General features: G+C 45.5%; 1 long non-coding RNA gene across 1 annotated transcript; it reads right to left on the minus strand.

Annotated features, from left to right (window-relative positions):
- Window positions 1-31,964: 31,964 nt before the first annotated feature.
- LOC148183213 (uncharacterized) lies at window positions 31,965-60,545 on the minus strand. Its single transcript, XR_015773713.1, has 4 exons — window positions 60,454-60,545; window positions 47,713-47,812; window positions 40,768-40,960; window positions 31,965-32,096 (listed from the first exon to the last, which is right to left on the minus strand). It is a non-coding gene; the product is annotated as an uncharacterized LOC148183213 (long non-coding RNA).
- Window positions 60,546-63,367: the final 2,822 nt, after the last annotated feature.

Consider the following 63,367-nt stretch of genomic DNA (forward strand, 5'->3'; position numbering starts at 1 on the left):
TTCTGGTTATAACCTGAAATGTTGTTTTAACTCATTCATCATTTGTTTGCTTTGCCTCTTGGCTAAGTACCTCACCCCACCCCTCCACATGACTTCTTCCTTTGGTTGACTCCATGCATGACTTGGCTTCTAAACTTCCAGAGGTCACCTGGCACACAGGTCAGTCAAACATTAACTCTGCAAGCGCCCTGGTGTCACCAGGACACCAGCTGCTCACACATCCTGGCTCACCAGTCACCAAGGTAGGTCATCCCACCCAGCACATTCAGGTACTGCCCTGCTGACTGCTCTTTCTGCTCCATCAGCAGGAGCCATGTGCCTTTGGGGAAAATAAAGGAGAACTACCTGCTCATCACACCAGTGAACACATTCTAGTCATCCTCCTGCCACTGATAGAGAAACCAGGATTCCCCGTCCCTAAATAATTAACAACGACCCTGAAAGCTCAGATTGGTTTCTGTTTGTATGTCTTTACCAGGCATTAGTGGCCAAAGCCTGAACTTAAACAGCAAATACTTTACTACAGTCAGCACTGTTGTCATTGCGGGAGCTGTGTGGCCTCCAGAGATACCCGCAGGATGCCCTGACCTCGGAGCAGTGTCTGAGCTCAGAGGACAGGACTTTGCACCTGCCCATGCCTGCTTGGGACAGCCAAACACACGGGTGGAAAGCTGAAGCCAAGACAGCCCCAGAAAGCACAGCTCAACAGCCAGATCGGGCGAGAAGAGCTGAGACCATCAACAAGCTGGTTACATGAAATAAAGCCCAGATTGTGCATGGGAGGGAGAGACTCATCATCCTCACTCCTGCTAAGACCTTCTGAAGGTGCTAATTGCTCTCTCTAGGAAACCACATTCCCCAAACTCCAGTTATTTCAAGACACGTGAGGTTCAGCTCTGTTTTATCTCTGGTTGCGATACCAGGTGGGTGAAACTGCACCAGCGAAAGGATAAAACCAGAGAAGCTCTTGTGTTGTGTGACGGAGGCAGTGACGCATATCAAACAGAAAACTTCAAAAGCCCTTATCCAGCTCAGAGCTGGGTGATGATGTGTCTCCTCAGAGAAAGCCGATAGCCTTGAGAGACAAAGGGCCCCCTGAGAGCCAGGAACGCCGCTGCGCCTCCCCGCCTGCCTTCATTAAAGCTTTGGGCCAGTTCCCAAAGAGCTGAGCTGGGCTGAGGCTGCTGCCAGAGGGGTAGATAAGAGCACAGAAAAGCTGCATCTGCAAACCCCTTCCTGCCACTCCCCCCCCTCCCGGGCCTGGCAGTTGCACCAGCACATTAACCTTTTGTGCTGCCCACCCTTGGTTTTTTCTTCCCATATCTGTTTTCCACCATCACAAGAACCCCCAGATACAGAGGCTGCACCAAAGCACAGCAGCTTCATTTCAGGCTTTGAACACCATCCCAAAAGCACCACTGTGTCAGTCTCAGTGGTGGTTTCATCCAGGACACACAAACCAAATGGGCACAGACTGAAGAGAAGGCACAGGTGGTCCAAGGGCAGGGCCAGCTTCAGGCAGAGACCTGTGAAATAATCACATAAGAGTCATGCTGCAAATTCAGACAGGAAGGGAGAGGTATCAGATCCCACCAGAGCCCTGAGGAGGACTTGGACAGGCAGGCTTCTCTTACTCATCCTGTAGTTCATCTGGGAGAGAACTTCCTTCGCTTCCCATTGCACAATTATCACTGCCACATCTTCAAGTATCTTAACCTGTGTCTTGGAAAACCTTCCTTTTTATAATTACCAGGATTTTAAAATAATTTATCTATTTGTCTTTATCAATATCATGACCAAGGAGTTTTTGAAACTGTGATTTGGCCTGGAATGGGGACAGAATAGCAAAGAGTCAATACAGTAAGAGATGAGAAAATATACAACCACCTGTATCTTGCACAGTTTTTCCATGGGAAACCCACCATTTTGTATTGCTGGATCCTTTGCAGCCCAGAGTAGAAAGGACACGCACCAACAAAATCCTGGGTGACAAGTTTTGACCTTAAACTTGCATCAGCATGGGCAGATTACAAAGCAGGCAGCTGTGACTCTCCTGAGGTTACCCTTCCTAATCACCCTCTCACCAGAGAGCGCTTCTCCCTCAGGCACACACAGAGGTGTCACAGAAAAGCCAGCACTACTGGTAGACACAACTGAGGCACAACTTTTGGGCTCTGGCAAAGCCTCATGAAGATGTGGTACATTCCCAGCACAGTCCACAACCCTGACACCCAGTGGCATCACACTTCAGCAGTCTCAGGCACTGCTCTCATCTGTATCTGGGAACTTTCTTTCCTTTGGAGGCAGCAGCTTGATGAAAACTTGAGCGGCTTAACTAAATCTTGTGACTGACAATGTTCTGATGCCTGATGGGACCATGTTGCCTGTGACCTCTGCTTTCCTACCTGAGCCAGAGCTGCCAACACACTCAGAATGGTTCCCCATTCAGAGGGTTTAAACCAGAACAAGGGCAGGGTTAGATACTGGGAAGAAATTCTTCCTTGTTTGGGTGGTGAGGCCCTGGCACAGGTTGTCCAGAGAAGCTGTGGATGCCCCATCCCTGGAAGTGTTCAAAGCCAGGTTGGATGGGACTCTGAGCTACCTGGGCTAGTGGGAGGTGTCCCTGCCATGAGCAGGGGGTTGGAACAAGATGGTCTTTAAGGTCCATTTCAACCCAAACCATTCTATGATTCTGTGATCTCCAAGCACAGCTACAGGAGGTGGCTTTCTTCTCTTCCTGCATTTTGGAGACAATATTTCAAAGAAAGCTGCTTAAAGCAGTCAAACCAGCAAGCTCCTCTCATTAAAAGGGAGCTGCTGCTTTACCAGATACAGCTGCCATACCCCTGGCAAGCACTGCCTGCAGCAGTGCCAGATCTGAGCTCGTGGTAATTAATATTTTTAGACAGGTCACACTTCTGATGCATTTTACAGCAGACAGAGAAGGATAACTGTCCAAAGCCCAGGTGCTTTGGGACTTACAAGGAGTCATCCTAGAAAGCCAACTGCATCAGGTTACTCTGGATGCTGAGTTTTACATGAAAAGGAGACCAACTATTCTCTAGGGGGTTATTTACAAGCCCTTTCCATTAATTGTTTCGTTAGTGTCTTGCAGAGAGAGTTCTGGGCACACAGGCATTAAAACCTAAGAAATGCACCCTGCTGGCAGGTGGAATTGCTGGCCAGAATCTGCTCACTTTGCATTTGCTTCCAAACTTGAAGCTGTGCCCTAAAGAAACCACAAAGCAATCATTCTTCAAAGAGAACCTCAACAGGGGGACAGGATTGGTTTGGCTTTCCTTGTTGCTTTCCAAAGTCCCAGAAAAGAGAGGATATTATTTGTCTATGGAAATCTCATATGCAGAGTTACATCTGCAGAAAATAATAAAGAGAGCATTGATGATAGAAAATCCAAGAAATAGCTCCAAAAGCTGTGTGGTCATGGAAAAACTACTATTTTTCTCGACTGTAAACACATTTAGGGAACATAAAAAATGCAAAGAATCAGGTTACATTACAGATCTGTGACTGCCCAGCTTATTTTACACACGTGAAACTCTCAGCCTTTCAAGGTACAGCTCAAATTCTGCAGTGATCTCCAAAAAACTGAGAAACTTCCAAGCCTGAAAAAATCCTGTCTTTTGGTCTTGAAGTCAGCTGAGACCCTTCACAAGATTTTCTGACCAGTTAATACAGCAGCTTAAAATTAACATGGAAGCAACTGAGTAGTTTTGATGGAACCTGACAAGCTGGTACAAGAATAGACTGGTGAGTGGGTTTTTAAACTTTAAGTCCGAGGATTTCTTTGAATCCAAAATGAAAGCAAAAAATGCCACCGTTGTAAAATCCCATACGATGTTTTGAAATTATTTGAAGGGCTCCTTATAAGCCAAAGACTTTGAGTTTATCAGAATCTAAGTTTCTAGCCCTTTCTCATGGTAACAATCAGGTTCTGCGCATGATTGTGGAGAAAAATTCTTAAAGAAAATACCCACAGCAAAAAAAAGATGGTGCAATCCAGGTATCCAGTGTTTTGAAAAATCAGGCTAATTTTTCTTTTCTTTTTTAAATATGTAGGGCCTAGACACAAAGCTTGAAAGCTGGAAGGGAAAACAGTGCAGTGAAGAAGAAGGGCATTCCATCTTTCTATTCAGATGTAGCCCAACCCCAAGTTCTTGTGGTAAGCACTCATGACACTAATTTTTAAAAGTCCATTTACGTATTTTGGAGAAAAAGCAGAAATGAAAGCAATGTGAACTATTGGGGACAACCAGCTGGGAGGGGAAAGAGTTATAAATTCTTGGTACAAGCCTTACATCCTATTCAGCAAGGGAGCTGCCCAGAGGAACACAAGCTACTTGTATAAGAGACAGTTTCACCCACTCAGCTCAAGGTGATTTTGAATCACAAAAAATGCACCAGTAGAACACAGAATTTCCTATACTCTGCTCAAAGGAGCAAATGTTCAGCCAGAGGAGTATTCAAACAGAGTGAATGGCTGCCAAGGCACAAGTTACATGAGTACCCAAAATAAAAATACCTGCAAGGTGCATTTTTGAAAGCAGACCTCTTTCTGGAAGACACATTAAGATGCAGGAAGTACTTTGACAACAGTAGTTTACCAGGGCAATCCATTAGAAGCATCAGGCGAGTTAAAAGAAGTGACTTCAGAATTATTACACTGAATATAGTCAATAGATATGGGAGAGAGAATTCAGCTCTGCACCTCTCCTAGAAATTATGTTTTTTGATTTTTCCATGACAGGTCCCTTTTACTTGTATCCACTCATTCTCCCAGCATAATGGCATCCATCTGAAGAGGAAAAGCCACTTATAAACCCTTCAGATTTTCCTGGGGTTTTGCTGTTGTTTGCCATTACTTTGTTCTTAAATAGTCTTCTAAAAATTGTTTGCTTACATTGCAACCTCTTCATAGTTGACATTTCTGCCAACAGGGAAATGAGGAAGAAAGGACTTTGCTACTAGAGAAGAGGGAAAGTGTTCAGGTCCAGTTACTGGCTACCCTAGAGGAGCCCTTTTTTGAGGCAAATCAACTTGACAAGGATTTTCAAAATACTCCATGTTTCAGAAATAGATCAATGACCAATATAAAACCAATATTGTCAGGAACCTGAAACCAGTATTTGGTATTTATAGGAACATCACACCTCACCATCTATCAGCCCCTAAGCTGCTTGCAGACTTCATCTTACCCACCCTACCTTCCTGGGAGGGCTTTAGGAGCATCCTTGGTATCAAGGGGATCATTTTACCATTACTACACATTAATTTTTAGCAATTTCCTGAAGCCTATGGCTTTGCACTTCACAAACATCCCTCGAAAGCAAAACTGAACTCCATCATCTTTGTGCAAGGCCAAAATCCAAACTGGCACCTACATGATATGAAGGTGGCTGAAATGCAAACTCTTGTTCCCGCTGAGGATGCTCAAAGAAATGCAATAAAACTGTCAGACATCCCCTCAAAAGAAGAAACAAAGTCCTCCAAACACAGATCCAGTACAGCATCATTTGGAAGTCAGAAATCACCACTCACCACGATGATGTGACTCATCACCTGATGGACGAGGCAAGGACAGCAGAGCTAAAAGAGGAGCAATGAATGCTCTTCACATCAGCCAGAGACAGACTTGGCATGCTGGGGGACACAGCACAGCCTGTTTGCCATCACACCCCACATGACAGATCTTGTATGAATCCTTTCCATTTAAGAAAGGAGGTGGAAAGGTGCATTTTCACTCCAATGCAGAGCTGGAGAGGAGGAAGCTCACAGCCCCTCCTGCTCTCTCCGCCCCAGTTCCTTCACCTGGCTGTAAGATGTGCAAATGTCACAATGCACAGGTTTTTGCTCCAGCCACTTCATCCTCTCTGTGTCTGTGGACCTATGAGCAGCATTTTCTTGGTAAGGCTTTTAAGGCATCTCCTGCTGCACAGTCCTGTTTACCTTGTATTCCTTATGATCTGACACGAGCCCGACTTGTGCGCACAACTGGCTCCTTTCAGCCATGATGCTTTTAGAGTAATCATTTCATGCTTTCCCAAGGTGTTAGTTTAGCAAACACTGTGTGTTTGTCACTTAGCCACAGCACAAATCACAGCACACTGCTCACACTCTTTCCTTTCAGATGGGGAGATGCAAGACTTGCCAGGAAGCCAACAGAGGGTGCTGGGCAGACAGGAGCTGCAGGGAGAGGCTGCACCCCAGTCCCTTTGCAGATCTGGAAACTCTCCCTTTCGAATGTCTGAAAAACGCTTGCAGCTCCACCACAGAATAAAAAAAAAACCACTTCAAAACCAGCAACTGCCTTGGAGCAGGTGGATAGTGAGCCGGATGGGATGCCCTCCCACAACAATTTGTGAGGTTTTAAATATCTCCGCTCAGAGAAACTAAAAAGTCAAAAAAATCTCACAATTTCTCCAGAAATAAGAATGCTGGGGGAGGAAAAGAGGAAGAGAACATTTTGTTTCTATTCATTTTCAGGAATTCCATTTCAGTTCCAACATTTTTTTTTAACCTTCAATTAATGCTAGCTATCAAAATGAAGCAGCATTTGGACCTAAAAACATTGAAACTTTGCCATTTAGAAAAGGTCAAACAGTTTTCAAAACATTTTCGTCCAATATTTTTCAGCAACTGAAATTCATCAAAACTAACATTTTCCCACAAAATTGTTCTGTCTCAGGCAATTGGCATTTTCTGAGGCATGATGCTCTTTGGGGGATCTCCTTGCCAGCCCAAGGGGCTGCTTCATCACTTTTGCCACCAGCTGCTCCCTTCAGGAGGCAGCCCCTGCTGTCCTGGCAGACCTTGGTAACAGGACAGGCCCCAGCCCAGGAGATCAAGCCAATCAAAGTCTGACACCAGGCCTGGATATGCACATCCACAGGGGTCACTACATTCCTCCCTATCTCAATGTTTTATCTGCATTTTGTATCTGTTTCATCACCCAAAATGCAGTCACCAGGCAGAGGAGTAAAAGGAAAGATCCCTTCCAGAAACCTGCAAATCTCAAACACCTGCTTATGCATGGATGGGATTTACTGACAAATGACTGTAAAACAGGAAAGCTGCACAGCAAGGACTTCATTGCAGCTACAGAAGGTACTTCCACGGGTTGTGAGCAGTTACACAGAGCCTGGCAGGCTCTGACTCCATGCTAAGAGGTGTCTGGCTCACAGTCAACTCCATCTTTGCATAGACAGACAAGCTCAGGTTTGTCTGTGCTCATCTGTGTAGACATAAGTAACATGCTGGGGCCAAAGTCATAGTCCATAAACAATCTCCATCAGAGCACAGCAAACCACATCAATTAAAGGAGAAGAGACTGAAGCCTTCAGCAGGAATTTACCAGGGGCTGCGTCAACAGGAATGCAGACATACACCTGTGCTGCCAGTGTTGGCTGGCATGGGAAGCAGGAGCAGCACCAAACAACAGCCACAGACTTCCTCAAAATTATACAGGACTATTAAAATCAAAAGGCAAAAATACCTGTTCTCTTCTCCACATGCACTTCTCTCCCCAGCCCAAGCCATTTAGAAAACAGTACTAGAAAAGAGCAGTACTGAAGGAGCCTTCACATTTCAATAGAAACTAAACAACATTCCCTCAAGAAACTATCAGGATCTGGGGCTGCAAATTCAGCTCTCCACACCTGTCACTCTGTAATACAAACTGCTTCGAAAAATCCTCTTGCAAACACAGCCCTCAGGAGCTATTACAAGTGAGCAGGGCTAGGAACTTGCAAGGTCATCACCTGCTCATTGATACACAAACCCACAGCACTGTCCAATTAAAGCAGCCTTGACTTAAGCCTTGTTCTCCAGATCCGGAGCCTCCTTGCCAGACATCTACAAAAGAACTGTCTGTCAAAGGCTTTTGGACAGTGCCAGTCACCACTGCCTGTAGGTGGGAAAAGTGTGCGAGGAAGGTTTTCATCAAGGACCTGTTTCCAGTAAATCCAGCTCTAACACAGAATGCCAGAGGGGTTTCTCTCGCACACAAAACACTGGACTCCTCACAGCACTCCAGCCAGAGAGCTGAAAAGGGTCATGGCACACAGCCCTCCCTTACAGTATCACCACAGTGGCCTCAGCTCCAAGGGGGATACAAGCACACACAGTTTTCTTTCAGCCTGGAAAGAGAACAGAAGTCAGAACTGCAGGAACCCAGTGTGGTGGGAACCAGGGAAGCAGATGGGAACTGGAGAATCTGGACAACACCAAGGTCACTTCTGCTTCCTTCAGCAAAATTCTAAATATGTGGCTCCAGCCCCCCCAAAATCTAAGTGAAGAACTGAGTGGACAGGTTATATCATCACCTCTCTGTGCTTCAGGTGATGATGGTTCATATTACTGAGCAAACAACTGCTGCATGTAGTATGGGATGGGTATCCTGTGCTCTTGCAGAAAAATCACAATTCTTCTATGACTCAAAAAATTCATCATAGGGCTTTTCCAAGTTTCCAGGTCCTCCTTCAAGAGAGGTCCAATTCTCAAATCTAAGTCCAAACTGTGAAAGGGCTCAAAAAGGTCGTCAACCCTTCATCCCACTTTAGAGACCGGGTTTTTTTCCTGGTCACATACTCCCTGCAGAAATAATATTGCCCATGGTCCTACAAAAGTCCTCAGGCAGCTCCAGAGAAATCCAGAGGGAAAGTATCAAAGCCTTCTTGTAATAGATATGCTGCAGAAACAATCAAAAAACTTTGTGAGTTTTCCACTGAAGCAAGAACTGCTTAAGCCTTTTTCAACTAAAAAATATGTGGCAAATATTTACCTATAGCCTTAGTTTCAGTTTCTTGAATGCTTCTAACAGTATAAGTTCTTAAGCAGCACAGAACAATGCCCCAAATCTAAACTGCATGTTGGATTTAGAGAAAAAAGCACTATGCTTTTCTAAGACAAAGGATGGCCAGAACTCCATTTCCAAAACCTGTTTCTAACTGATCTGTCAGATGCTGGTGTTCTTCTACCACTCCTGACCCTTTAGTAGTCACCTTAAAGAAGGGCACAAGAGTTACTCAGTTCCAGTTCTTCCTTATGTATTTTTTTCACAAGATGTACGGATTACCAGTATGAGCAAGAGCTGGTTACCTCATATCCCCTCACATTCCCCTCTTCCCCAACCATTTGGATGGTGGTTTTGCCTCAGCAAAGGTAAGAGCAATCCTTTTCCCAATTCCAGCAAATCCATGAAGAGGCAGAGCTGGGTGCAGGTCCACAGCACAGGGATGCTGGAAGCAGAGCAGGTAGCACTGGGCCAGTCCCACCCTGCCTGGCCCTGGCCAAGGCTATTGGCCTTGGTTTGCTTGTACACCGCAGGTGGAACAGAGAGGCAGCAAGAGGGGAAAGAATTAATTTGGAAGAGCTCTTGGCTCCTGCATCTGCACCTCATGCTTGACAGGATGGGGCTGGACGGAGAAAATGACTGTGTTTATTCAGCATGTTTACACAGAGACTCTCTCTTTCCGGGAAACATTCAATCTGTGATGCCACCCAAAAGTACCTGGCACCTGGAGAAATGCCGGGCTGGGCTGACACTCAGCTGCTCCTGTGCTGGATGCACACCAGTGTTTGTGGAGGTGGTACTGGCCAGCTGCCTGGCACAGGGCAGCTGCAGAGAGGATTTATTTCTCCTCAGACTTAGCCCCTTTTGTAACTGCTGGGCCACGTTTTCCTCCCACCTGCTCAGGTAAGGCAGGTAAAAGGAAACTGTGAAAAAATGAATGTTTATGAATTCTACAAAAGAATTAACCAATCTTCCCCTCTCTTCTTGGTCAAACTCTCCATCCTGAGAGGAATTTTGGGCAAGTCATTGAGTTGGCTGGGGTTTTTTTTAGCAAATTTACACCTGAAGCATCCTCCGGGAAAAGGTAATTCCAGTTCTGAGATGCAAAATGTAATTTAACTGCTTTGCTTTGACCCTCATACATATAAGGGACACCAGAATACTGCACAATCAAAGTCTGAACAGTTTTGCAGGAACAACAGAGCCTCAGAAGGGGCAGGGATTTTGTGACACTGATAGCATTTTACTCAAGCCTGCTTTACCTGTGGGACCTCTATCAAGTCTCATTCCTTGCAAACAGCGGGGTATGCCAGTGTAAATTGTTTGCTGAGGAGGTAAGAGTCTCCATTCAAGGAGGTGTTACTGCTGGGAAGATGAAACAAAGGGATTTCTGTTGAAGTCCTATTTCTCCTCCAATACTTGTTCCACGCAGATAGTTTAGCTCTGCTGCACTAAAAAGACACTCAAAAATCAGTGTGAGTGCCCAGGCTGATGAGCAAAGTCAGCTTTGGGGGAGGGTAATTGGGAGCTGATTTGATGAACATTAAGAACAGGTTCATCATCTTGGACCTTGCATGCATTGCCCAACCAAGCACAACTGGCCTTGGAAACCAGGAAGTGAAAGGATAAAGGCAATGGCACAGGGCCAGTTGCAACCTCTGGACAAGGGAAAATGACCTGAGCCATCCACACAAAAGTTGTATCAACTGGTTGTTGAATAATGGACCCTGTACCACCAGAGCATCACCAGCTGCTCTGGTACCAAACCATGCTGGTGGCTTCTGTGTCTTGGACCATGGACCAAACAGGGGACAGACCCACTCAGCTGCACTCTTTTGCCACGTACATCTCAGAAATTGTCACAAATTTACACCCATTGCATCAAAGCCCCTGAAAATTCCAAACTTCCACAGTTATCGGAAGTTCATTTCATTAAAAAAACCTAATGTATGTTTTACAGGGTACAAGTGAGATTTCTCCTTCCCATATGGCAGGAGGGGGCGGGGGGTTTCCAATGCAAAAACTATTCCTGGGAAGTTATAAAGCCAAATACAGATTTCCTGGAAGAAAATGTACAGCTCAAAATCAGTATGCGCAGAAAAAGCCCCGCACAAACACACGCTGCTGAGCGCTGCAGGCAGCAAACCCTCCTGGCTGGGCAGGGAGCTGGAGCCCTGATGTGTAAAACACTTGTCCAGCTCTGCTCCTTTCAACCAGAGCAACTTTGCCAAGCATTTGTCTCCTTCATCACTTAAAAGCTGTTTGGGACTGGGCTGAAACAGGCAGATTGGGAGGTGAAATTGCCACATCTGGTCTTGGAGACAGCCAAGCCAGAAGTCAAAGGCTTCTGGCCCCATGACTGGGTTTTATTAGAGCACTAAAAAGGTACAAACAGGACAAGATAATTCCAAATAGAGAAAAGACAGGCATGTCACGTCAGGCAATTCAAGTTAAAAGCTCAAAAGTAAAATCTCTGCCTGTGTCTAATGGCTCCTGGGATTAATTCTGCTCTCCAGTTTATTCCAACAACTTTTGGTGAGCTCCTAAGCACCACAAACCCCAGTCTTTTCACCTGTCCTCTGCAGCTTTGTGGCCAGTCTACACCCCACATCCAAGAGGGTTCCCAGCGTCTCGGAGGCTGCAGGTACGTATTTTGGCTCCCATCCTCCTGCCTGGTGCCCCACTCTCTCAGGCAGCCCGGCATCCACTGACACTCCTGGGAGAGCAGCAGTCTAGGGCTCAGTGTAGGCAGGAGCTCAAACGAGTGTGCTTTCATCCCAGATCACCCACAGCAGAGGGGTGAGCTCCCTCACATCCTGGGGAATTTGGAGGACAAAAGTGGTGCAGGATGGGACAGGGCTTTTCCCCAGCCTCCAAGCTGTGCTCCACAGCTGGGCTCCAGGATGGCACAGCAAGGCTTTGACCCATTGTCCTGCACAGCAGCACTACTTGAGGAAGCTCCCAATTTAGTCAGCAAGTGATGCTGAGGTACAGCCTGCCAGGAATTCCCCAAGGAGATTTCTCAGAGGGCTGATTCACTGAGATCTAATCCAGCCATGGGAACAGAACAGCTTCAGCAAATCTCCCAGTTTAACATTTTGGGAGGGGGAGGCGTCTTGGAACAGGCCAGAACTGTTCTTGTTTTAGGTTTGGGTACCTTATGTGCCTTTTCTGCTGCTGCCAACCAGTTTGGATTTTTTTTTTGTCAATTACCAGGAAACACAAAACTACAGTAAAACTCACTGCAGTTTGGGAGAAAAATACTGGAAATCAAAAACTTCAAACAATCTTACATCATGAGAAAACTTCCTCTTCACTTCAAATCCATCCCTCTGATCCAAAAATGAGAATGAGACTGCACGAACGTTTGTAACTCCCAGAGAGACTGACTCTTTCCAGCAAAGTCTACAGTCATGGACTGAAACATGTAATGACAGAAGATAGGACAAAGGATATGAAAGTAAGGAAATAAGGCTCTGAATTTTCTAAGCAGCTGGTTATGTTGGTAAAGTCCAAGTTCAATCAGACTGCTCCCAGACCAAAATTTTGGGTTGAAGCTGAGACACTGGGTCAGAGTCTAGTCAAAGATTTGATCTCTTTGAGCAGTTTGCTGGTGGCACGTGTTAGAACAAGTGAACAGCCTCAGGGCTACTTTAACTTCATGTGGTCACTGTGGTCTGGACTGAGGGATTAGGACAAGACAAAGCCAGGCTTCACCCCAATGGAGGCAGTGTTCAAGGAGAAGCAATTCCAGTCTGTCATCAGCAGGAGGAACAATGGTGCAACGGCCTCTCCCCAGACTTCTCTCTGCAGGGCAGATAAAGCCAGCCTTAAAAATTCCCACAGGAGGTTTAATGGCCTGATTACACTGGGAAGTCTGGCTTTTGTGGCTACAGTCTCCAAACAGGTCCAGCCTTCACCAGCAGCAGCTGATTTCCTAAGGAGTTCCGTGCCCTGCATAGCAAAGAATAACAATGAGGAAGCTGTAGGAAGAGAAGGAGAGTGGAAGGGGAGAGACCACTGAAGCGGCTCAACTTTCCTCAAGTTATAATGAGGGTAAAACTCAGAAAGGGAGCATGAAGCAATCTGAAAATCAACACAGATGGAAAAAAGGATGTTTCTGCCATTATGATCTCTGGCAGAATCCTGTTTCTCTGCCACAGATTTCTTGTATGCTCCAGGCAAGCTGTTACTATTATTTTGCCTCTGTGCAGTCTCAGCCCAGAGAGACAGGAGCATAACTACATTATTTGTGGAGGAGACAATCTCCATCCCAGTGCAAAACAGACAGGCTGTGGCATTGCAAGGGAGCAGGTACCACAACACCCCTCACATCCAGTGTCATCCTGCAGAAACCATTTGACTGTGATTTCTGACCCACTGCCCATTCTTCCCATCCAGCAAAACTGTTGATTAGGAAAGTAAATGTGGATAGCCTGGGTGGATGGTAACTTCACACCAGGCTGTTGTAAAGACACAGGAAAATAAACTCATCAACAGAAGGTACAACTGGAACATGATACTTCAGTTTGATGGTTATCTAGAGCTACCTGCACTAGGTAGGTCTTTCCAGGGACATCGTGCCCTTTCTGGCCCACAGCTGTCACACACTGAGCTTCCTTCACCCTGCTAGCACAGGCATTTCAGAGACCCACAACCTTGTGGATTTGTGCCTGCCCACAAGCAGCAATTCTGTTTACTAGTGTGAATAATTTCAACTCTCAAGGAAGCAGAGGAAAAACAACTCTGTCCCTTTCTCAGAACTGGTGAGGGAAGTACTTCCAAGTACACCAGCTAAGGAATCACCTCAAAACATTTCTGTGAGACTCAAAGGAAATGCATGCTAGAGACCTGCTTGTAACAAGAAAATACACATGGAAAGTTCTGTACTCAGAGCAATGAGGTTGGTTGAGTCCTGCCAATCCCCCAAAACTAAAGGTCTGCTTAATTCTAGCAAGCTTTCTCCCTTTTTATGAAAAAAAAAAAAAAAAAGGGGGTGGGGAGGGGGGTTAGCAAGCTATGGAAAAGTCCCCAGATGATGAGGGTCAAGGGGAGGTATTTGTCAGCAGGGACAACTAAACAACTTGAGTTTCTGCTTGTTTACTTGTTTTAAACAGGTTAGTTCTGCATAAGATCAGTAAATAAAAAGCCTACATCCACCATCCCATAAATTGCAATCAGCTAATTAAGTCATAATATTTGTGATTCAATATACACCATGCAAAGGGAAACATTAATGAATTTTACAATTATACAACAAGCAAGCCAAGAACATTACTTGTCAGATAGCCTCAGAAATTCATTAAACAGTCCTTTAAGAGAAGTGGCTCAAGTGCAGAGCATTAAAATGATAACGAAACCTATTAAGAAGCTTTTTTAATTAAGCACATACTTGCTGGCACATCTGACACTTATACAAGGTGTTTATGCTAAGACAAATAGTCTTTAGTTTGCTGTACAGCCAAGGAGATGGTAGACAAGTCTATTCTTACAACACAAAGATAACTCTGTGACTAAGCAGACAAACACCATACTGTGGAAAAATCTATACAGGCACTAAGGGAATTGTGGATCTTTTCTGTAAAGGCCTAGATGAGCCTTGTGTGTGCTCTGAAACAGCTGAGTGACACAGTTTGACTCAGAGTCATGCCACAGATATCTGTGACCTCCCACAGGAGGATGGAAACAGCTCATGCTGGGCAGCTCGGGTTTAAAAGGCTGCTCTTGAGGAACACAAACACCAGCAAACACCAAGGGGCGGGCTGGGCCAAGGAGGGAGCTCCTTGCACCCGTGCAGAAGGGACCGAGAATCAGGGAGACCTTGTGCCTCCCTAGGGCACATTGTAGCCTTGTTCTTCACCTTCATTTTCTCTCCTGCTTGTGTTGCATGAACTGCAACACACTGAACCCTGTGCAAGACACAGGATTTATCATTTTAACAGACATGCTAAGGGTGGCTCTTACACAGATCTATCACACAGTGATGCCTGTGAGGAACAAACTGCCTGGCAGCACAGAACACCCATCGCTCACTCCTTCAGAGCCATGACAGGGACAGAACTCTAAATACATTCCAGTCAAACCACCCACGTGCTCCACATGCTCTGCAAAAAAAACAACAAAAAAACAAAATACCATTTTATACTCTTCACCAGAAACATTTCTCTTTCTCTCCTGTCCTTCTCCTGCTCTTTGTTGTCGATCATTACGTACAGTACACGCATCTTAGTTTATTACAAGCTATTGCTTAAGCATCATCTCACCAGTACTTTGGGGAAGTTTTATTGCAACCGACCCACCAACACTCAAGTCTATACAACATTCTCAGAATACACAGTAATTTATCCTTGAAACAAGGCAGTTGAGCCAGCAGACCCCAGGAACTTCAATTAAAATCAGTATGATCCCACCTCCTGCCCACAGGCACAACGAGTCATCATCTGTCAGCTAAATCAATTTGTGTTGGAGAAAGTCGTCTCATTTGCTTGTTTGGATGCAATGAACTTGGTTTAATCCCTGTACATTCACTTAGGAGTTGGACTCATTGATCCTTGTGGGTCCCTTCCATCCTGGAACATTCTGTGAATTCTCTGAACTTCCCTCTTGCTGCTGAGCTTCCTGGTCAACACTTTGGCTGCAGGGTTTTCACACAGGTTTAGCAGATCTCACTGCTATAAGCAGATTCCTGAAACAGCCTGTGCTTCTCTCCTGCTTGGCCCTATCCTTGTTCTCCATGATTTTAGTACATGAGTCTGGGACTCCTGAGTGTGCAATTCCCCTGCTGACCTGGGCACCACCCTCTACTTTCCCAGTTTCTTTGTAGGAAGCACTTTACTGGGAGAGGACCAGAAGCTACCTGCAAAAAGAAATCATTTTCCTTCCTCAAAACATTCTCACAGGGCAAGTTTTCCCATCTCTCAATTTCTGCATTTTGAAAACTCCAGCTCCCTTACAGCTTATCCAGATGACACCTGTGTCTCCACATTTTTTCCCAATCCTACAGACCTGTGCATCCTGCAAGCAAACAGCTCCATAAGTGACTCAGAGTTTGGGATCCACCCCTAGTGCTGTGTTTGGGCAGGAGCTTGCACAGCATTCCCTGCTGCCATGTGGTCTGTCTCTCCAGCATCCAACACTGCCCTCTTCAAGCCTACCTACATGACCTGACATTGTAGAGTTTCCTGAAGCACTTCACACAAAAACATGGCCAGAGAAGCTCTGACTTCCCCTAATCTGGGCAGCACTCAGGAACAAAAGGCTAGGAACAGACCTATCAGTTGATCAACTTGGACAAGAAGTCAAAAGACAAGCACCAAAGAAGTGGAATTACACCTGAAGAACGGCTGAGAACTGGAGGGGAAGGTAGAGCTCTTTCTCCATATACAGATAAAATAACCAGTAAATAAAATCCATATCACTGGTTCACTCTCAATCAACATTTAACTCGGGAGTTCTCAGGGCTTTGCTGATTCCAAACAGCAACCAGGACAACACCATGGCTTGGCCACAGCCTTTAGGGGCACACACAGGCCCAGAGATTCAAACTGTGAAGTGTTTATCAGTCTGAGACTTTAAAAAAACAAAATAGTCTGAATACACCAGTGCTGACAGAATCACTGCATTTCAAACGCCTTTCTAAATGGTTATTTACAAACCTAAAGGAAGTGCCCTATTGGTAAGCATTTCAGACAACCTTGTTTAGATGTACCTGGGTCTAGGGTCACCATCAAGCAGAGCAGGGGAAACCTGATCCCCCCTATAATTCCTGAAAGTATGCATGGCATGCTTTTCTCTCCTGGCATTTACAGCCAAGAGAGAGATGCTGGTAGGCAATCCCTGGCAATGAAAAGTGGAGGTTTCTGCCCAGGATTTTGCAAAGCAGCTCAGTTCAGTCACCCATGGCTTGTCCCCTTCTTCCTGGCTGCTGGGCTGGCAAAGCCAGGTATAGTCATTGCTTGGGCTCACACCTTCTAAGCCATCTGCTGTCACTGCTGCTCCCTGGTCTCTGTTCTGAAAGGAAAGCAAATTTCTGTGCAGTGGTTTTTAAAACTAGAGTGCAGCTGCAGCCTGAAAGCAACCCCAGGCTGACCCCACTCAGCTGAGGGGTAAAATTTGTACAATAGTGACAGTAGCTGGCAAGAAGAAAAGTCCAGATGAAGTTAGGCTAAAAGCTTAGGGAAACCTATTTTACAAACATTAGTTGCCATCTTCCTTGAACACAATAGCTGAAGGGCTCCTCCAGGGATTCTGGTGTTTATCTCAGTACAGTCTTCTTATCAGGCAAGACATCAAAAAGTCCTGAAAGTCCAGAGGATTCCTGAGTAATAGTTCCTTGCATTATCAGAACTCTCCATCTCTGCATCACCCACACTGATGCAAAGTTAATTGAATAATGAAAGCAATTCAAATTGCCCACAGCTTGTTCCTATCTCTGCTTTCAATTTCCTCCCGATTGAGGCTGATTGAAGAACGTCTCACCTCTCTCCTGGTGCCAAACTTTAGGCCAAGAAGGAATTTTCCCTGGAAGACATTGTCCAGGAGAGCTGCATTTCACCCCTTCCTCTCCAGTGTTCAAGTGTTTTCCAGGACAATGGGATGAATTTTTCCTCCAGCACTCCCAGCCATGAGTGCCCTGCGTTTCTCCTGCTCTCCTTTGTGTTGCAGAATTGCCCTTTCAGACTTTTTTTGATCTAAAGATTTTAAGGTAACTGAAGTGCTTTGTGAAAGAGGCAGCTCAAAATGAAGCATTTTTCTCCCCTTTCCACCATTTCCACTAGTTTCACTGAAAGAATAAGTCCATCAAAGTGATTTTAGACTGCAAGCCCCTGCTCAACAGAGCTGGCAAAATACATTTTGAAAACCAAAATTCACAGGTTCTGTGCTTTTCACCACTTGAATCACAGGGGAAGAAAATAAAATCATGATGATCCAGGGACAGAAAAGCAGCTCTGTATGGTGGATGTTTTCCAGAGCCAATGTCCCAAGCTCGCAGAAGTTGTAGTTTAACCTACGTTTTCCCTGAAACTCAACATAATTCAACAGTACAATTATCTCTGAGTGTGTTAACATGGGTGATGCACTCAGTGATGCTTTTTGGTTATTTGGGGTATATTTATAAATTTTGAGCTCTTGTACAGTTTTAGGGCTAGACAGTCTTCATATGACACAGAAAAATCTAGCAATTATCTTCTCTGGTTTTGGAGCTAGAGGCAGTGTGATATGCCATGCAGCAACACCTTATGCATTTAATACCTCCTATGATCTAGAAGCCCAGTTCTGGCAAAAATGCAATTGTCATTTTCAATTTAACAGTCAGCATTACAATAAAAATTACTCCCTAGCACCTTCATTGAGTAAGAAACAACAAAATGTCACTCCAGAACTTGTGCACTTGTGTGTTTCTAATTAATTCTGACAGAGCTGGTTGGGCTTCAAAGGTGAAAATCTGTTTAGTTCTCAGAGCAAGGAACTCTGGCAAAGACACTACAACTGAGGCCAGGATCAGGTACTGACAATTCCACTGGGCACATAGACCTAGGCTGGTTTATCTGGGGTCTGGGTAGAGAAACGACCCTCAGGTGCTTTTGAGGGCACAGATGGCAATGGAGCATCTCAGAACAGAGGGAAAAGTAGAGATAAAAGGCGATATAGAGAAGCAAAGCCATAAAAGCTACAGGGGAAAGAAACCCTGACCTGAACAATTTGCATTCCAAACAGTACAGCTTTAAGAGATGAAAACCACATCTCACTTCCCAAAACTCTTGATGAAAAGAAAACAAACACAGTGAAAAAAAATGCAGGGGGAATTTTGACACAGCATCGTTCTTATCAAAGCCTGGTACATAGATAAGACTGCTTTGGTCTTTCACAATAACCAAATTACAGTCTTTCCCTATATACCCCCAGAAACATGGTTTCTTGCCAGTGATAAGTCTCATCCCTATTTGTACCTTTTTCACCCTGTTTTCCATACCCCCATAATGTTGTTTCACTGGGAAAATAGGCCCCTAAAGAACAGCGTCTCCCCATGACCAAAGCACCAGCCATAATTCTCAAGATATTCTTCCCATTTTCTACACACTAGAACTTCAGTCCATTATCTCTTCTTGGACAAGCAAACACAAAGCAATCAAAGCTCCCTCTCTTCCTCCTGTGGGTGATGATTTGGAAATCTGATTTCCATTTCAGTAGTTCCCCTGAACTTACACAATGCCAAAAGGGAGCGTTTCAATCATCTACTCAGCCTTTAAACAGGTACAAATTTCTTGTGGCATAGAGGGAAATAAAGGATTAAAAGGTCTATTAGCACATCTTGTTCAGCATCACAGGATGTGGTGGGTCATTCTTCCCCACTCAGGAGGGATCAGAGAAATCAATTACTATGAAACAGTTTGTATTTTTTAAGTTTTTTCTCCTGTGATGATATCATGGACAGTCCAGGCTGTAGGAATAAATCTTGACAGAGGAGTTCTGCAGTGCCTGAAGAGCTGAAAAATATTTTCCCAACACCAGGACAGCTTCAATGGCTTCCCCACATTAGAAATCCAACCCTAGGTAAGCTAGGGATAATTTTAGGATCTTATTTATAATCAGGGCAGGGATATGCAATATAAATTTGACTTGGGTAGAATAATGGCAGTAATAATATAGTCAATATTTAAGATCTTTAAGGGATGAAATTGCTAGACAAACTGAAAGAAAAAAGCAAACTAGGAGCAGAACACATTCTGGTTTTACAATAATTAAGTCACACAACACCCATTATCTGGGTAAGTGAATTATGATTCACAAGGGGTCACAAGAACATTTTCTTTAGCTTTGATTCCAATTGTTCACATCTCCCCAGTTTCAGACGTCCAGTTTAATCCAGCCAGAATTTCAAGCAACACAACAGCACTCTTCCTTTACTGTGTGGAATTTTTATTTCTTTTTTTCTGTAACAATAAGATTCATCAGCCCTGATTTGTCTCCACAATAGCTAGAAAAGCTTCAGATGAACCCTGTTTGAATTATTACTTTGACAAGTTGTAGGCTCTATGCATAGAATACCTGTAGGACTTATGTAGAGCACCCAATAAAGCTCCTCTGAGCTATAGCTGGGCTGCTGGGTCAGCAAACCCCTTCCTTTGGGAATAAACAAGAGCGGGGCTCCCAGAGACAACAGTTGTCCCACTTTACCCTTCAGTGACAAATGGGGATCTCCAAAACATCACGGACATCTCCCAGCCACCCCCAGGAGCACTCCTTATACTCCGCCCTCTGAAGTATATAGCATATGTGGGAGGATTTTTGCTATAAATCTCTGAAGGTTGGCAAGAGCTTGCAACCTTCAGTATCTGCAATCATAGGTGAATTTAGGAGCTTATTCAAAGAGGAAAAAAAGGGTTTCATGTACCATCCCCTCCCTACAGCTCTCTCCATCCCCCTGAGACAGCAACAGCAGGCAGGAGCTGCCACAGTCAGCTAAATGCCTCCGCATTTCCCAGCCCTTTGGGAGGAAACAAACGGCAGTGTCTGGAGCACCAAGGAGAGGGGTGATGTGGCAGTGCCTCTCCAAGGAAACCTCTGCTCCCTCCCTTGAGGCACTGCTCTAGGGCAGGAGGTATCGCTGTGCTTAGGGGCCTCCCATGGGACAAGGCTGCAGCAATTCTCTTTACACATTTTACAGCCTTATCAGGAGGCTTCACTTTCACAGGTGGGCTCTTGCCGCGGTACATCACAAAACTTAGCTATCTAACCTGAGCATTTTTCTTCCCTTAGTCTAGTTCTTACTCTCAGAGGAGCCATTTCCCCCTGTCTGTTGATGTTTGTTATTATTTCTGCTCTGTAAATGCATCTATCATGATCTTTTCTTGCAAGGTGTGAGCAGTCACAAGTTCCTCATATTTTTCAGGGAACCTGTTTAGCAAGGATTCTGCAAAAGAATGGTTTCTCTTCTTGTCCTGGAAGCATCGCAGTACAGGGCAGCTTGCTGATTGCAGCAGAAAACACTGGAATTATTAGCAGCTTAAAAAGCAAACAAGAAATAAACCCCAAAATCCCCAAACCTCCTTTCCTGAGGCTGGACATAAGTTCCTGCCTGGCCAGCCTGCTGAGTTGAGAAACACATCACATCCCAGGGCTGGAATGCTAATTAATTTTGCAACTAATAGGCTGGTGATACACACTGGAGATGTGAAGGAAGGCACAGCTTTGATGCACAGTGTCACCTTCCCCAGTGGGCAGACAGGATATCCCCAAGGCCACATGCTCTTGTTGTGCTGTGCTGGTAGCTGAGGAAGTGTTTCACACCAAAACGAGTCTTTCCAAAGAATCAGCTCTCCATAGAGACCTCTCAAGGGTCAGGGATCAGGAAGAGCTGTGAGTTCCCTACAGGATGAGGAGTCAAGGATAACTCAGTCAGCAGGGCAGGGCTCCCCCATCCCACAGGACATAAGTGAGACCAGCAGCCAAGTCTGGATATGGCAGCCAGGGCGGACTCAGAGCCCAGATCATGTGTGGTGATAGAGCAGATGAAGGCAGGAGCTCAAAGTGCAGGTCAGTCAGCTCCAGTGACAGTAACCACAGTCAGAGACAGTCCAGTGGTCACCAGGAAGGTCTGATGCCAAACTGGGAGGTCAATCCATGGATCAGGGTCCCAGTGTGAGGCCCTGTATGGAGCAGTATATCAGCACCACAGCTCAGGGGGCGGTGAAAGTCATGGACTGAGTTTAAATGGAGCCCCTGAGCCCACGGACAGGGCAGCGGCTGGAGGCCCAGGACAGGCTCATTCAGGGCCCTGTCACTGCATCTCCACAGCCCTGGCCAGTATCATGGGCAGACACTATGAGAAATGCCTGGACATCCCATGACATCTCAGCACTAGTGTTCATACCAGGTAGCCCAGAGCTTACAGATGGATTTTGCCAGGTGTCCCCTCTAAGTGCGAACTCCACAGCCTTCACAATAGGCATGAATGCCCCATGACCTCCACCCTCAGAAGAAGGATGATATTCCATATTACAGAGCAGCCTGTGTCTGCGACATCGCAAGAAGGTGAGGCAATAACCGGGAACTTCTTTTCCTCCCCACATGCTGATGTGCCTTGGGGCAGGGAAAAGCAGCTGCAGGAGCAGCAGGGCACCTCCCAGCCCATCAGTACAGCAGCAGGGAGGCAAAGACAAACAAAGATGCAGGAAGTGATTATGCCTTCCGATAACAGAGCTGCGAAGCTGAGTAAGCAATTGGTGATTTGAGCTGGCTCTAAGCGTGGGGCTTTCATTACAAACAACCTAAACCCAACAACACAACGGTGGCAGTTGTTGATATCAGTGAGGAAAGTTAAATAACCTCCCCCAATGGATACTGCAGAGGTGGAACATGTGGGATAAGAATGACAATAGCATTAGAGGCTGGAAGCTGGCCAAGACACGACTGGAGCACACACACTGACACCCTCATCGTTCAAGAGAAGTTCAGTGTTCCAGGAGCATCATGGAATGCTTCCTTCCGGGTGACATTTAACTCAGGCTTCAGACACCAGACGAGAATACAATCTGCAATAACTGGAGATGCCCAATAATCCAAACCAGAAAAAGCTCTCCATTCTGTTGCTGAGCTGTATCCTTGCCATGGTACTCTCTGACCCTGGGTCAGAACATACAAGCTTACAATCAGAAAGATTTAATGAAAAGCATGCAACAGCCAGAGATCCTGCTGGCAGGGGAGGAGGGGAAGAGAGAGCAAGAGAGGAAAAACACATCAAATGGCTTATAAAGAAAGAAGCATTTGCACTTCCCAGCAGTGGATACAGTCTTTTAAGCCATCCAACTTGGGGGAGCTTCCCCTAACTCTGAGACTTCCTTGAAGGCAAAAGATAAACAGATCATGGGGCCAATATAAGGGCTGTGCAGCTGCACAAGTCTCTTAGAAGGTCCCTTTTGTATTTCCTTGGCTTGTTCTTCAAGCTCAGAGGGAAGGTTAAGTTGAAGTCACCTGCTCTCTGATTCCCTGTGTATGCACTTGAGCTGTCGCAAAGGGAGAGGCAGCCTCTGCCAGGGACAAGATTTATGCACTAAGGCCTTTTGAAGTGAAAAATAAAGGAAAAAGTCCTGCAGTTCTGCTTTCAGAAAAACAGCTCTGGGAATATGCATTTCCCTCACACAAGTTCCATGTAGACATGACATTTAACAGTCCCCAAAAATCCCTCTGAGGAGTTGTCAGACTTGCTGATAGCAATACATGGAAAGTAGAGAGTCTGGCTTCCCATTCCGAGGAAACCAACAGCCAGCACTGCTCCTTTGCGTTGGTTGTGCTCAAGAGCAAATGGGACAGAGATGTTCCCACACCTTCCAACACAGAGCTGCTTTTTCATCACTAGCTCCTACCCCATCCCAGTACAGCTCTTACCCAACTCACTCAATCCACCTATCCACTTACAGGCAGCTGAAATTTCTCAAGAAAATACAGCTTGCCAAAGATTACGCTCCCAAAGTCCCACTGTAGTGCCTCCCCCTAGACTTCCCCTTTGCCTACGGGCCCCTCTTATGTCTTACTCTTCCCCAAAAGTCCCCATTCCTCAGGAGATGCTTCCCTGAGCAAGCAGAGACCTTCCCATTTACTGCTTATATGGTCAGGGAAGGCATTAAGGAAATCATAATCACTGAGACTGCAGATAATTTAGGAATAGCCTGGAAACAATTTCTAAGGAGATCAGTTATCCTTGGGATGTTCTAGGAAGCTCTAGTTGTGCTGATGCTTCTTTTGCAGGACTGAAAAAAATAACAGTATTGTTTCCAGACTTAAGTGTCTCAGAACTCCTACAGCAGCCATGAGTCCACAGCAAGGATCCACCCACCACCACAATATAAACTATGGATGGAGACCCAGGAAAGAGGAAGAATAGGTCAAAAAATAGGTCCCTTCTCAAACACAAATTATTTACTTAATCTTCAATTATTTTCAGCTGAAGAGATTTTTTTTGGCCTTAGAAGGTTTGTCTATTCAGTGATCCCTAACAATCTTGGTTTCAAACACTATTGTCTTCTTTTGAGAATACACCTTGTACTCACAGCACACTCTGATGAGAAGTTCTCTGTGTCTCCTACCTGGTACATCCAGAACCAGCTCCCACCATTTGTTTGAAATCTGCCCACAGTTGTTTGCCTCCAATTCTTGCATGGGAAAATGTAGGAATAGGCAGTCCCTACCCATTTGCTTCATCATGCACCTCCAGATTTTGTCAGTCTCTGTTACATTCCCCCTCAAATCATCCTTTTTCCAGGCTGAAGTATTCCAGAGTGCTTCATTGCTTCTTTTATGGGAGTTTTCATGTCTGGACTCAGAAGGTGACCCATAACAGATGGGACAGGCTATGGTGCTTTTCCACTTTTGGAGCACCCTGCTCTTCAGAAGTGAATTTGACTTGTGCTTTCACAAGGCTTTTACCGAAAAGAAAGAAAACGTGGACAAACATTCCTCTTTTTTTACTCACTTTTCCTTCATTTGAAATCAAAGGCAATACTTTAAAAGCAGAACAACTTCTCTTCTAAAAACAAAAAAATCCCCTACTCAGAAGAGCCAAACAAAAGATCATGACTCAGACATGGAGCTTTAACTTCCTCATCCTATGATCCAAACCTTTGACCTCCAACATTCTCTGCTTCTCTGAGGGCGTCATAGGTCTGCCTGATCTCCAACCTGTTGGATAGATCCACAGCACTTCTCAAATACATTTTGGTCAACTCAACAGCACGCAGAAGCAGCACCTTGGAATTTGAAAGTTTGACCTTGCAATTGTGGCTTTGGGAGAGTAGGGAGGGCAGGGTAATGACCAGTGGAGAAGGTGCTGTGTTTACAGAATACAGCCATCAAGACTGCCCCAGCTGCATAGACCCCTCCCCTCCAGGGCAGGCTGGAGGGATTTTTCCTGGCTAATGTCAGGTAAGGAAAGATTTCTGCTGAATAGCTGCATGTTAAGATGTATTTTATAACCCCCTGGTTAGCCCAGAGGAATTCACTGGCTGTCGAGAGGATCAACACGTCCATAGAGCTGGGATGCTTTGGTATTAAGTTACAGCTTTGGCATCGCCCTCAAGTTCAGCAAGTCAAAGGAAACAGTTGCAGGTTGTTTTATTTACCGAGCACCAAAGAGGTAATAGGATAACAGACAAGTAAAATCAAATTTTTAAAAACTACAAATGAACACTGAGAGTAATTTGAAGACGTCTCACTTTTTTTAAGGATTTGGCAAACAAAATCTTGATTAGTTTAATACAGTCCTTCACAGTAAGGTTGTTTTTGTGGTACAGGGCATTTCAAGAGGTCCAGATTTCCTTTCACAGCCTATGGGCATTCCAGGATCACAAGGATTAATAACCACTAATTTCCCAAATCTCAGGTCAAAGCAAGAAAGAGCTTTGGACCTTCCAGTCTCTAGATCAGTCTGTTCTACATCCTTCAGAAACATCTGTGTCCCTTGCAGTCTTCCCAGGCCCAGGCTGTGAATGCAGCAAGGTTCCTGCTGCCCAGGGCCTCAGCTGAGCTCAGAGTTAATCTCTGACCATGACCATTCTTTCCCACCTTGTAGAACAGCTCCCAGTGGGTGCTCTTGCTTCCAGCAAGAGTCAGATGATTCCCTGGCTTTTACATTCCCAGACTGTTCTGGAGACACAAATTCACACAGCTAAGGCTGAAAATCAGTGAGGAAGCTCTCCAGATGAAAGCCTGTGCAGCCAAAAGGAAGTCACATTATGCTTTATGATGGCATTGGGAATTTTATTAAAAACAAAACAAGCAAACAAAAGGAGCAGCAGTGGAAGGAGAAGCTTCTGGTCATACTGCCACCAGAAGAAATGCTCAGCAAGCCTTGACCTCAGCATGCAGCCTTTTCAAAGACCAATCCCTGTTACACATTGGGCATGAACCATCACTCCACGCTATACAGAGGTAGCAAGGCATTTAACCTGTTGTAATCTTGATTGCCATCCACCAGCTCAGAACAATGTGTTAGGAAAGCAGCATTAAGGAGAAGGAAATACAGATTGCTGCAGAATAGCAATATTTACACTAAAGAATACTGAGTGCCTTTAAAATTACGTTTTTTACATTTTTATATATAAAGAAGGCAGCAGGAATTATAATATTGGTCTCCTGCATAAAAATGTTCTTAGACTTCATTTGATGTCCCAAATTTCTTTTGGTTGAGATAACAAGACATAGATTCTTCAGAGGCTTCAAGAGGCAGAACCACCACTGTATCCCCTGGTAATTGGTGCCAAAAATTATTTAATTGTCGCTATTTAGTCACTGTTAAAACCACGTACCTTCTTTCTCTAGCTTACATTTATCAAAGTTGAATTTCTAGGTGCTGGATCGCATTATGCTTTCATCTGTTTTTCATCCACACACAGGCATTGCTTTACCCAATGAAATTCACCCCTGCATTTTAGGCTGACACAGCAAATGACATTCAACAGTTTTGGTCAGGAAGGAAAGGATCCTGCATCCTGCTGCATATGTGAAAAGCTGCCACTGAATTCAGACAACCAAGTTAAAAGGTGACATATGTTCTGTAGTTAAGGCTTGCTTAGAGCAATAAGGACAAGCATCACCCCCCTAGATGTTTCTGGAGCTTTCTGAAGGGGTGGCCTGAAGCAGCCAGTCAGCAAGGCAGGCAGCAGCTGACTACTTTTAGCATTGCTGTTGAATTTCTGCCACCATCAACTAAAGTTATGCCTATATGGGGGTACAATAAAATTCAGCAAGTGTCATCAAAGTTGCAGAGAAAGTTTTGTAACCATTCCCCAAGGGGAGACACGTGGGCAGGAACATGCACACCTCAGCTACTCTGCACGATGTGGCTGTGCTGCCATCCACGACCCCAACCTGCTACAGCTGTGCTTGAGAAACAAGCGCAGATTTACCCCTTACCTCAGAATCTGGGTCAAGTTTGAACAGTGTCTGACTTCTCCAGCTGGAAGGTCTCCTGTCCCATCACACAGGCTCTCTGGAGGCTGATGCAGGGCACACCACAGCCAGCTGCAACCAAACTGTAAAAGGAGAATTTTGAGAATGTAAGATAGAGTCCCATGGGTCTGGCAAGGGCCTAAACAGGGAGAAAAGGAGAACTCAGCTCTCTCTATGAGCTGTGGTACAACCATCCATCTCCAGGACAGTGATGCTGTTCACAATCACAGCCGGAAAACATATTTGTAACAGCAACACTCAGAACAGTCTGGCCCCCCCGCCCAGTAATAACACAATGGAGGAAGCAGCTGATGCAGCCAAGCAGCACCAACTGGCATTATCTTAACACTCTGGGCTGGAAATTGTGTCAGAGCTGTTTTCTGTGCAGTTCAGTCATCCCTTCATGAGGCCACGAGCGCCAGGGGTAGGGGAGCACAGATAACCCTGGCCAGGACCTGCCCCTGCAGCTCCATACCAGATCCCTGATGCAGCAGCTCTGTGGACACCAGCAATGGATTGCTATGATCTTAGAAAACTAGCTGCCAGGCTTTTCTCTCCCAGTCACAGCCTTGACACAAGCCACGTGGACAAGATGAGTCTTGGCAAAGAGGGCAAGTCTGAGTGTTGAGATTAGGAATTTCCCCACTCTGGGCCAGTGGAGAAACAAAGAGCAAAGGGGAACCAGCCTGCTACATTTAACTGCGTGGTTAAACCAAACAAATCTATTTTCCTTATGTCTGTTGTCAAGATGTGGAGGATTTTTTCCATAAAAGAACTGACAGTGGGATATGCATGTGAGATATAGGGAGCAGGTCACTCTCTCTCACTGTGCCGATTAGTCTTTCCCAAATGACATTTTTTATTTTTAATTCCAGGTACTTCTTAGTGTCTGAGAAGTTCCAGACAGGACTGATGCTTGGACAGCTGGGACTCGCCCCCGCAGCCCAGGACAAAGCCAGTCCTCCAGGTAGACTGTGCGTCACAGCCTAGGAAAATTCCTGCTTTCCCTTGTGCCTGAGGCATGTGCACACACACGTTCCAGATCCAGCTGCAAAGTAAACCTGCTCTAGTTTGGAGTTAGCAGGCACAGGAAAAAGGATGAAACCTGACTCCAAACCTCCAGTACTGACTGGGCCCAAGTGGTCCCCTTTCCATGCCTTGATGCTTTCCCCCCTCTCACACATGCACCCCCTCAGTCACAGGATCACCAAGCTGAATTCACCAACTAAGCACCCCATGTTTCCCAGCCTAGCAGGATGGAAAACCTGTCTGACAGCTGAAGTTCCTGCAAGAAGCATGATGAGGTGCTAAGAAAATAATTGTGCTTACAAATTCTTTGGGCTGAAACAGCTGCTTTTGTAGCTGGATGGTTTTTGGCTGGCAGACAGCTCTCCCTACAAGGCATCTCTACAAGACACTCCATTTACTTCCTGTTCCCTAGCAAGTCCCTGCAGGAAAGCAAAGAAACTGGGATTAAACATATATGACAGAGCCCAGCCAAGACACACAATCTGAATTCCCAGACAAAGTGCAAGACAAATATAAGCATCACAGAGGAACAAACGTAATATGGGTTTAAGTCTCGCATGAGCCCTCTGTAAATGTGATCTAACAGCAGGCTGCACCTTCCAGCCTGGCAGATTCCATAAATGCAAGGTCTGCAACAAATCAGAACTCACAAAGAGAGACACACAGAATCAGGGATTTATAAAGAGACCTTAGGGATTTACTGTAAACTTGAAGGACATAGAACCCCTACACTCAAATAGTTGTTCGTGCATTGACATAAAATGAATGGGTTCTCTGAGTCCCAGCACAGTTCTGCATAACTGGAGTTGCAGGGCTCCAGGTTTTTGGTTGGGAAGGGAAGAAATTAGAAACAAAAACTTGTCTGAACTCTCCTCTCCCTGTCTGCCTGGGACAGGCACCTGGTGGCCTCTAACACCCTAAGAGCACCTGATGTCTGAGTGACATTATCAGTGTATCTCCAGCTGTACTACTGATTAGTCAATAGCAGAATAAAGAAGGAATAAAGGAATGGAGCAATACTGCCCAGCCACAGCCAATCTTATATTCTTAATTTTCCCAAAACAGTTCTCTGGGGTCCCAGCACAATACTCCAAAACTTAAATTTCCTTCATAAGATTAAAAAATCCAAAGGCTGCCTTCCACCTATGAAGGATTTAGCATCATAATTAGTAGTAAAACCCTCAAGTGTGAAAACCTTGAGTATGTAAGTTGAATGAGGCTCTTCACAGGTTTCTCAGGAGGAGCCTGAGATTTGGGGTAGAGCAGACACACCATGTCCCACTCCCCACTGGATGCAGCAGCATTGTCAACCCAGCAGGAAGCAGAAATATCACAGGAAAGGCTATTCTAATGATGTTTCCAGGATGGTTTTCCAGATCAGAGACATTTTGGGATCAAAGCCAAGGCAGAGCTGGCCAGCACCTCCAAGATGGTGGCTAAGTGGAAAATCTCCATAGTGGTAGAAAGAATAGAGGGTAGACACTTTTTCTGAAGTTTCAATTACTAATGAAAGCAATGGGAAGTTTTCCTCTCTCCCTAAAATGTTACATTTGTTTTGGCAGTGGGGAAAAAGAATCCTCTCCCCATCATACAGGCATATTTCCCTATTCCTCAAGTGAAAGTGTTTACAAAAACTGAAAAGGAAAAAGAATTCTACCACCAGGGTAATGATTTTTAACAAGTATTTTTAATATTCACCATGAATAGGGAATATCAAAGCAACCAAGTCCACTTGATACTGTTGACACATTCTCAGGAAGGAACCACCAGTGCAACAAGGACATTTTCTGTCATGTTGGCAGGGGGGCAGTGAGCTGCACACTCCCTCTGCATTCAAGGGCTTTGTCGAGCTGGGGTCTAAGCGAGGAAATGCTAAGAGAAGCCTGGAGCCAGAGCACTTCCCACGAGACAGTGAATCAAGACCTCCTGAGAGTCCGTGTCACAGGAGGCAGATTGCAGAGGCTTCTGGAGCTGCAGCCATGTCACTGCAGCAGCCTGGCCCCTCCAGATGCACAGAGACAGGCAGAAGCAGGACAGGGAGGGCCCATGTTGCAGCTGCTTCTGTTCCAAAGGCTGGCTAGCATCTGTCATACCTTTGAGAAGGTATCAAAGGGGTAGCAGGCACATCCGGCCTGTGCTTCATGCACAAAAGTGGAAGGAAATAAGGAAGAACAGTTCAGGAGACTTAGAGGAAAGTACAAGGGATGAGAAACACATGGGTCACAAAGGACATGCAAAGTGCACAAAAACCATGCAATTACCTGCTGCAGAAATGACAGCAGGATCGTCTCATTTCACAGATCCCTTGAGAAAAAGCAGGCTTTCTGCCACTCCTCAGCCTCCTGACTGATCCTCTCCACCCAGCTCTCCTGTGTCTACGAGCAGAGCAGGGACACTACTGGAGAGCAAAACAGCTCATGTGCTTCTGAGAGGCCTACATTCCTCTCCAGTCACCAAAACAGCCCAAAACCAGCAAGAAACGGTGACTTCATGAGAGAAAACAAGAGCGGGGAGAAAGGAAGATGGTTTATAAAGCCAGCCAAATATTAGAAAGTAAAGTCATTGCATTCACATATAACACAAAACCTCCGGTTCAGTGTGACCACATCAGAGCCTGTGAGGATTACTAACAGCCTCTGCATGGCTTTGCTGCCCACACCCATTCAGCAAAGGGTACCCACAGCTAAGAGAACACGTCTTCCTCTTGCTTACTTATTTGGAGCTCTTGTTTGGAAACTCAGACTCAGAAAACTAAGAGCAGCTGTTTCCAAATACTTCTCAGGTGGTTATTCACACACTTGCAATATTCCATAAGCATTTGTCATTGGTGATTATCTTAGCAAGCACTGTTTGCGAAGCAGAGGTGAAGAAATGGTGCAAGGACATGCAGTTCCCATCCCATTTTAAAGCAGGCCCCTCTTTTGTGTAGCATGGCTGGAGCACATAGACAACCTCTTCCTAAAAAGTTTCAGGGACAGATACCACAAACTCTCTGATTGAGAGACAATCTACCTCTTGCTTCATAATCCTCAACTATTTAACAAAGCCTTCCCTCTCCAAAGTTTTATGTTGCATCAGATATAACAATCTGCCTAGAAGAGGGAGATGTGATGAAACATCAGAAAGAAAAAAAGCATGAATGCAAGGAAACCCTGCAATTTCAATCCACCTCATGCAGTCAGCCTGAAGAACAAGAAGCAAAACCCCAGCTCTGGTGAGAACCACGGGAGTCTGGCAAACAATTTAAGAGCTGCTTAAGGTACTGTGCTGAGGAGGTGCTGCAATCTCCACCCCAGGATGGAGAGAGCACAAACTGAATTTAAAAAAATCCATGGAAAGTAAAATGGTGAAGAACTGTAAGTTAAGTTTTCATCAATTCCCACTGCAGGGTCAGCTCCTGTGAATAGCCCTCCAACACAGGAGACACTCCTTGTTTTCCTCTTCACTTCAGGAGCTTCTCTCCAGCTGTGAGCTACTCACTTCTCATCTGCTTTCTCCTGAATGTCTCATCAGCAGCAAACAGCACTGCATGGATTGTGCTGGAAAGCGTAGTCTTCACCTCTGTCACCAGGGAGACTCCTGGAAATTGCAGAAATTCAGGGATGCCAGGGTCCCACCAGCAAAGGGAAGAAGGGGAACCAGGATGGAGTAAACCAGAGTGACTGGATTAATGTAACAGCTGCCCAAAGGGCCGGTCTCAATTCCACTGTTGCTCTATAGTCTCCTGATGTTTCCAGCACTGGAGATGCCTACATGAGCCAAATTCAGTTCACTGAACTGACTGAAAATTAACAGTACAAAAAAACACTGCAGCAATGATGGGCTCAGTCACCTGGCCTGGCTGCATCCACCCAGTGCATGTGAGACTATTGCAATGAGTGCCCAAAACAGGTATTTTGAGCAGAAGGAGCACTGGACACTTACTCCCTTGAGAAACTCATTTTGTGCATGCTGAACAGACTTTGTGTGGGCTGAGCTTATGTGCCACTAGTCCACCAAAGGGCCATGAAACAGGCAATAATTCTGTGCAGCTTTTCCCAATTTATATATATATATATTTTTCCCTTATATATTTTAACATTTTTTTGTGATTTTGAACAGTCTCTTCCTACCTGTGCATGCCTCACACAAGAAGATCCCATCTCTGATGGGAGGGCTCTGCACATCGTGACAAACAGCAGCAGCAAAGCCCTGCCCTCCACTGAAAAGTCCATATCTGTATACAAGTGGTCACTCCAGCCTCACTGATGAGTGAAGATGTTTTCTTCCTTCCACAAGAGATAAGCAACAGGATCTGTGCAAGTCACGCTCCCTGCAAGGCAAAGCAGCAGCAGGTAAGGCCAGTGGACACTCCTTACAAGGAAGTGGAACATTCCCTCACTTACACACAGAACAACCGTAGTCACCCTAAAGGGTGCGGGGAGAGATAGGACTGTGAGGCAGCACAAGGAGATAACGGAGAAAACCAAGAAATATGTGGATTTGTTGTATTTTTCAGGCCTGAGTTCCTAGAAAAGATTTCTTTCTCTTGTCTTCAGCAGCATGAAATGTCCTTCAGATGACAGCAGCATTTCCAAAACCCTACAGCACTTGGGGAGAGCTGGCAGAGCAAGTCCTGGCCACTTCTAACCAGGCACCTCTGGCTCCTTGACTTCCACACTGCCTGTCCCATCTGACCACAAGAGAGCTGGGTAATTAATTTAGTTTTACAGAAAATTGTAAATTCACAGGGAAACATATGAAACCCTGCAAATTCCCAAATAATTTTAGCAATAAAAAGTCTGAGGGTTGGAAACCATCCACTATTTTGAAGCAGCCATTTTAAACCACACTTGATGATTTCAGTTAACAAGATTACTTGGAGATGATCTACTACCACTTGAACAAAGGCAAAATTTGAGGTGAAATCACTCAAAAGGATTCAAAAGGACAGTGGGAAGGTGTTTCTATTGGCACACCTGCAAAGGCAACTGAAAGAAGTGACCAAAAGCCTCAGCAAACATCAGCCCCTGCTCCCACCAGTCCTCCCAGAAACTCACACTGAGAGATAGAAGTCACACCTCCTGGCTCTACTGTTCCTGGCCTCTGGATGAAAAGCATTTCTGGGTAAAAATAAGGATGCAGCTAGGTCTTCCTTATATTTCCAGGTTAAGATAAGGAAGGCAGGCCAAGGGCATTGTCACAGCTGCCAGTCACCACAGAATTACATCAGCCACAATGCCACAGTTCCAAAGAGAGGTGAGCATGAAAGTTAAAAAGGGGGCTGAATCAAACCTGAGATACTACCAAAAGATATCCTGAAGCTTAATTATTTTTAATCTGGGGTGGACTGTGTCGTCTTGGACCTGAGTCAAATGAAAAGTAGACATTCAAAGCACTTTACTCTCAGACTGCTGCCCCTCTGCTCTGTGTCAGTCATCACTTCTGGGTTTGAAAAAGCTTAGTGGGATTTGCACAGGGCCAGGCAAATCAGACTCCTCCATTTACTGCTATACAACAAATATATTCCGGTAACAGGCTGTTCTCCTGCCAATGCCTTCTGTTTTCCAACTCATTTCATTTTCTTTAGTGACTTTATTTCAGACAAGTGGATAACCAGAGCCTTGGGTTGACTCCATATGTGGATTCTGCCTCTCAGCAGTGCCAGTTAATTCTCTGCAGAAATCCTACTCATGTAGGATGCAGGTAAAAAATCTCTCCTCTCCATGCCAGACCCAGTTTATTTGCTCCTGTTTCGGCTCCCTTTTCACCATCAGTCAAGCCCACAAAGCACTGACTGCTTCTCTCCCTGAGGCTTTCCCCAGCTGCCTCCCTGCCTTTCCTGCCAGGCTCTTGCCAAGGAAACCTGCCCACACCTATGCAGGCTGGGGCCGTGCCTTTGTTTTGGGCAGTGACGTGTGCTTGGGGTGGAGGTCACCATTGTTTCAGCTCCATGATTCCACAAAGGAGTGCTAATAATTTCTCACAACTGCAGTAATAGAAGAGTGGCAGCTACACCCAGTCTAGAACCTTAGACATCGTTGCTTTTCCTCTCACCTGCCAAAAAGAGGGGTTTCTTCTTTCATCATGGGAAGGTGCTGAGGTTGCAATGTCATCTAGGCAGAAGCCACTAACTTTAATGGGCTTTCTCTCAAATATGTCAACCATATTGATGCATAAGACAGGGTCACCCTGCCCTGAGCCAGGCCTAAGAACTCCTGATCCTATTTGGATGAGAAATCAGAGCTGGGGTTCCTCCCTCACATTGTGTCTCCCCCCACAAGGAAGGGATGCAGTAATGCAGCTGCCATCTGTGGTGTTCAAACAAAGTAGTTTGACAGCACTAACACAAAAGTACAACTGTGCTGTGGCAGGCAGATGCATGATCACAAAAATTAAATACCTCTCACTGAGCCCATAAAAGGTATTTCTTGCAGAGAAATTGTACAAGAGTCAGTCAGATCTCTAATTTGTCTCAAGAGGTATCCAACTTTTAAGGTGCTCTCTGACTTAAAGAGTGCAAATTATACACCAAGTTTTGGCTTCTTTGAGCGTCATATACGGAAAAGAAAACAGTAGGAAACAACTCCCATGCCCCTTCCCTGCCTTGTGTAGCACAAAGGTTTTGTACAAGAACTAAAACATCAGAGCCAGAAGCCCTAATTTGCAGAAAATAATCTCATTTTTTATATTCAGTGCAACATTAAAACCATCTTCCCAAAACTCAGCTGTGCCAAGGTTTGAGAGCTTAGAGTGAAATTATCCCCAACTGAAAAGTTTCACTGCCCCAGCAAAAAATGAGGAGCAGTAGAAAACAGGAACAAAATTACACAAGTGGTGAAAAGTAAAAGGAGGTGATTTAGACACATCCCATCTTGATATGAGATGTTTCAGCAACCAGGGTGAGGAAATGGGTTTTCCTTTTAAGCAAGGGTGGGCCAGATCCTTGGCTGGAATAAATCAGTGCTGCCCTGCTGAAATCAATGGATTGTTGCTCATTCACAGCAGCTCAGGGTCTGGCACATGGTTTTCTCCTGACAGTATCACAGTAATGTAATTCTAAATTAAAATCATGTGGAGATGTTTTGATAAAATGTTGTTAAATGCTAAATGTATGAAATGTGAACTGAACTAAAATGAACCCAATATGAGAAAGAGCAAAGGGAATGCCTCTCTGTTGTAATGTGGACTCAGAGTAGAAAGAATTACAGGACAATTTGATTAAATCCCTTGAAGCATTCTCGCTGACTAATTAGTCTCTACATTCTGGAAGGTTTCAGGGTTTAACACATTTCCTCATGCTCACTAAGAGCTCACTGTAATTCCTGAAGCCAAAAGCACCAAGGATGCAGAGCACAGCTGGACCAGCTGGCAGAGAGGTGGCTATAATGGTGATCCCCTCACTAGCCACCATCAGCCCAGAGGGACCTCCAGAGGGACCTGCTGGGCTTGCAGCTGATGAGTCCTGCACAGCATCCCACTGCCAACTGAACTGCTGCAACCAGCTGAGAGAAACTAAAGGATATTCTTCAGCTGCAGACACGGAAGCAGCACCCTGGGAACCCCTTGAGCATCACAGCAACCAGACAGGGGAGACATCGTAATCACTTGTGCAACTCTGTCTCGTTTAGTCACGGGGTGGAAGTGAGCAGCACTGTTGCAGCCACACAAGTAGGGAGTGATGGGTTTTTCACAGAGCACCCTGGGTGCTCTCCTTCCAGCTGATGTTCTCCCTCCTAGATCCATCCTCACGGCCACAGCAGTGATGTGACAGTGATCCACCTTGCCAAACCCCAGTTCCCCCTGATCCCAAGCAAACAGGCTTCTCAGCCTCCTTCAGGACCAGCCGGGAAGATGCCAATTGCCCGCTGAAGTGGGTGGCAGCCTTTATTATGTTTCAGGCCTGAGAAATCTCACCAGTGCACTGAGAACCACAGGGCTCCTTCCTAATTACACAGCAGAGCAGCACATGATTCATGTCAGCAGTTCCCGGCCCCCTCAGCTCCATCCTGGCTGGTGTGACACAACAAACCCGAGTGGAAGTGATTAGCAGGCTGCAACCAGGGCCGCCCGCTCGGCAGCACCATTAGCAAACACGGCGCCCCAACAGCCGCAGCCTTGTTGAATCACTGCTCCCCTGCATTGCAACATCGGAAGTTGCACTTTAAAACACATCGCCTGGGCTGCTCTCCGATTTCCCAATGCAGGCTGGAGGAAGATGGAGAACTCAGGCTGAGTACATTATAGATGTATTTTTAAATTCCCAGGGGAGGTTCAAAAATTAGCTCTAGCTCTAGGGCCCCTTTTGTTTTTGTTTTTCCCTTCCCTCCTCTCTTTCCTTTTGGTCTGATTAACTTTGGTGACTGGCTTGCACAATTTTATCAGGTTGGGCTTGATGAATCATTCATCTCCAGCAAGCAACAGTGAGAGATTGCAGGCCAGGCAGGGTCTGTGTTGCAGTAACCAAAAAAAGCAAAAAAACCACTCCCACCAAGAGACGGGGAATGGGGGCAGGGAAAAATAAGACAGTGGGCCAACAGCACTCATGGACAGCTTTCCGATGTCTGGTCTCAGACATCTAGCAGCACATTCATTTGTAAGCCTGCCAGACCTCCTAGGAAACCTAAAAGGCTGCTGTTATTTATAAAGCTAGATGTAGTTACTCTGCCTGTGTGCAAGACTAGCTCATTGTATTTATAGATACCTGTCCCATTCACCTACTTCTGGGCCCTCATTCCCATAAATCCATGAGGCTGGCAGGATCTGCCTTCAAACACTGAGATACCTCTCCTTTCCAGGCAGGGCCACTTGGAAGTGTCTGTCACCACTGCAGGGCTCAGCAGCATGTACATGTAAACATATACCTGAAAGCCCCACATTTCTGTCAACATACAGGAAGACAGATTCAAGAATTTGTCTTCCATGTGGAGAGCACCAGATTTTATATTTCATTTGTAAAAAAGCTACCAGTAAATCTTAATGACTAAAGTTTGATTTAATGATGGTTTAAAACTGTCTGGCTTCAGTAGAGAAGATATACAAGACAGTCCCATCAATTCTGCACTGGGGACAGGAAAAGCAAGAGATGTGGCCTTTGCAGTTTGTGGATGTTCACACACAAAAGAAGAGAAGACAAAAATAGTGTATATTTCAAATAGAAATTTTGAAGGTGAAAGACTTAAATGTCAACAAAAAACAAGTGAAAATGGCACAGACAGCTGAAAGTCACATCTCACTGTTAAGACCAGCTGGGCTCACTCCTGCCATCTAGAAGCCTTGCCCAAAAGTAGGTACAGAAACTGAGGCAAAATGCTACTTCCAGTTGCCCATACATTCATAAATTTTCAAGAAGAACCATGTTCTACCAGTCCCAATCCCAGGTTTCTTAGGTGCTTCAATTTGTGCCATCATTTTGGGGTAAATCAGATCTAAATCCTCATGAAGTTATCCAGGCCTGGCTCCCTCAAGAAGGCACTTAACCATGGCAAGAACCATTTTGGCTCTCTGCAAGCCTCAACAGTGGGCAGGTCTTGAGAGGGGTCTCAAAGAACCCCCTCAGAGGAAGGAACACTATCCAAAGGCAGATACCATTTTCCCTGCTTAATCTCTTGGAATAATTATCTCTCTCTCTCTCAGACATGAATTAAAAGTCATCCAGAGAAAAATATCTGCCCTTGTGTACTTAATTTCAGGGACTGATTATATAACATTTGATGTGGCATAAACCCTTAAAAAACTCTTAAAAGACAAGAGCCAAGGAAAAAGTAAAGATATTCCCTCAGTTTAGAGCATACCCATATCCCACATATATATCCAACAGTGACAACAGTCCAAAGCTGAGAGGGAAAAAGGTTGAGATCTGTGGGGCTGGATCTGGAGGTAGGAATTTTCACATCTTAGTTCCAGTGTCTGACTCACTGCTGGGGTGAGCAGGTGTCTCTACAAGAGGTAGCCACAAACACTTTAACCCAAATTTCTATTTCTCTATTAAAATCATTATCTAAGTAATGTAACATTTACTAACAATAATCTTGAAAGGTTCCAAACCAATTCTCCTAGGAACCTACACAATACAGCTTTGGGTTAAGGGTGTGAGAGAGAGGAAGCAAAGTAGACTAAAGCTGCTTCCAGTGGCTAAGCTGAGTGAAATACAATAAATACAGAGCAAACCTGATTTTCCCTTTGCTGCTGCACACAATATTTGCAAGCAATTACACTGGCTGCAGCAGTTTAACACACAGGGGAATATCAAGATACTTTGTGCACTATTTACACATCTCGTTATGAAAATCGGGTCATAAACTGGAAAGAAAGCTAGATTTTTAAAACAATTTTATGCTTTTAGATGCCCATTGCATGAACAAATGGAAACAAATAAATGCACTGAGGTTTTTTCTCTGTGAACTTCCATGTCAGATGGTCATTTGTACCTCTCTAGGATTAACAGCAGCTCACAGTTCCCTCCTCTATGATCATCATAGATTTTACTTCATCATTTCTACTTTATAATCCATAACCACAGATGATTTATAGCATGTTCTTTAAAAACTCTCCAGTCTCACTGTAAGGCAGTGAGGAATCCATATTATCTGCTAGGTAGGGCCACAATCAGTCGACCTCAAGTGAATGAAATGCCACCAAGTGTCCTGGGAGAATGGAAAGACAGCAGCACCCCTGGGAAAGGATGAAGGAAAAAAAATAAATCCATGCAGTTTATTTTGTTAACAAAACCTGACCATATCCAAGGTGCCTTAGAGGATACCTGAGGACCTCTCTAACAAAGACATGTAGGATTCAGCTGACTGGTAGCTAGGTACTGTGCACTCACAGCCCAGAGCTCAGATTTCACTGAGGTAAATTAAATTAAATAATGACCTACAACCACCACTACCTGAAGGCTGACCAGTGACCACGGTTCAGCTCCTAGAAAACAGCCATACCTGCCCCAGCAGCAAATCAAGCCTGAAAGCTAAGCAGCCCCTCCATCTAAGAGTTCCTTCCTCTCAATACGAACACACACAATCTGCAATGAATGTGGAAGCTTCCCTGGGTCTGTATTTGGGGGACTCCTTGGACCTCTAATTTGCCCTGGCCTTCTGCTCCCAATGCTTTCAGGGAGCTGGAGTCTGGGCTACAGCAAACATTAGGCATCGAGTGCCTCTGCAGGTCACTGCCCCATCTCCAGATCTTCTCTGGTGTGGCAAATGCCAACTCCCTGTCTGCAAAGCAAGCACAGATTTTATGAGAATCCTCTTTCAGGTAGAAAACACCTTCTCTCCCCACTACCCCCATCCTTGAAGCAGCACTAAACAGCCTCTGGAGTCTGCTAATGTTGATGTAGCAGGGTTGGCTTTGTAGGAGGACTTTTAACATCATCACCAGGACACCTTATTTTTCAGTTCTGAAGGGTTAAAAGAAGAGACACCTCAAAAAAAAAAAAAAAAAATGAAAGGAAAAGAAAAAAAGTTTACTGCCAAAGTAAAACTAAAACACCAGAAACAAACACTTCCATTTCTGGAGTCTTGGGAAGAGACAAAAGAGTTTCTCTCTCAGGGTCTCAGCAACAGAACTGAGCAATGGATGACAGAGTAGCTCTCCAAGCAATTTGAGGAACATCCTACAGAGTCTGAAAGCAGCATTTACAATGCTGTTTTGCAGCTGGGAGAAGAATCACAGTATGATCCAGTAATCAAGGAAAGAAGTCAGATTCATAAAATATTTTTTTAACCCATAATAAATTATAGTTTCCTAAACTTTATTGCGGTCACAAAGTCAGAACAAAATTTGATAAAAAAAATACAATTATTGTGCACAGAAAATCTTGAAAAATGTCACTAAATACTCAGGGGAAAACAGTGAGTGCCTTTTTAATGAAGACCAAGCCTGTGGATTGCTGCTTTCTGAAAGCAGTTTGGTAAATGGTTTTGTTTTCCAATAAGCAAAACAAATACTGGAATGGGCCCATAGTCCTTTCTCTTCTCTTGCTCCAAACCTCCCCATTTTTCAAAGAGGAATAAAGAGTATCTCTCCTCCAATTTTAAAACCAGTAAATTGTTTCCAAATGTACTGTGAGTCAGAAGGGAGATAGGGCAGTAAAGGAAGGTCGGGAGACCCTGATGTATCCTGGGGACTGCAATGAATGGACAGCAAAAAGCAAAAGCAAAACCTGCTCCTGACAAACTAGATTGGGAAAGTGCTTGGGGATGGGGCTTATCATGCCCCAACTTGAAACTCCCCAAGCAAAGCACACACCCATGTCTCTACATGAAAGCAATGAGATGGGAAGGAAGCACAGTTAGGGTTTGGTGCTGCTCAAACCCCATGCAATTACAGGCAAGAGTAAACACCTTATTCAAGGGTGAGCAATCTTCCCTCAAGGGAAACCCCTGGAGCTTCCAGCCCTCCCAGGAAGGTCACAGATGGGTACAGGAAACAAACGGAGACTTGCACAAAGGGAATGAGCTAAACCTCACTGCCCATGAGTGAGAACCTGAACAGACAGGTCCATGTGCTCCAGTACTGGGTACAGATTTCAGAACAAACATGTGGGAAGCTGTGGCGTCACTGAACCTTTTATTTCTGAAACTCCAAGATTATTATTTAATCCTTCTTCCTAATACAGCAACTGCCATAAAAACTCCAGTTTGGCAAGAGCACCTAAGTTAGTGCTCCCAAAAAGAGTCTTGTGTCCATAGCAGAATAGCTGGGAGCATGAAGCTGGGAGCATATCTGTTCCATATAAAGGCAGTGGATCCTCAAACCGTACACAGCTCTCATCAGCCCTCCCTAAACACATCTACATGCCCATTACACAGGCTTCAACATCTCCCAAACAACTCATGGCTTGAATAATCTTTAAATCCATTTTTCACTTTCAGGGCCATCCACTTAGTACAGCCAAGTTTACAGCCTTGCAGATGCCATTTCCCATTCATAAGGGCCCAACAAGGCATGAGCTGTACAGTGTTTGATCCAAGAAATTCATACTCTGAAGACTTACTCACCGGTTGAGAACACTTCTGCAGAGCTGTGGGGGCTCCCAGGAGATGAGCATAGGGGCTCCTCTGTAGTTACATCCCTACCACCATCCCACACAATGAGGCAGCTCTCAGCAGGCTCAGAAGTCTTTCCTCTGTGGAGGAAGAGGTGGTGGTACGAAGTTGGCAGCAGAACTGTTCTTCACAGATGAAGGGGATTCTGAAAATATACCCAAGCTCTGGTCAATCCTCCCTTAACATACCTACATACCCTCACACAAGCTTTAACAGACACCTTAAGAACAGAGACAGGTAACATATGTCAGCACAAAACATCTAGGTACCAAGTGCCTGGGGAAAGGTCTATTGAACTCCTTCAGCGGGCTCAGGAGGGGACAAGCGACAGCTCATTTGTTGCCGTAAGTACTTTTTCCTCAGATGCCAGGGCCAGTCAATGTGAGTTAATTAACCTCCTTGCAAAAAATGAAACCATCTGGCTGCACAGCAACCACTCTTCCTGCCTGAGCTCCAAGGCCCACATGGCAGATCACTGAAACACCATCTCAAACAAGGCAGCACGGCAGTGACATACCCTTTGCTACTGTCACACAGCCCAAGTAGTCACCTGGGAAGGCCAGGCAGCCACCCAGCCTGCAGACATTTCCCTCCTCTGCCCACTGTCCTGCTGCATGGGAAGAGCCTCCCTCGCCCAGACACAGAGCTGGCAGCCAGGTGCCCTTGTGCCATGGTGGGCCGTGCCAGGAGGCCAGAGCAGGCTCTTTCCAGCACAGCAAGGGGAGCTGCTGTCTGACAGCCAGCAAGATTCTGCAGCTCTGCTCACAAAGAGCAGGGCTGACAGTGCTGAGGTGAGCAGGGGCAGCCCATCTGCCTCCTGCCCACCTACTCCTATTGATCCTTGTCTATCAGCACTGATTTCTAATTGTCTGACAGTTTTCTGGCCACTTGGGGAGAAGGAGTTTCCTGCTCTGCAGAGCCACAGTTTGGCAGAAGTACCTGCAGCCTTCACAGCCCTGGTCATCATGAGCCTTTGGTTTTGCCTCTCTATGGTCAAAGTCATATCCAATGCCCAAGGCAAGGTGCCAGGATCAGGCTCACAATGATGATGGATAATTACCAATAATCACTGGAGCTGCTCCCCACCTCCCACCACTGCTATGAGCAGGAAACCAGCAGAGGAAACAAGCCTTTCCTGACAATGCCCCAGCTAAACTGAATCAGCAACAAGTTTGGAAGGATGTTCAGACTGGTGGCCACTAAGGGACCTTCAGAAATGCTACTGCTTCTGCTACATTGCTGTGATACCCACTATCCAAAATTTTCACATATCGGTCACATAAACGACATTCAGGGCAGTAATGAGATAATCAAACCCATGGTTCACTACTAACACGGCATTTGGTGAAGGTTTTTCCCTCACTAACCAAAGTGCAGCCCATCACCAAAGCAGGAGCAGAGTTCATAGATTTTTTTTTTTTTTCTCATTAAAAATGATGGCTAAACCAAAGCAAGGGTACTAAGAAACCAACACATATAAGCTACAAAAATTCTCTGAAGGAACCACAAATTACGCTCCATGAAAATCTGGTCAGATAACTGGAGTTGCAGCACACTTCCCCCATGCCAGCTGCCCAGACAGCCTCATCGTGTATGGTGTTCTTCTCCCAAAACAGGAGGTTTTGGTTTTTAATAGAGTTAAACTCAGCTCAAGCAGGTAGAAAAAGGCAGAGTTTTATTTCAAGCATGTCCCAGTTGCTCAGTGCAGTACAACTGCAAGAACTAGGAAGAGGGAGGGGGGAGAAAAAGGCTTTGTGGTTAATTATGAGTGTGCTAACATGGTGAGAAATAAGGCAGTGAGGATGGCAGAGATAATTACTCTGTGAGCTGCATTTCCTTTTTGGACAGGAGATAATGAGACATCCTTTGCTATGCAGAGGAGTCTCCTAGCAGAGGAAACCAAAGGACAAGCAAGGTGCAGCTGCAAAAACCCACTGTCTCCTCACCAGTGCTGGCAAACAGGACCAAGCACTCCTAGCAAAGGGGGAACAGAAAAAAATTAACCAACTCTGGGCAACCAAAGTAGTTATCCCTTCTCACTGGGAACTTCTCATGTTCCCCAACCTGTGCAACTGCTCCAGGTTCCCACAGATGTCACAGATGCATCCTACTTGGCAGGGACCTTGGCTCAGGGAGAGGTACAGAAAGGACAGGTGTACTTTACTCACTTCTGGAAGCCTAGGCAGGCAGAAATGGGCTACTCGGGCTGGGAAGCCCCAGAAGGGTCCAGGGAAATGCATGGAATATCACAAAGCTGTTTGAAAAGAGCCACAGCACAGCAGTCTGCAGCCAGGCACAGATTATCCTAAATCCCTTGGTTTCAGTGAGCCAGGGATCACTCCATACCTGTCTCCTCCAAGAGAAGACTAATTTTCAGTACTCAAACCCCCAGGAGCACTTCCAACTGCTGCAGACTTGTAAGGTCTCCAAAGCATTCAGCTACCCAGGGAAAAGGCTCAGTGTGAGAACATAAGAACAAACCTCCAAAACTATGTGAGCAAAATCATCATCAGGTCCACAGTTACTCCGGGCAGTGAGGATGTGGAACCCTCCTTTTGCTCAGAGATGGAGACAGAAAGCTTTCCTAGTGTGTTGCCATGCAAGCCCGAGTTAGTCCTGGAGCTGACAGGGCAGTGGGATGGAGTTTCCTCTTGTTTATTTACAGCTTGAGCCCACCTCGGTACATCTTCCCCAGGAGCTGATCACACAAAGTTTCAGTTAATGATGCTATTTTTAGCACTCACAGCTGGGAGAAGCTAAACCTTTTAACAAAGCCTCCTCCACACGGTAACGAGCACATTATTGCTGAGGGAGAGGAAAGAAAAAAGCTGGGAGTGAGCCTGTATCTAGGTCAGCATCAATCTCTCTCTGTCACCTATAGTCTTGTTTTATGGGAAGCATGTGGATAATAAATGGTGATTACGGAAAGTGAAGGGGAAGAGGCAATCCTGAGAAATTTATAGATAGGAGAGAATTCACATTAATAGCAGATAATACAGAGCTGCAAAACTGCTATAAAAAAGGCATTAGAAAAAGCTCTATAATTGGGGTTATTAGACACAACTACACCGTTTTTTTGGGGTTTTTTCCATTCTGGGTACATGTCACAGTGATGTATGTCACTTTTGATCATGATAATAACAGTAAAATATCTGTGTTAAAGCCAAGTACATTAACTTCTATATTGGTATAATTTACTGCGTTATGAGTTCCCATCATTCAGGAGCCAGACAAAATGCTCTCCTTACGATGTCGATAACTGTGCACACATTTTACAGGAAGAAGTGTTTCTTTAAATATCTATCATATGTTAACAAATTCTTTTAACTTTCCATTACTCTTGTCAGAAAAGACAGGGAGCAGCAGAAAGGGGTAAGCTATTGATACTGCTAACCTACATCATGGGCTGGATTTGCCATTGCCCTGTGTCTGTCTCATGCACAGCTGCTTTTTCAGCCAAATATGAGAGATTAGTTTGCTATATGGGAAGGGCCAAAACAGACTGGACAGTAGCCATTATTTTTTTAAAAATACATATGCATCAATATGATATTGAAGGAGACATTAGGCATTACTCACTTGCCAACAAAAATAGTAAAGACAAAGGATTCTCCTGATTTACAGGTGTGGTTCAACAACAGGAAGGTGGAGAACCTGTTTCTCACAGTTGAAGGGATGCTGTACCTGGATAGGTGCTTAGAGTTATAAATAGAACAAGCCAAACCTCAATCCTTTTCTGTCTGTTCTCCATTGCAGGAGCCCAATGACTGCTGAAGGACCCACAAACGTGGTCATTCACAGGCTGCGACTAGAAGCTGCAGTGGCATCAACAACACAGGTGCTAGGTGAGGCTTGGGCTCCCTGAGGAAGCAGGGAGGAGGCTGCTGATGGCTGAGCCTTTGGCTCCAGTCACTGGAGAGCTGAACTCTATTCTCAGGCTGCCTCCCCAAGCACCTAGCACCCCGGGGCAAGTCACTCCTTTGACTACTCTTTCCAAAAAAGTGAACCCTCCAGCTAAGGGCTGCGATTGTACAGGGACAAGCACAATGAAGACTTGAGGGACTGCAGCAAGACTTCTTCCTGCTTCAAGATAAACTTGTTTTGAGACAAGAGAGCTGTAAAGCAAACCAAACTACCAATACCAAGGGCAAAAGCATCCTTAGAGAATTGACTTCAAAACTGTATGGAAGATACATATGTATAGACTTGATACCAGCGTGATATCAAAAATGGCATGGGCATTTAGAGGCTGAGCTAGAGCAAGTTTTAATGATTTTAAAAAATCATATAAGAAAATATTCCTTCTTCTTGCAGTACAGACCATACAATACAAAGCAATCACTCCCAGTTACTCTTAGCCAAGAATTCCTGTTCATAACAGCAATAAGAACTCACAGCTTCCTCCAGTAGCTGTATTCCTGAGGGCCCAGGGGTCTGCAGGGCTCTGAATGTGAAGGTAGTTCTGTTCACACTCAGACTGGCTCATGAAATCAATCAGTTCACTTTCAGGATCAGGCACTGAGAAATGCAATCAGCTCCCCCAAGCTGCACTTTCAAATTGCAAATTACAGAATAGCTTCAATGTTAAGAAAGAATTCAATTACTCCGGCTTTTTTCCAAAACAAAACACTGCAGTGTGGCATTACTGAACACCATCCCACCCAAATGGAATTCAATACTCCATTCAAGCCCAAACATTTTGCTTCCACATGTGCAGCTAATTAATTGAGGATTCAACCATTTATGCCCTACGTGCTAGTCTGGGGTTTTAGGGATTTTATCTCTTAACAGTAACTGCATTTGACCAACAGACTTTTATCTCTACACACATACAAAAGGCTTTAGCTGGTGCCTTGGAAGTGAGACAAAGCAAACTGGAGAATTCTCTCCTTCCTTCACCTCTTAGCTAGATGATCTCACACCTACTGAAGACCCTACCTTTCTTTCGTCTTTCCTCACTGTGTAAACCACACTCTGCTCTTCCCACTCTGTGCAGCCTGGACAGTTCCCAGTAAATGGTTGGAAGGTCACTGTGATGGCTTTCCTGGTGTTATCCACCCTGGCACCCAACCTATACCTGCCCCCTCCCTGCCCTCTACTGTTGCTTTCACAATGACTTGTCTGCTGAGAAAATATTTACTTTGCATTTGAGAAATGGTCATTGACTGGTGGTTTAAACTCTCCCCCTGGGACAACAGGAATGGGAGTCAGACTCTAAAAGAGAAAATCAGCCTGGAGTCTTTTTCCTTCTTCCTTGCTTCCTCCCACATCCCATTCAGATGGCATGAAAAGGCTGTCAGTGGCTCCAAGTCCAAAGAAAGGAGGACATATTTCATGTCTCTCATGAAATCCCCTTCCATTGGGCCCTTGTTCAGCAGGAAGCAGGGCTTGCCCTAATTAAAACTAAGGTGGGTAACAAAACAGAAATGTTCATTTCCTGTAGCACCACGGGGCTGGCAGGAGCAGTTCCCCATCCTCAGCATTCTTCCTTAGGACAGTCCTCCAAGTAAACACATCAACTAGAGCAGGAACCAGCTGCATTTGATTCTCCTTGCCTTTGAAATACATTTTTTCAGGTGTGCTCCTTATCCTCAGCTGTAGAAGCAGAGACACGAGAGCACATCAGCTTCACCACAGTGCTGCACCACAGCAGGACACGGGGGACATCAAACAAATTTGGCAGCACAACACTCGGTCAAAGGAAGCAATGCACTTTCCTGTGCACAACACAGTGGTTTGTATCAATGTCAAGTTCACTTTTCACCAGGAACTTGGAGGTTCCTATGTGATTTATGTACACAAAGAACAGAAGGGCATAAACACTCCTCTATAATTTCAATGAAAAAAATCTCCCACACAAATGAAAGGAACAATGAAGTTAACAAACTATATAATTACAATCCCAGAGTACACATCTGTCTGTTCAAAATACCCCCTAGAACAGTAACCAGCCACACAGAAAACCCATGTCCTGCAAATGAAACCACCTGGGTAACACCAAATCTAATTCAAAGGCCATTAAACAGAATGTGAACCTGGATGTTGGTTTCAGTAGCTTTGGACCAATCCACTCCAACTCATGAAAAGTTTCACCATTCCTTTCCTTTTATCTGTCCATTCAGAGCAGCAACAGCTTTTTAACATGGACCAGTGGTTGGAAAGAGCAAACATATCAGGGAGGAAGGTGACTGAAAGAATATATGCTTGAGGAAAGGATTAGGAGGACAGAAGTAGAATTTTAACAAGGATGAGGATTGCTGATATATAGATCCCTCCTGGCTTTAAATAACTTAGCTCCCATGCTGCAACAGCACAGATTCAGCTTGTGCAGCTCTTCCTGCCTCCGATCCAAAAGATGAGGTTTCACAAGATGGTTGGTTCAAAGACCTCATTTCACTTTGGAGCCTATCCCCCACTCCTCAAACCAGAGCCTCCCCCTTCCCCTGGGCCAGCTGCAACATTGGTCTAATCCTCTGGGGAACTGCTCCACCTCAAAGAGAGAGCAACAAATAGGCTGTCAGGGAAAGAAGCTGCAGTTTTTTGGCTGAGAGTGAGCAAAGCAACTTCACAGTCAGGTAGGTGAGTAAAAAAGTTGTTTGCTTTTTGCAAGGTAAAGCAGAAAGCACCAAACTTCTTTAATTCATCTCTGGAATCATCCATCCTCCCTGATGCTTGCATGGGGATTTTGCATGGGGACACACTTAAGGAAGGGATACTGTAGAAAACAATCTGCACTTCAAACACAAAGAAATTGCAGCTGTCTTAGGACTTCCAATCACCTTCATGATCACCCAACATGGTGTTTCAAGCAGGTCATATTCCCTGCCCATTGTTCATCAGTTCCTCTCTCCTTCTAAGAGGCTCCCAGTCACCAATTCCTTTCTGTAGAACACTTACCAACACCACTGCCTGGTGAGGCTCCCACCATGTTTTGTTTGCAGCCAGCTCAGTCGTACAGGAGAAGGATGAAAATGTGGGGGTCACTTTATCTCTCAGCCTACAAGACAAAATGGTCAGAGAGTGCAGAGAAAGGGCAGATGGAGAAGTTGCCGTGATTAAAATTCTGAGAAAACAGAGTTGCCACTACAATAATTTATTGCAAGGTAGAGCCCCCTTAGACATCTGTCTCTGGGCAATAAGAGCACATGGATACAGGAAGGGAAGTACTTGGCCCTTGCTTTGCTTCAGTTCCCTAATCCAGCACAAATGCATTTGGGGATTTATGGGTTTTTGGAAGCTTCCAGCAAAGCTCAGGGCCCATTCCTTGGGTTATTGTTTTCCCATCTGCTTCTCTTCATATTATTCCATCACAGAGGCCCCATCATGGGACACAAGAATGTGACCGGAACAATAGGCAGAACTTGCAGCCTCCAGGACTGCAGTGAGGGCAGAGCCACCATTGCAGGATGAGAGCCAGCAGCTTCTATATTTAGCCCTTTCTTGCTCATTCCAGATCACATTCTAACCACGGACTCAAGAAGTCAGAAGGCTTTCACTAGAGCACTGTCCTCGAGCACTGTACATCCAGCAGGGCCTCCTGAACATAAACCATTCATTTCCCTTCTAATAAATGCCAACAGGAAGACTTCCTGCTCCCCCGCTCCTTTCCAGATCCCTAGTGTGACAGACTTATTTTCTTCACATAAGCAAGCTAAACAAAACCATCTTCTCTGCAAGGCTGGCGGCCTTGGAGCAGCCCCAGGACTCCAGAGCTTGGACAGCACAGCAGTGCCTGTCAGAGCAGGGCCCTGGAAAGAGGCAGAAATGGGTGAGCTCTTTTCCCCCATGACTGAGTCTGTGTTAAACTCACCAATCCATAGTGACTTGTCCCAGCCCACACCCCAACACCTGATGGCAGGCAGCTCAGACAATCAGGTCTGAGCACCCACCTGGCCTCAGTCACCACCACAGCACGTGCACACATACACCTCAGACTCACATGGGAGGGGTCTGCCGGGCAAAAGCTCAGGTGTTATTGCAAAGTCAGTCCTTTCATGTCCCAAAGCACCTCTCTATCCCTTTGAAGACCCTGCAGGAAGCCCAGCTGACTGTGGCACTGACCATGATGCCATTTAGCACTTACTTGAATTATATCATCAAGTGAGGGGATCCCATAGAGCAAGAGGAAAACATGTCATGTTTCCAGAAACACTTACCTGAAAGCTGTGTCAGCTGAAAAAAGCTTGGCTATAGACAAGTTCTCTTTCTGCTGCTTTCACAAGGGTTGTAGGTTAGGAAAACTCTGTACTTTCTCCACTCCTATCAAAGTTCTATCAAAGGCTGCTGGCACCCCAGTGAGAAGCTTGAGCACACACTTGGCCTCCTGGGAACCTTGCTGCCATCCATATTACTTATCCTGTTTACCAGTGTTTTCACACCCTGCCTTTCCTCCTGTTGGCATTCCTACCACTATCAGCTCCCCATTCCTTCTAAAAGCACTGTAAGAGGTCGTATGAAGAAGAGAAAGCTGAAGGTGGATGGGATGCAAGAACAGAGCTGATTTTCACTTTAATGTCTGTCCCTGGAAAATTAGTGGTACCTAGCATTGCCCAAGAACAGATGGAGAAATTACAACTTCTGGTCATATCACAAACCACCCCACTAATTTACTTTGTAGCCTACAACTTGTGGCAGGTTAAATTTCCCTGCCTGAGGTACTTGCTTCTGAGGGCTGCTCTGAAGTATCCAATAGCTCCAAGTAGCTCTGAAGTGTCCATTGAGTGTTTGGAGAGGCCTGGACAAAACCAGCATAGTTAGGAGGCTGAACAGTCTGTCTTTCTGCAGCTTAGGATCCACTGAACACCTTTGCACTGCCAGCACTGGCACGTCAGCTGCCTTCATCTGCCACACAAATCCCTTCTCCCTTACTTCTTTTATGTTCTGGAGCCTGACTTCCCTCTGCTCATGTGAGGAGGCAGTGCCCAGTCAGCTTTCTGAACAACCACCACATGCCAGCAAGCTGTAAATGAGCCCTGTGTGCCCAGCAAGTCTGAAAAGAACATTTCCATCTGGCATTCCTGCAGGTCTTGAGATGGCAGTTATTTGTCCAGTGTAGATGAGAGAAAGGAACTGGAGTTTCCAGTGGAAGAAGCTGACAGAGAGAAGCACCAACAGCACTTGAGGCTTTGATTGGCTCACAAAAGCACTGAATAAAAAACCCCACACTGCTCCATTTTACAGCCAAAACTTCCCCTTCCCTCCCAGATGTACCTCTCTGGAACACTTGAAATGGAGCTCAGACCTTTTGGAAGCTTTAGCTTTTAACCACAAAGACTGTGAGTTTTTGCCACCTCAAAACCAGGGCTGTGCTCAGGGAGAGAAGAGAGCAAGAGAGGCTACTGCCATGGAGAGAACAGATCCAGCCAAGGAGAGACAAGGGAAGACCTGAGGCATATGCAGGTAACAGAGTTTCCAGGAAGTCACACAGCAGTTCAAGGCAGGACTGGTAAATGACCTGAAACTTTGATAAATCCTACACCACAAGGATGCTTTTCCAGAATATCAAACATTGAACTTACACCAGCTTTCTCAGAGGAGGAGCCATGCACAACCCATCAACTGGTCCAGACTATTTTTACATGCCTCCTTCCCTGTGTGACTGAAACACCCTGAAGTGTTGCCCTGCATTTGTAACAGGTCTTTACCAGTCTCATACCAACTTTTCATTCTTACAGTTCTTCCTCTCTCCTCATCCTGTCTTCCTCCTATCCATTTAGAAGAAATAGGAATAACAAAATTGTTCTACTGGAAGTCGGATGCAGCGGATCTCCCTGCAGACACAAGCATATACCTCCTTTCAGGGAGCCACAGAACAATTGTTCTTCCTGGACGCCAAGGAGAGAGCCTGGGTCCTCAGCCCTGCTGTTCCACCACCCTCAGACACCCCAAGGAAATCACTTATTTCCCAAAAGCACAGCTTGGTGGCAAGGCCCAGTGGCACAGCCACTTTCCAGCTGGGTGGGAGACACAAGAGGAAAAAGACAAGGATGCATCAGGGCAGGAGGCTGCTTAGCAGAGCCTCACAAAGCACAGAGAATAACAAGCAGATGTAAAATACCAGAAGCTTTAACCCAGTAGAGATTTTGACTTTACAGATAAGTGCAATCAATGCATATGCACAAACATTTGTGGTCAGCAGTGCAATTCCATCCCCAGCTGAATGATCCACTGGGTACACATGTTCAAATGTGCACAACACTCACTGCTCAACTAAAACTCCGTTCCCATAAAGCCACACAGACTCCCTTGGGCAGAAGCCAAGCAGTTAAATAAAAAAGTCTATCCAGAGTGAGAACTCTTCAGAGTTCCAGCATCTGGAAAGAGGAGGGGGTCTTACTCTGAGAACTCTTGGAGAGCCCGACCTGTGGTTAAATACGTGCCTCATACAGTGTTAATTCCTGGGGAAGCGCATCACATCATTCCCACCACCTTGTGCAGCAGGACCTGCAGCGAGCAAACGGGCCTGATTCTGCTCCTCTCTCCAGACAAGAGCATCTAGCCAGCCAGATGGGATGGCAGCTGGCCATTCAGTATTTGCTTTTTAGTGAGGCCAGACTCAATGTATTCCTGGTGACAAACAAAAGCCATGGCTGTTAGTGTAGGCTTCTTCATTTCCTTTTATTATATCCCCACCCACGGCATATAAATAAAGCTGCAGTCAGCTTCCTCCAAACACTGGGGCACTGAAGATTGTACAGAGCATCAGAAGGGAGCACAGCTACAGCCAAGGCTGAGGACACTACCTCCTTCCACCATTCCCTGAAGAGACTGGGCACTCCCAACAGCAGAAATAACTACTTAGAGCAAAATAAAAGATCACGGGACCCTGCTGTCAAAAGGCCTTTGATATGTGAACTGGTCTAGGACAGCAGTGGTGAGAAGAAATTAAGCTGGATTTAGGACTTGGCTCCCTTCAGGGACCTGCTCCAGGAGGCTTTGTCCTGGTAAAGAATAGCATTGGAGATGGCTGTATAAAGACTCTGTATTTCATACTCACATGAGTTCTTTCTCCTGGTGGGCTTCCAAGAGCTCAGCTAGGCAGAGGGACCACCCATATGCATGCAATTGCAAGAGAGTGACCTTGGAAAGATACAGCCCAGGAGAAATTAATAAATTCACTGGGAGCTCTCATCCCATTCCCTTCCTGCCAAGGGACACAGGCAACATGGAGGAGTACAGAAAGTCTCACTTGGCAGAATTCAACCAACATCAGAGTTCTAAGCCCTATTCTTTCACTCAAGGCTGGCCTGAGCAAGTTTTGGTACCCCCATCCCTCTTTGCCATGGCAAACCAGAAAGAAACCACCTTTCTATAGGTGAGAGAAGAGAACAAACCCCACTGGCTTAAAGTTGAGTGCACGTCATCAGTCAGCACCCTTCGAGAGAGGCCCCAGATCATCCCAGTAGAAAGTTCCAGGGAAAGAGAATGAGAAAAGACAATAGGGCACAGCTCTCATCCCTGTAGGGTAGCATACAGCTAGACACAGGCAGCCAATACACCAAGTGTTATTCAGCACGAACAAAAAAGCTCTTTCCAGCCTCTGCCTCACAGCTGCTCATCTGTATTCCAACCCTTGGACCCCGATAACCCTTCTGGCTGAAAGAAATGGAGGACATAATTTCATCTGCTCCCTCCTATCACTCTCCTGTTCCAACATCCTTAGCCCACTCATCCCCACTCTCTAGAAAGCTGTTTGTCTCCTTCACAGGGTCACCTCCCTGTAAAAGATGAACCTCTCATCTGGACACCGACTTTCCTGGATGTTACCTGACCAGGATGGAGAAGGAGGAAAGAAAGGTCTTCCTCCAGAACACAGAGATGGAATTGGTTGAAACAGCTCCAATCAATTGAGCTGCAGTATCTGAGATGGTATTTTGATTCCAGCCCTACAGCAAGAGACAGCACAAGGCCAGGCGAGGGGAGATTACACGATCCCTCAAAGCCGCCTTTCACTGCAGCACAACATGTCCTCTGTGCTGTTAGAGGGCTTTTTTGGATTGAATGAAATAACACTCCACAGCTCTTGATTCCTACCTCAGGGCAGCAACAGCATCTCTCCTGCCCATCTTTCTCCAGGGAGGAGATTAAATGGATCAAAATGCAGTCAATCAGGCCAGGCAATCTGCCAAAGCAGGAAAAAGGAAGGGAGGGAGCAGAAAAGGTACCTCCATAGTGAAGTGACCTGTTTAAATGCTGCTGAACACCAAGCTGCTGGATCTCTCCAAGGGTCCAAGAGACAGGAAAACAACACAGAAGACGGAACTTTTCTCCTACTCTGGAGGATGGGGATGAGCACACAACTCTTCTCAAGCATCAGCTACACTTGAGGAAAGGGGCAGACTCAGCTGGAGGAGCTGAAGACACAGTACAAGGCTAGTCCAGCCTGACTCTGGCAACTCAGACTGGCAATGACCTAGAGAGGAGAATGAGATTCAAACATGCACTACTTCAGGAGCTATGGAAAATGCTTCCCTCAGCCCAAGGGATTGCACAGCTCTTAGGGTAATTGCCAGCCCACAAGACCCTCTCTGAGCAGAGGTACAAAGGTCAGGCCTCCAGACCCTCCTGGGTCTTGATGGGTGTCTGCACATAGGGCATTTCCACTTTCCAGCAGCAGTAACATAGCTGGAGCCAGCTCTTTTGGCCAAAAAGCACAAGCTGCTGGGATTGGAAAAAAGAGAAGTTGCTTCAGTGGCTCTCTGTATTTTAGCCACATTAGGCCAAAGACAGCTGGAATCTGGGAACAATTCACATTCTGCTACCATGTCAGAGTCCTGCTCTGAACCAGAGCTCTGCTGTGCCACAGTGCTTTACATACACACACAGAGAAGGTTTTCCCTTTCCAACAGTATCTGTCTGCACTTGGCATCTGGGTAACCTGCAAGCCACAGCAACCACTTGGCAGGAAGAAACTGCCAGCACTGCACAAGCAGGCTGAGTTCAGAAAGCCCTGCAAAGTCTTATCAAGAGGGCCTGAAACCCTGACCACCACCTCAGAAAACCTGTGCCATCAGGGTGTGAGGCCAGGGAGCACAAGTCAGAGTTCTCAGAAAATGGATTGTTCACGTATCACCCACATCTTCAAGTCAGGCAGCAGCAGGTAAACCACAGCAGGAGGGGAGATGGGAAAGCAAAGCAGAGAAGCACCAGAAACTCTGACAGAAGGATAGAAAAACCACACCAAGAATGGAGAAGCATTGTGGTCTGTGAAAGACGTACTTGCACTCACACACAGGCACAGTTTCTTGGACTGTTTATCAAGTTCAGGAAGGAAGAGGGATCAGTCTGCCAGAAAGATCAGAGATGCTGGGGCTGTCATATGATGATCCCTCTAAGAAACAAAACCCACAGTGTGCATACACAGACAGAGAGGAAGCTACAAGGAAAGCCTTGAAAACAGCAGAGGAAACCCTAACCCCACCCCAGAAGTCCTACCTTTAACTAACTCCCCTCCAAAAAGCTAAAGGAAAGCACAGCCAAACTTGCATTATTTTGTGTACTCCTCTGTCCCTTCCTGCCCTTTCAACACAGCAATTGAACAAATAATTTCTTAGCCTGGCATTGTCAAGGACAGGAGGCTCTGCCCAGTCCCAAGTTGCTGCTAAGGGTGCTTAGCTGCATTTGGAAAAAACACTTGCTATGCAAGAGCACAGACATGCCAAATAATCCTTCCTTGTTCCCAGGAGCTTTGAGTCCAGCTTGTATAAAAATCAGTAGAGTCAATAAAACTACAGGCTGTGGACCCAGCTAGAAATGAAAGATTTGGCCAGCAAAATGATTGTACCCTGGCCAAGGCAAGACAGTTTGCCTCCTACCCTGTCAGTAAAGCCCCGTGCAAACTCCTCACACAGCCCTGCTCCATTTACAACCACTGCAGAGCACGGGAAGAAAGCCCTCAGTGGGTGAAGAGGACATTGGGGCATGGCTGAGACTCCCATGCTTGCAAATGCAAGGACACCCAGGCAGGGGGGCCAGAGTGGGAAACACATCACAGGAGCCACACAGCATCAGATACTCTCCTGCTCCGGTTTTCAGCCGCTCACACATGAAGCCCAGATGGTTTCCAGAGTGAGGGAGAAGGGTGTGCTGCTTACACAAGCAATACCATATTTCAGTAAATATCATATGCCATCCAGACATTCTGGACTGGATCCAATTTCCATTAGGCTTTGCTCAACTGGGGACCTGGCTCCTCCAGCAGACAGCAAACTCCATTCGTGCTAATGCATGTCTAAGGCAGATCTGTCTCAGGCAGACACACATTTTTACCAGATGATCCTTGTTACACCTGGCATGAAGAGAGGATTTCCAATGTTCAGTCAATCAACCTCTGCTTCCAGCTTCAGCTCAGACAGAAGCGAGTTAACTCTTCTTCGCCAGCTCAGTGTAGGAATGTGCAGTCCACAGCAACCTGCACCTCCCACTTGCCTTTCTGGGGATCCTCAGTGTCTTCTCAGGTTCCTTTGTGTGCTTCACCTCAACATCCAGTTGATACCTACAGTGCTAGGAAATACCTACTCTATTTGTTTGATAACTATCACAAAAGACACAACTCAGTTGGCAGTGCCTGGAGATGAGGTGTGAAAGTCTCTTCGTAATGTCAGGCAGAAAAGAATATCTTGAGTTCTTTCCTTAGGTTCTTTTCAAATGATAGTTATTAAACTTGTCTCTAAACTACTGGGGAAGAGCAAAAGTAGGAAGTATTTCAGCAACTCGCTCTTTAACATGCTAAGTTTAAGGAAATGAAGACATTCTTCAGTGTATGCATAGTCCCAGGCACAGACTTGTCCTTGATACAAAACTCCAAACACAATTTTAAAAGATAGTCTCCCTAGTCCTGATTACTGCCTTGCCACACTAGGATGATGCAGATCTCTGGATACAAGCACTGTCTATAGAAGCCTATCTGGCTTCAGGATCCTCTCACCAAGGGAATGAGGTCTCATCCAAGGCATACTTGCAAGCACTCACCTTTCCAGGACACAGTACTCCAAAGACATGCATCCCTCAACCTGACAATGAGCAAATGTGCCCATGAAAGAACAGCAAGTGGAAATCAACAAAACAAGGCCAGAATCATTCCCCAAAAGAACCAACATATATTTTCTCTGACCAGAACTTCATTGCCTACTTCTCTTTCAGAAAGCACAACAAATACTCCAGGCAGCTTTAAAAATCAACTTCCCTTTAAAAATCAAGCAGAACTCTTGAACAGCAGAACAAGCTTGGCAGAGGGACTGTAGATGTCTGGCTCACTGGCAGTGATGAAAAAGCAGGGCTCTTCTCCTACAGCCCACATGCACGGGACACCAGAATGGACAACACCTTTGTAGAAGCCAAACCAGAGACCTGACAGCTTTTTTGGCATTTCTTCAGGACAGTGAAGCCAAAAAACACACGCACTCATGAGCCAGGATGGCGCGGGTTTAATGGGAAAAACAGCAAGCAAGTTTTGTTCCACTCAAGCTCCAAGTTCAGTTGGGGATTGCCAGCATTAACACACTGGTCACCACACTTGAGCTGCAGTGGCTGAGCAGCCACCTCCTCCCCACACACACCAAGGGCCAAAGCAGGAGGTGGGCACTGATAAAGCCACAGCAAGTGGCACTGCTGAAGCTGTTCTTGCCCTCTTAAGGGGCAAAAGCCACTCATTTCTTTCTGTGGCTTCCTAGCCCATGGCTCAGAGCCCTTCCTCTTCCCCAGACCCGTGTAGTTGATAACCTCTGTTTTTTCCCTGGTGTTGCATCCAAGCTCCCAAACAAAAGGAGACGTGTAATTCAGAGCAAAGCCTCAAACTTTTCTCTCTGGGAGCAAAGGATTTTATTTAAAATACACAAACCAGATATCTAGTATATAAAGCAGTTCTCAAAGATCAAAGTTCCAGACATGTTAAGCTCAGCTCAGGAGCACAGGCATCTGCGAACCCTGGTTTCAGCTGTTACACTGCTGATAGTACATGACCATACTTACAACAAAGAGGATTGAACCAAAAAAGACCTTTTAAATCAGCCCAGCTGGTGGCATATTCCTCAAAAACTCTGACAAGATGTAACTGTTTCAAAGCACATATACCAGCATGGTGCAGGGCACCTCTCCAGTTGCTTCCATGGCTTCCTTAGCACTCTGGAAGATGGTGCTGGCTTTGTTCAGACACTTTGCTAAGTCCTTTTGCAAGCCCTGGGTGTATGTGTGTGTCTCCCACGAGTACTTGTTCTGTGGGACTCATGCTGTAAATCTTGGTATTGCTACAGCAATTTCCCAGTCTAATCACATGCCTTGTTGCATTACCACAGCAGTGATAGCTGGTTGAACCACACACCACATCCTTGCAATTGTTTCTGTTACTCACAATTGACTTATTTATTAAATTTCAGCTTGCCAAGCCTTGCCAGGAGATGAGCAAGAACCCTGTCACCCCTCCTTGCTGTTGATCAGAGTGGCAGAAGGCAGGTGAGTAGGCTGCAAGTCTGAGCTGTGAAACAGTCCCAGCAATTTTGTAAGTTCATGCTTTCTCCAGCAGCCAAGCTCCCTTGCATCTACACACTAGGGCTTGATTCCTGGGAAGCAAAATCTTGAATTGCAACAGAAATCAGAAGGGAAAGTAGATGCAAACAAACACGGAATTAATTTGGGATTTTAGACAAGTATTTCCATAGACTTGCTTGCTTGGCATGGCACCAGGTGCAGTGCCCACACCAACCCTTACTTGCAGATGTACCTAAGAGCCATCCATAACACCAAAGTGAAGTGCCTCTAGATGCAAGGAGCTCCTCTTGTGGGGGATTTCCTAGGCTTGGAACAAACAGCCTGATAGCTTCTGGCTGCTTCAGAGGCCCAACCCACCATCTTGTGCCTCACAAACACTCCTCTGACAAAAGACTTTGACTCCTTGCTTTCAAAGGGGAACAAACAGAAGGCAAGTTCAGACAAGGCTCATGGCTGCTTGCCCAGCCAGGCCTCAGCTAGTCCTTCATAGTAAATATTTGTTCTTAATTACACTGCCGTTTGCCCCAGGAGCTTGCCTGCAATCTGTAGGAGGGAGGGGGATTATGTTGTTGATAGGTAAATAATAGCTCTTTCATCCAGAGAACCCAGTGCATTTTCCAGAGATGAAAGCCTCCTGAATGCTTTCCCCATAGGTTAGGGTAAGGATTTTAAATCTTTGTCCCACTCAAGGACATGCCAAAATCTCCCACATTCGGTTCAGAGAGAGTGAGCTTGGAGCTCCACTGTGACAGCTCCCTCTCCAGCCTTGCTTCAAGCTGGAGTCAAGGGGGAGAGGCTCAGCTCTGGCAGCGTGGGTTAGGCAGGGTCTGGTCAGCCATTGGAATGTGACAGGAGGACAGAGTCTGCTGCTGACCAGCAGCACCCAGCACATGCTGCTCTCCATGTTCTGTCATGCCTGCTCATCACCCTGAAGCCAGGAATGAACTCCATCCCTCTTGGTCCCCATGTCCTGCTTCTGCCCAGCTCACAGCCATGCTGCTTCCTGCCCAGCTCCTGTCTCGAGAGCTCCCAAGGTAGGGCGAGGCACTGTCCAAGCACAGAGCAGCCATGTGAAGCAATCCCACAGACAACATGTGGGAAGCAGCCAGTTCTCACTCTCCACAAAAACCAGCAAGTGTGAGTTTTGATCTTCTGGCACTCAGCTTCCAAAACATCAAAATTACAAATATTTATCAGCAGGACTAAAGGAAATGTAAGTGAGACAGCAGACCTCTGCTCTGTCTGAGGAGGAAGTGAGAAGTGACTTCCTCCCACCCACCATGAGAAAACCTCTCTGACTCTGGGAGGCATTCCCCCTCTCCCCAAGCCACCAAGCTAATGTCACTGCCAAAGCATCCAGCAACTCAGAGTCAAACTAACTTCAACCACACATTACCCATTTCTTCCATAAAGAGGAAAACCAAACAAAAACAGTAACAAGAAAACCTCAGGCAATCAAAACTGGTGTCTGACCACGGTACAGCTCCTGCATTCCTAATCCCCTCCCAGTTACTGAGCCCAGCACAGAGGATAAATGCCTGTGAATACCAGAAACAAAAGGAGCCTTCAAATGCTCTGAACTTTTAGGGGAGAGCCAGACATGCAGAAGTCTGACACTATAATATTTTAAAATCTAAGATAAACTGCACTCCTTTCCTCCCACATTCAGCCCATCATTCACAACAGATTTTTTGCAAGTCGCAGCCAGACAGAAGCAGTTACAGGACTGATGCTGCACTTCTCATGCTCAGGAAAGCAACACAAACCCTCCAGCACCACCTCTGCTCTCTTGCCCTCCCTGTCTTATCATGTACAAGCAGATTTGCCAGGCTTGGATTTGTTCCTCCTTCTAAACATCATCCAGGCCTTTTATTTTTCTTTGCTCTAAACTCTGCTTAAAAGAAAAAAATATTGTCATTCTCTGCTCCCAGCTGTAAAGGGCTGACCTGGAATCTGTTGCCAGCATGCAATAAATATTTGTACGGTTCCATTGTAACTTCATTCATCTCTCTACTGCAAAACTTGAATCATTTAGCATTTCCCCCCTCTTACTCAAGGGCTTCAAGTTCCCAGACAGAAATTTAATGAAGCCTCTGAAAATCCCCAGTCCAATATCCTCTGTTAACACCCCCGTATTGAGCTGGAGGTTTTCAGCTTGACCCACGTATGAAATCATCTGTGATGAGAGCAGCAGAAAAGAGGAAGATTTGTTCCATGCATCCTCCCCTTTACAGCCCCAACACCATGAGAGTTCAGACAAATGGTTCATTGGATTATGCCCAGTAAAGGACAGCACTGGAGCTACGGGACCAGAAATGTAACTGGTGTCAAGTCTTTCCTCTGGTATGTTGCTGTGTCCTACCCACCTGAATCGCTTTATTACATCCTTTAGATGTTGACTTTGCTTCCTGCCACTAAATTCGTCAGACAGGCTTCCTTGCTATTATGGTAGTTACAAGGTACATGGTTAGAGGCACATTTTATAGTGTGCCTAAACAACGAGTTAAACCTATAAATCTATGTAAGAAGCATATTGCATTTAGAATAAGAAGTGAGCAAGGAGGGAACTCCTGAAAGGCCACTTTGAAACCATCCTTGTTTATCCCTGACTGAGGCCAAACCTTTAACACAAGTCTGCCAACAAGTCCTAAATCACCTGTAGCCCTAAATCACCTGTAAAAGCAAAAGGCACCTTAAAACCAAAAGCACTGGTAGGTCTGTATTTCTTGCCAAGAGTCCTACTCCAAAGCTTTCCAAAACTAAATCACCAGCTTACAACCTTGTAAAAGATGAAAAATCTTGGATTTGAGGTTAATATGTATTGCTTCTTTTGAAAGGGGAGTGAAGGCAGCCAGGGTGCATAAATATGTTTACATACAAAGGGTTGAATCCTACAGAGAAATTTCCAACAAAACAAATTACTTTCAGTTTAATGTTTTGGGTTTTTCTCCTTTTCTGATGCAGGACAAACCACCTTTAAATGCTAGTAACAAGAAGGAAGGGTGTTTCTCCTAACTCTGCTCTCTAACACAGATGCAGAGTACTGCTGGGGAAGCAGAAAACAGGGTTGAGTAGATTTCTCATCAAAACCTGTAATCCTGAAAAGAACTATTAGGCAACTGCTGCTATTGGTGACTTCTGGAGTGAACTCACCTTGAGACCAAAGCAAAAAGCCCAGGCTCTTGATCCTTAAAAGTCCCTTGAAATAATGAGAGGAAGGATGCACATATATTTAAGTTAATTCATTCAGAGTCTAGGTGCACACCCCCTTTACCTTCAGCCATACAGAGCATAAATATTCACCAGGGAATGGAGCAGGGCAGGGGAGACCAGAAGAAACACTGCACATCTTGTGAGTCACAGCCAGCCGTAACAGAGGATTCATTAACTGGATTCAGGTGATCCTATTAGCTTTGCAATTGCTGCACATCAGGCTGTAGAGTAATTAGGGCTGCAATTCAGAAAGATTTACCAGAACATTTTTTATTAAAACACAGTGGTTGTTAATCAGTCTGACTAAAGCCTTCAGAGCTATTAGCCTGCTGCACAGAAGTCATAATTACTTCATCCACTGGGGAAGAAGGCATCAAAGAAACTGCCTGGGATCATCTGCAGGTTTAGAGGACCAAAGGAAGACTGAGGAATTTAATGGGACATCTCCCTTTGGCATCACCACAGGTTTTTGATCAAGTTTCCAAGTGGAGCATTTGAAAGGCCATCAGAGAATGTAAGAACATCAAGCCTACACAGGAAGGATTTGCCATCGGAAGTATGCCAAGGCAACACCCAGATGTATTAGTTGACTCAGAGTTACTGTATAAGTCCTAATTACTGCCTAAAAGTTTAGTGGTCCACCTGAATTACATGATCTCTATCTGCTGAGGATGTTTGGCCACCCTGCAACATCTCAGAGAAGCAGGGCCCACATTTCCTCTTCCGGACGTAGAGCGTTTTTCAGTACAGACAGACTCAACCACTCCAGAGAGGGGTAAAGGGCATCTCCTACCACAGCAATGAAGCACCATCAAAACTCCTGGGTTTCCCGGTGTACAGCCAGCCATGGAATATCAGGATACATTCCAGCTTCAGTCCCTGACCTGACTTCCATCAGGTTAAGGCAGGTTTGATTCAGGTGACAGACAACTGGCCTCAACTCTGGCCACAGGACTGAGAAAGAACAAAGTATCTGGGCACCTGCTGCCTGGCCCTGCTCTGCTTCCCAGACACTGCACACACAGCACTGCACAAGAGCAGGGCGGGCAGAGGCACCAACACAGGCCGGAGAAGAAATTACTTTCCTCTCCATTTCTTCAGACCAGACTTGGTCAGTGTAGCACAGGGGGCTCTGCGAGTCAGGCTGACCCTCCTCTGCCACCTGCACTGCCCATCCCCTTTTCTAACCCACTTTGCTCAGAGATTTACTAGCAATACACAGAACATCCTTTCCCAGTTTCACCCCCACCATAGCAGCTGGGAGGCACACTCCTGCAGGGAGGGACCCAGCAAGCTCCACTGCCCAGCTGATAGACCATGACCAGACTGTGATAGCTCCTCCGCAGGGAACCCTGCCAGACCCTCCAAAACCAACACCCTCGCCCATATTAAGCAATGCAGTTTATCAACAGTCTAAAGGGAAGCTCAGAAAGGAGAACATGATAAAAATGCAAGTGGAAATACATGTGCACACACGGGCTGTGAGGACACAGAACTAACACTGGGGCAATGACAAGTAGCTAGCCAAGATCTGTTTGTTAACCAGGTACCTTCAGAAGAGATGCTTTGACTTATATGCTCTGCAGAGCCAGGAGTTTGATGGATTCTGAATAATTGCCCCAGTGCCCAGGCTGGGCTTGTGCCAGTGGGAATAGCCCAGTGGACTTCTGACAGGGTCTCTCAGAAATGTCCTGCTCAGACACACAGCACAGAAAGCATAAAGGAGTTTCTAACCTGTGCAGGCTTTACTTCTTAGATGACTATTCCACTTTAATAAGTGAGCTAAATTAACATGTTAAATATCTTACTGTTCCAAGGGGAGAAGGTAGGGGAGATTTTGCCAGCTTCCCCTCCGTGAGCACTTCAAACATTTTTTCACATCCGCCCTACAGGGAAGCCTGTACAGTGTCCAAACCTGGGGTAGGCTTTGCATCATTAGCCATGGGCAACACCTAGCACAGGACTAATGATGTAATGCAAATAATGAAACATAAAATCATGGTTGGCAGTTGATAGAAGAAGGGAGTTGGTTGGAACAGCTCATAGTGACAGTTTGTTCTTCCTTTGCCCTAATTCAAGTTGCAGAGAGGAAAAGTGCTGTCCTGCCTAGCTGTGTCCCAGTGCAGCACAGACAAGGACCCCTTCAAACTTCCAGACCAAAGAAATTCCTTGATGACTGTCTGACCAACTGCAGGGGATAATTGCCTGGCTCTGATCTGCTGACATCCTGCTGGAAGGGGTTAAAAAGATTTTAAAAAAAAGACACCCCAAGGACTTCTCAAGTTTTTTTCAAGTAAAGCAATAAAAATAGATCTGATCTTTATAAACCATCAATACTGAGCTTAACTGAACATTTTGCTCCACTGCAGCTGGACACTAGACCTTGGTGTACAACTTGGAGCCAAATGCTCATCAAATGATTGAACTCCTTTGTCAGTTAACAAATAAACCACAAACACTTCAGTTTTGATGACTCTACTCATTGTGTTCAATTACTCAGTTTAAATATTTCAGCTAATGGTTAATTCACCAATTTTTGGTTGCCCAAATCACATGGTGACTTCCCAACATAAGATCACATAAATCACATTAAATTTGGATTCCAAGAGGAAACAGCCTTAAGGAACTTGTTTTTCTAGACACTATTTATGGGTTACCTAACCACTGGTTTGAGAGTCCCTTCCATAATCACTTTTTAAAATCTAGGCCAGAATTCTCTTTTATTTTAAAATTGAAAGTTGTGCAAAGGTTTCCAAATTACAGACTCATTCCAGTGACACTGCTGACAATAAACTAATAACATTCCCATAAAGCTCTTAAATTTAAAGTGGTGCATACACAGCCAGAAGCCCTC

This window comes from Pseudopodoces humilis, chromosome 13, assembly GCF_049639895.1.
Source record: "Pseudopodoces humilis isolate 2021_Gansu_Grassland_sample_001 chromosome 13, ASM4963989v1, whole genome shotgun sequence".
Taxonomy (NCBI): domain Eukaryota; kingdom Metazoa; phylum Chordata; class Aves; order Passeriformes; family Paridae; genus Pseudopodoces; species Pseudopodoces humilis.